The sequence below is a fragment of the Vigna angularis genome, chromosome 2 (genome assembly GCF_016808095.1).
Source record: "Vigna angularis cultivar LongXiaoDou No.4 chromosome 2, ASM1680809v1, whole genome shotgun sequence".
Taxonomy (NCBI): Eukaryota; Viridiplantae; Streptophyta; class Magnoliopsida; order Fabales; family Fabaceae; genus Vigna; species Vigna angularis.
In genome coordinates this window covers 19,909,846-19,981,934 of record NC_068971.1, presented here as the reverse complement: position 1 = coordinate 19,981,934, position 72,089 = coordinate 19,909,846, and the positions used below count along the sequence as shown (strand labels likewise).

Below are 72,089 nucleotides of genomic sequence, written 5' to 3'. Positions count from 1 at the left end.
TAATCAATTTCATCTTATCCACTATCATATATTTAGGAATTCATCATTCTTTTCATCAATGTTAATGTCACTCTCTAATTTACCTTAAACCCGATATCTCGGCGAAGAAAGCCTAATCATAATCACTAGTTTACAATGTCTTGTCTCCCTAGCAATTAATCATGCATTATAGTGAACGGAAGCTTAACGGAAACCAACCATCATACTCCTATGTCTAGGTTTATACTACTGTTGGGAGAGTTTCCCCGGATCTAGATTTTACCGTATGTGTCCATATCAATAAAAGCAATAATCATGACATCGAATGAGTTAAACAATGCATGCTTTGAGCAAAGAAGAAAAACCCTAACTAATGATGAAAGAAAGCATGTATCATAAATATGATGTTTAAACACAAAATTCCATATATGAGAGCTTCAAAAGATTACATTGATTCCCCAACAACAATACAAAGTTTAGTTCACCATATTCATGGTGAAACTAGATGAACAATAATGAAAGAATGGAAGAGATAGAAAAACCCTAGAAAGAGAAGAGGAGAGCCGTCACCATCTCCAATTCTACCCCCAAGGGGTGAAAAGTGTGTTTTGCGTCTTCTCCAGCCAAAGATACAAACCCTAGGAAGTCCTAAAGCTTATATATTATTCTAAATATTACAGAAAAGTAGGCCTAAGCCCAAAATAATGGCGCTCAGCGGTAAGTGCGTGTGTTGAATTCTTCCCCTCAGTTGCACTTTCACCCCTCAACGGTGCCAACGAGTGTTCATTAATGCCGCTCAGCGGTAAAATGGCGCTGAGCGGTACTTGCGGCTTCTCTTCTTTTGCACTTTTTGAGTTCTTTTCTGATTCCATCTTTATCATTCTTCACTTCTTTCATCAAATTCACCTTAAAACCTGCATAAAACACTAAAATCAAGCATAAACCTGTCCAACTCTCTTATTTCCAAAAATATAAACAAAAGCATGATTCCAAGCTAGTTTCTAAGTGTTAAAGGTTGCTTTTAGTATCAATTTTAAGCATGAAAATAATAGTTTTTCAACTGTTATCAGTTAGCAAAAGAAATAAAAAATGCAATGCATGTAAACTGAACAACAATGACAGCAGAAAAGGAAAGAAATTATGAATGGTTATTGAAATTAAGATGTAATGGAAATGCAAAACTAAAACTAGCTTTAACTAAAATACAATGATAAAACATAAAATGGAGTGAAAGATGCAATGAATGAAACTGTGAAATGCTAAAGTAAACTTGAAGATGCTAAGCTAAACTAAACTAATGCAAAAGGAAAATAATCAATGCAGTGACTCACCTAAAACTAAAAACAGCTTGGCCTAACTCAAATTGACCACAAGCCAGTTTATTCTCTTTATTTTCATATAATATATAAACTCACCTTTTATATTGTTCATGGTGCTATTCTAGGCCGGGCAGCCAAGCCAGCATGGTAATACACTGTTTTTATCTTGCATTTCTCATTTAAAAATTTAGAGACCTCAACATATTCACTTTTTGAAAGGCAATAAACAATTCCACACTGATTCCTGAAGCAATCAATTAGTAGTTGTCTGAGCTTCTTTAGTGGTTCCTTTGTCTTGCCAATTACTTCATACTTCAAATTTGGTCTGTCAAAGCTTCTTTCAAGAACGAGTGGATGGGGAATTCCCAGAGCATTTAATATGTCCTGAAAAATAAAAATTATTTAAAGGTGAAAAAAGGGCGAAAAAACTCAATAGAAATGCTCATCACAATGACTTGATACTCTGACCGGTTGTCGAGGACGGTGTCGGCGGTGACCATCCTGGTTTGTGGCTCGCAGAGGCTGGGCTCTCTCAGGCGGCGATTGGCGGAGGAACGAGAGAGCTTCTCACTCGCGCACGGAGAAAAGGCAAGGAGGGAGAAATCGACACCGCGGCCGGCAATGGTCCCGGTGGCGATTGGTGTCGCCGGCGACGCCTTGGACTGAATGGAATGTCTGGCACGACGGCTGGTTCGATGGAGGCTAGGCTTTGCCGAAGAAGACGAACGAAGTTCTCAGGCACAAGCAACGTGGCAGAGAGTGAAGAGGCAAGCTAGTATAAGACGTGACCTCGTTGTTTGCCACATCTGCTAAAAGTTAACGCCGTCCAATTTTAAGGACTAATAGTAAGAGCTTTAAAATTACGAGGACTAAAAACCATCAAAATTTCGAGTAGAGACTAAACCCAAAATTGTGTGATACTTAAGGGACGAAAAACATATTTAACCCTTTTTTAATTATATATTCCACGTACAAAGGTCTGAGAATGCCACCTTTCAAAAAATGGTCACGCAACGTCCCAACCCATCAAATACTTAACCCCGTTAAGCCAATTTAATGGCAAAGCCCAATTGACTCAAATTAACATTTTTTAAGACTAAATTTGAGAATCCAATAAAACGGCATCTAACTCGGAAAAACTCACAAAAATAGGTACAAAAGGTTTAACCTTATTTTTATCTTAATGGAAGAATAAAAATGACATTTTGCTCAAATATATTTAATCAATATCTATTCAAACGTAAAAGTATCTTTAAATTGTAATTATAGTTACATATGTGTTAATAAAAACGTATATTCTTGTTAAATTATTAAATCTTATATAAATATTATTAGTTTTATATGAATTGAGAATTAATTCATTAAATTTTACGGAAACATTTTTTTATTATCTATATATATATATATATATATATATATATATATATATATATATATATATATATATATATATATATATATGGTTTTCTAATTTATTAAGGTCCTTTTTTTAGTTGGTACATTTTAGCAAAGTATACCAAGTTTTAAGTTACAAAAAGTTTCCATTTAAAAAAATATACTTTAAATCCAAGGGTATTTTAATAATTTTAAAATTTAATTTAAAGTAAAAAAAAATAAAGTAATAACTGACTTTAGGAATATTTTTAATTATAATACTTTTAGGAATATATAATTTTTAGAAATATATAATTTTCAGAAATGAATGTGATTAAATAAAATAAATAAGACTTTTTATTATAATTTTTGGCATACAGCATTCGTGTAGTAGGTGATTCAATGTAAAACCTTGTTAAAATGTGAGATTAGAAATGCACTTTGAGAAAAAAAAACCTAGTAGGGTGTTTGGCTTACAAGTTGTTATAAACACATGCTTTTAATATCATAACACCAAATATAATATATGCTATTTAACCTTTTCATTTATTTCCATTTAGAGAGTAAATAGAAAAAAACATGCATCTAGTAACAAACATATAGAAAAACTTTTTCATTTATATTTAACTAAGGTTACAAAGAGCTTATTAAGGAAAGATATTAAATTACACAAAATAAAAGCTGATTGTAAAATAAAATTAAAAGAAAAAAATATAAATAAGGATAGCACCTTAGAGGAGATCCATGAAATAATAACCATTACTTTTAACAAAAAGAAAATATGTTATTAAAAATGTAAATAAAATTTGTAAAAGAAATATGTTAGCAAGATGTTGCGGGTAGATGACATTAATGATCCACTCATTTTTAAAAAATAACTAATACAAGTGGTGTAACATCCCCAAAATATACGACATGGGTATATAATAAAGACGTCATTCAGTTATAATATTGGAAAGCAGTTAGAGGCATATGACAGACTATATCAGTTACAGTCATCCAAAATAAGATCAGATTCGGTCTCTCAAACATAAAGAACCACTGGAAAGTTTCATCCGAATATTTATACTCATCAAGATTCTAAATAAACTAAGTTGCTGCATCACCCTCTTCCAGCGCTTGCTCCACAGACACCTCTTCTTCGTCTGCTCACATCCAATTGGATGATCATTACAAAAGAAAACAAACACATGCAACACATACAATGCAAGGGTGAGCTAGTTTTTCAAACAAGCATACTATATTAGAGCAAACAATTCATCAAATAAATACCTTAAGCCAAGCAAGTTAAATCATACCAAGAACATGTTATAAACTAGACTTCACTCGTCCGGACTTAGAATGACTACCGAGCTATGGCGGGTTATGCACTCGTGGTGGCTCATGAAACTTGGGTTCCCCACCCTACCACACTCACGAGGTTAACCTGTTCCGGGCCTTCAGGCATACTAGAAGCCCCCAAGAATAAGACCTCCTGCTACTCCTCACCACATGGTTCAATCATCTCTACTTGAGAACGAAAGACCATTAGAGCGTCAAGATAACCCCCAAGACTGAGCTTCCCTGTAGATCATTCTAAACACTACTGCACCACCATGAGTCTTCTCCTTGAAGATCATGGAATTACGTCAATCCACCATACTCTTAACCACATATCCTTTTTCTTTAACCATACATCACATGTTGAAGGTTCTCATACAATATAATATGTTTCTACAGATATTTCACCACCAATGTAACCACCACTTAACCAATCATACAACAAGAATATATATTAATCTACTGTTCATCAGCACTTCTCGCACATTGCATACTATCCGCAAGGCGGGACAGGATCCTCTCGCATAGCACAACTTAATTCGCATAGCGGATTAAGTTGCAACATGCATCAGACCCCAAACCTCTCGCATAGCGCACCCAGGTCGCTATGCGAGAACCCAAACAGAGACCAACCTCCCCAGAGCTCTCGCTATGCGCCCCACTCGCCCTTCGAATTAAATGGGCAGTGATCCTAGACCACCACCAGTCACATAGCGACAGGATTCGCCATGACGAATCCATAAACAGTGAGCAGCACCCTCTGGAAATTCGCACAGCGCACCAGCTCGCACAGCGAATTTCCAAGACAGTGAGCACCCTCTATAGGGTCTTGCTATGCGAGACAGCTCGCATAGCGAGTCTACATAATCCGCATGATGCAGATTCTACATAATTATGCAACTCACACATCCTTTACCAATTTTAGTTATTTTCCCCAACTTCTAATCCTCCTAATTCTTGTGTCACACCTAATTAAGCTTGTCTAGATGATTATAAACGTTCTTAGCATCATTCTAAAGTGATTACTATTTAAATTTTCAACTTAATTTCTCAGTTCATTAATCCAGGGACCCAATTTTGATTCTACCATTTTGAACATGACTTTACTCATTTTTATGATTCTAACTTGTTCTAATTGACTCATACAAACTAGCCTCACTGTCCAATTACACTCAAGACCACCTATGCTGAAACTCCCTACCTCAGCTCGTCTCAAAGGACCAAACACAATACTCTCTCAACCTCTTACTCCTCTAACAAAACTAACACATGATTTCTAGCTCAACCACATCATCCTAACCCAATTGGTCATCGGAGAAGAATCAGATGTCTGAACGCATCAGTCTCACTTTCGACGCCAGCACATATGACTAGTCACAACTGACTGGACCAGGCCAAGGCTGCTCTATGATCAGGTATGTGCCAACTCAGGTTTTTAAGATTCTTCTATCCTACCAACACAGTACTCTCAACAAGTCCCAAGTTATTTATCTAAGTCATCCAAACTGTCTTAAGGTGTTTTAGACTCCAATTTTCCAATTTCCCTATTTCACTTCCCTTTACAGAAAGCTAAAACAGTACCCGTACAGTTAATTATTATTCCTTTTTACGTTATTATAGAATTCTCATTCCCAAACCTCTCCACCAAACTCACTTACAGCCAACCAACTCATCCAAGTCCAATAATCATCAGTATACCATGGTCACACAAATTTCACATATTCACCAATACAAATCAACATGCTCACCACAGAATATAATTCAACAGTAATAAATCACAAATTATCAAGCATACACACCATACAGTTCAAACAAAATATAACTAGCTCCCCTTACCTGGAAGTCAAACAATATATTCAACTAGAGTACCCTAGCCGTGCCCCTCACAGTGAGAACCCAACAGTGCCCTATAACGACCTAATTGGTGAAGAAAACACCTCTTAAAGCTAGAACCGACAGGGAATCAAAAGGAAGTATTAGCCAGCTGCATGCAACCAATAAAGTTGCATGCCCTAGATTCAAGAAAATGGAAAAACCGACTTACCCGTTCAAATCAGAATTTTAATCGGATGAATGGGAAGCTCTCAACTCCGTGAGCGAAAGCACACCACCTATTTGAAATTCCAACGGTGGAAAGTGGTGGAAAGGTATAGAGAAGTCAGAGCAAGAATAGGGAAATGGAACTGAGTTTAGAGAGAGAAAGAGGAAAAGTAGAATGAATAATCTGAGTTTGGGGAAAAGACCCTTGCTAAGGTCAGGTTCCCTTAGTCTGGGCCTGGCTGCCCCCAACTAGGGCCCAATAGCCCCTTTTTATTTACAAGCCCTTACATTCTCCCCAACAATTAAAATTTTCGTCCCAAAAAATTAGACTTACCAGAAAATAGATAAGGATGAGACTCTCTCATATGTTCCTCCAATTCCCAGGTTGAGTCACCCGTTCTATTATCCCAGATGACTTTGACCAAACTCACGGTTTTACCTCTAAGCCACTTGTTCTGGCTCCCCTCAATTCTGACTGGTTGTACCTCCATGGTTAGATCTTCTCTGACACTGACATCTTCAGCTTCTAGTACATGAGATGGATTCGGTACATATTTCCTAAGCTGTGAGACGTGAAAAACTGGATGAAGGTTAGCCAGCCGGGGTGGCATGGCTATCTCATAAGCTACCGGTCCTATGCGCCGTGAAATCTGGTAAGGACCAAGATACCTAGGAGATAGTTTCCTAGCACGAATGGCTCTTCCTATGCCAGTAGTAGGAGTCACTCGCAGGAACACATGATCCCCAACTTCAAACTCCAATAGCCTGAGCCTCCGATCAGCATAGGACTTCTGCCTATTCTGAGATGCCCGCATTCTCTCCTGTATAAGCTTCACCTTTTTCGTAGTCTGTTGAACTAACTCTGGTCCGGTCAACACTGCTTCTCCATCCTGAAACCAACAGAGAGGTGTTCTGCAGCGCCTCCCATATAATGCTTCAAACGGTGCCATACTGATGCTGGCCTGATAACTATTGTTGTAGGTGAATTCCACCAACGACAACACCTCATCCCAAGCACCCAAGTGATCCAAGACACACGTCCTTAGCAAGTCTTCTAGTGACTGGATCGTCCTCTCTAACTGACCATCTGTCTGGGGGTGGTAAGCTGAGCTCATATGCAATCTGCTGCCCATTTCACTTTGAAGCGTCTGCCAGAATCTAGAAGTGAAGCGCGGATCTCTATCGGATATGATGCTAGAAGGAATGCTGTGTAGTCTCACAATCTCATTGATATACAGTTGAGCCAACTTCACCATAGACATCCTTAAATTGATTTCCAAGAAATGAGCACTCTTGGTCAACCTATCCACAATTACCGAAATAGCATCATGACCTCTAACCGTGCGTGGTAAATGGGTAACGAAGTCCATGGCTATGCTATCCCATTTCCATTCCGGAATCTCCAACTGTTGCAATAAGCCTCCCGGTCTCTGATGCTCCACCTTAGCCTTCTGACAAGTTAGACAAGAGGCCACAAACTGGGCTACATTGTTCTTCATACCCGACCACCAGAAAGACTTCTTAAGGTCTTGGTACATCTTAGTCATGCCTGGATGCATGCTAAAACGACTTTGGTGTCCTTCTTCTAGTATTAATTTCTTTAATTCCCCATCATTAGGAACACACGTCCGACCTCTGAACCTCAAGAGACCATCCGTCCCTGTGTTGATGTCCTTTCCTTTATCAGTGCCAATTAAAGCCACTGCCTTCTGAAGTTCGGTATCAGATAACTGACCCTCTTTAACACGTTCAATCATACTACTGGATACTACCAATCTACTGCATCTGATGACGTTAGGCTCTAATTCAACCTGCAATCTCAAATCTCTAAGCTCTTCCACTAACTCCAACTCTCTAATCATTAACGAAGCCATGTGCACCGTCTTTCTTCTCAAAGCGTCAGCTACTACATTAGCTTTCCCAGGGTGGTATAAAAGATCAAAGTCATAATCCTTGAGGAACTCCATCCATCTCCTTTGTCTCATATTCAGCTCTTTCTGATCAAAGAGGTATTTTAAACTCTTGTGATCACTATAGACTTGAAATTGTGCCCCATACAAGTAGTGCCTCCAAATCTTCAAAGCGAAAACTACAGCGGCTAGCTCTAAGTCATGAGTGGGATAATTTTTCTCATGTACTTTGAGCTGTCTTGAGGCATACGCGACCACTCCCTTCTCTTGCATCAGTACGCATCCTAATCCTTGATAAGAGGCGTCACAGAAAACCTCAAAAGGTTTCCCTGTGTCAGGAATCACCAATACTGGAGCACTAGTCATTTTCTGCTTTAGTTCTTGAAAGTTGACTTCGCACTTGTCAGTCCACACAAAAGGCTTATCTTTTCTGGTCAATTGCGTCAACGGCGCTACTATCTTAGCAAAGTTTTCGATAAAGCAGCGATAGTAGCCCGCCAAACCCACAAAACTCCTCACCTCTGTAACAGTCTTAGGTCTCTCCCACTGAAGTACCGCTTGCACCTTAGCGGGATCCACAGCGATTCCACTAGCAAAAATGACATGCCCCAGAAATTGAACCTCTTTCATTCAGAACTCACACTTGGACAGTTTGGCGTAAAGCTTCCTTTCTCTTAATATTCCAAGCACCGTCCTAAGGTGATCTTCATGTTCATCCCGAGTCTTAGAGTAAACTAGTATATCGTCTATGAAGACAACTACGAATTTATCTAAGAACGGTCTGAATATCCTATTCATGTAATCCATAAAGATGGCTGAAGCATTAGTCTCACCAAAAGGCATAACCACATACTCATAGTGGCCATATCTAGATCTGAAAGTCGTCTTCTGTACATCATCAGCTTTTACCAAAATTTGATGGTAGCCCGACCTCAGATCAATCTTCGAGAATACGGTAGCTCCGTGTAGTTGATCCATCAAATCATCTATCCTCAGCAATGGATACTTATTCTTGATTGTCAACTTATTAAGTTGTCGGTAGTCCACTCACAGTCTAGAACTACCATCCTTCTTCTTCACTAGTAGTACTGGGGCACCCCACGGTGAAACACTTGGCTTGATAAATTGCTTCTCTAGTAACTCTTCAATCTGATTCTTCAGTTCAGCCAATTCAGCCGGAGCCATCCGATATGGAGCTATAGACACCGGTCCTGCACCTGGCACTAGGTCTATAGAGAACTCGACCTCACGTGGGAGAGGTAAGCCCTGCACTTCTTTAGGGAATACATCTAAGAAGTCATTCACAATCTTAAGGTCGACGCTTTGGCTCCCATGCGCTGAAGAGATGGAGTCAAGGGTTCCTTCCATGTGAAACAGGATTAGGAAACAGCTAGCACCCTCAAAGATGTCTTGCCTCAACACACCGAGTGATAACGATAGGTCTTCATCTTCATTGGGAAACACTAACCTTTTCCCACCGCAATCTAAGAGAATACGATTGGCGGCTAACCAATCCATTCCCAGAATTACCTCTAGCCCTTGCAAAGGCAGAAAAATAAGGTTCACTCTGAACCTGCGCCCCTCGACCTCAATAGGACATCTGGAGCACACATTAGACGTCCTGACTAACCCAGCAGCTGGTGTAGACACCACCAGATCGCACGGAAGCTCTCTGAGTACTAAACCCAGCCTCTCCACACAAGCCTCCGACACAAATGAATGTGTCGCCCCCGAATCAAACAGTGTCACGCAAGAAACTCCGGATAATAAGCAACTGCTAACAATGAGATTACCTACGCTGGCTGCCTCGGCTCCGGTCAATGCATACACTCTCCGAGCCGCCTGTGGTTGGTTACCACCCATCTGAATAGACCTTCCAGCCTGATGGGACTGGGATCCTGCCCTCCTGGTCATAGGACAGTCTCGAGCATAATGGTCGTCCCGTCTACAGATATTGCACCTCTTGAACCCCGCCAACTAAGGACAAACAGCCTGAAGGTGTGGCTCCCCACACAAAAAGCATCTCACGGGGCTGGCAAAACTAGATTGCCCTGATGACTGGGAGGAAGAACCCCTGGACCCAGAAGAAGTAGGCCTAGAGAAAGGAGTCTTCCTAGAATTAGAGCCACCTTGAGATACTACTGGCCCTCCAACCCTCAGTGGTTGGATCTGCTGACTCTGAGACCCCTCTTCTTCTTTCTTAGTTTTCTCCATGTCACGGGCCATTTCCACCAAAGCAGGAAACTCCCTGAGGCGCAATCCCTTCACCAGTAGTTTTATATCTCCCTTGAGGCCGTTCTCAAACTTTCTACACCTCCACTCTTCACTTACAGTCATGGTGTTAAAACGAAGTAGGTGTTTGAAGCGATCTGCATACTCCGATACTGTCTTGTTACCCTGAACCAACTCAAGTAACTCTACTTCCTTTGCAAATCTAACGCTGTCCGGGAAGTACCCCGTGTACAAGCTGGTCTTTAACAATTCCCAAGTTATAGGAGTTCCACTCCCTTCAAGAACCATCTTCATACTGCTCCACCAGTGATCTGCTTCTCTAGTTAGCAAGTACTCGGTATAGGCCAACTTGTTCTCATCTGGACACCTCTTGGCATGGTAAATTCTTTCCATGTCTCGGAACTAGTGATCAACTTCATTTGGGCTACACTTCCCATCAAACCTCGCTGGATGGTGTTGCAGAAAGCTTTTCAGACTCCATTCTGGAACCGGACCCGCAGATGAAGACGCGGCTGCAGCGGTCCTACCACCAGCCATCATATCCATCAACTGTCTCTAGGTGGTATTGACCGACGCTCTGGCGTTCTCAACAGACACTCTTGCAACTTCCAGATTCTGCAAGGCAATGGTGTTTTGCTGAACCAGTGCAGCATTCTGCTGTTGCAACGCCTGAAGTACAGTATTTAGCATCTGGTTAGAGTCAAACGGATCGGCCTGCGGGGGAGGAGGAGGAGGAGGAAGCCTAGGTGCCATCTTCTGTTCACATAGAAAGGAAAGATCCTCAGTCTAGCTCAAACAAACAAGAACACCCCATTTGAACATAAGAAAGAGTACACAAGCATAAGCAAGGCACACACATAGCCTATAGGATTTCCTAAGGACAGAAACTGCTTTGATACCATAAGTGTGACATCCCCAAAATATACGACATGCATATATAATAAAGACGACATTCAATTATAATATTGGAAAGCAGTTAGAGGCATATGACAGACTATATCAGTTACAGTCATCCAAAATAAGATCAGATTCGGTCTCTCAAACATAGAGAACCACTGGAAAGTTTCATCCGAATATTTATACTCATCAAGATTCTAAATAAACTAAGCTGCTGCATCACCCTCTTCCAGCGCTTGCTCCACAAACACCTCTTCTTCGTCTGCTCACATCCAATTGGATGATCATTGCAAAAGGAAACAAACACATGCAACACATACAATGCAAGGGTGAGCTAGTTTTTCAAACAAGCATACTATAGTAGAGCAAACAATTCATCAAATAAATACTTTAAGCCAAGCAAGTTAAATCATACCAAGAACATGTTATAAACTAGACTTCACTCGTCCGGACTTATAATGACTACCGAGCTATGGTGGGTTATGCACTCGTGATGGCTTATGAAACTTGGGTTCCCCACCCTACCACACTCACAAGGTTAGCCTGTTCCGGGCCTTCAGGCATACTGGAAGCCCCCAAGACTAAGACCTCCTGCTACTCCTCACCACATGGTTCAATCATCTCTACTTGAGAATGAAAGACCATTGGAGCGTCAGGATAACCCCCAAGACTGAGCTTCCCTGTAGATCATTCTAAAAACTACTGCACCACCATGAGTCTTCTCCTTGAAGATCATGGAATTACGTCAATCCACCATACTCTTAACCACATATCCTTTTTCTTTAACCATACATCACATGTTGAAGGTTCTCATACAATATAATATGTTTCTACAGATATTTCACCACCAATGTAACCACCACTTAACCAATCATACAACAAGAATATATATTAATCTACTGTTCATTAGCACTTCTCGCACAGCGCATACTATCCGCAAGGCGGGACAGGATCCTCTCGCATAGCGTACCTTAATTCGCATAGCGGATTAAATCGCAACATGCATCAGACCCCAAACCTCTCGCATATCGCACCCAGGTCGCTATGCGAGAACCCAAACAGAGACCAACCTCCCCAGAGCTCTCGCTAAGCGCCCCACTCGCCCTTCGAATTAAATGGGCAGTGATCCCAGACCACCACCAGTCGCATAGCTGATGACAAATTTATGAACACCGAAATACGGCGCCACAAACTTGTTTAACAATCGGCAAGTGTGACCGAATCGTTTCAAGTAATAAACTCGGTAAGACCAAGTATCGTTCTCCCAAAGGACTCACGGCCTAGTTTAGTTATGTGATTCGTTGATTATTTAAGACTTAAGAACGAAATAAGTGGAGTTTAATATGCAAAACAGAAAATAAACATGTATGCATGAATTTGATCAATGGCTAAAACAAAATACAAACACTTCAATGGAATATATGGATGGGTATGTTGTTGGGGTTATTAATTTCATCTTATCTACTCTCATATACTTTAGGAATTCAACATTCTTTTCATTATTGGTAATGTCACTCTCTAAAATACCTTGCAAGAAGGCCTATCCCTAATTACGAGTTCATACGATTCCTAGCATTCCTAATAATTAGTTCTTTTAGTGCAGGAGCTTAACGGCAACCAATATACTATTGGGAGAAATTCCCCGGATCTAGACTTCCCCGTACGTTCCCGTATCGACAAAATCACTAATCATGCATTGAATGAGTTAAACAAAGCAAGCATTGAGCAAAGAGGAAAAACCCTAACTAATGATGAAAGAAAGCATAGGTCTTAAATATAAGATGTAAAAACAAATTCCATATATGAGAGTTTCACAAGACTACATTGATTCCCCAACAACAATACAAGGTTTAGTTCACCATATTCATGGTGAAACTAGATGAATAATAATGAAAGAATGAAAGATAAAACCCTAGAAAGGTGAAGAGATAGCCTGAGCATCCAAGATCCTCCTTCAAAGGGGTGGAAGAGAGAGTGTTTGCTTCGTCCTAGCCAAAGATACAAACCCTAGGACGTCCTAAAGCTTATATACTATTCTAAAATTACAGAAAATTTAGGCCCAAGCCCATAAGTATTCCGCTCAGCGGTAAAGTACCGCTCAGCGGTAAGTGCGTGAGTTGGTTTCTTCCCCTCAGCGGCCATTTTGCCCCTCAGCGGATCCCCCGTGAGCTCCTAAGTGCCGCTCAGCGGTAACTGCCGCTGAGCGGCAGTTGCGGCTTCTCCTTTTGCATTTTTTGATGTCTTTTCTGATTCCATTTCTCTCCTTCTTCACTTCTTTCACCAAATTCACCTTAAAACCTACACAAAAACACTGAAATCAAGCATAAACCTGTCCAGCTCTCTTATTTCGGAAAATATGAACAAAAGCATGATTTCAAGCTAGTTTCTAAGGGTTAAAGGTTGCTTTTAGTATCAATTTCAAGCATAAAAATAACAGTTTTTCAACTGTTATCAATAGCGACAGGATTTGCCATGGCGAATCCATAAATAGTGAGCAGCACCCTCTGGAAATTCGCACAGCGCACCAGCTCGCACAGCGAATTTCCAAGACAGTGAGCACCCTCTACAGGGTGTCGCTATGCGAGACAGCTCTCATAGCGAGTCTGCATAATCTGCATGACGTAGATTCTGCATGACGTAGATTCTGCATAATTATGCAACTCACACATCCTTTACCAATTTTAGTTATTTTCCCCAACTTCTAATCCTCCTAATTCTTGTGTCACACCTAATTAAGCTTGTCTAGATGATTATAAACGTTCTTAGCATCATTCTAAAGTGATTACTATTTAAATTTTCAACTTAATTTCTCAGTTCATTAATCCAAGGTCCCAATTTTGATTCTACCATTTTGAACATGACTTTACTCATTTTTATGATCCTAACCTGTTCTAATTGACTCATACAAACTAGCCTCACTATCCAATTACACTCAAGACCACCTATGCTGAAACTCCCTACCTCAGCTCCTCTCAAAGGACCAAACACAATACTCTCTCAACCTCTTACTCCTCTAACAAAACTAACACAGGATTTCTACCTCAACCACATCATCCTAACCCAATTGGTCATCGGAGAAGAATCAGATGTCTGAACGCATCAGTCTCACTTTCGACGCCAGCACATATGACTAGTCACAATTGACTGGACCAGGCCAGGGCTGCTCTATGATCAGGGATGTGCCAACTCAGGTTTTTAAGATTCTTCTATCCTACCAACACAGTACTCTCAACAAGTCCCAAGTTATTTATCTAAGTCATCCAAACTGTCTTAAGGTGTTTTAGACTCCAATTTCCCTATTTCACTTCCCTTTACAGAAAGCTAAAACAATACCCGTACAGTTAATTATTATTCCTTTTTACGTTATTATAGAATTCTCATTCCCAAACCTCTCCACCAAACTCACTTACAGCCAACCAACTCATCCAAGTCCAGTAATCATCAGTATACCATGGTCACACAAATTTCACATATTCACCAATACAAATCAACATGCTCACCACAGAATATAATTCAACAGTAATAAATCACAAATTATCAAGCATACACACCATACAGTTCAAACAAAATATAACTAGCTCCCCTTACCTGGAAGTCAAACAATATATTCAACTAGAGTGCCCTAGCTGTGCCCCTCACAGTGAGAACCCAACAGTGCCCTACAACCACCTAAATTGTGAAGAAAACAGCTCTTAGAGCTAGAACCGACAGGGAATCAAAAGGAAGTATTAGCCAGCTGCATGCAACTAGTAAAGTATCATGCCCTAGATTCAAGAAAATGGAAAAACCGACTTACCCGTTCAAATCAGAATTTTAATCGGATGAATGGGAAGCTCTCAACTCCGTGAGCAAAAGCACACCACCTATTTGAAATTCCAACGGTGGAAAGTGGTGGAAAGGTAGAGAGAAGTCAGAGCAAGAATAGGGAAATGGAACTGAGTTTAGAGAGAGAAAGAGGAAAAGTAAAATGAATAATCTGAGTTTGGGGAAAAGACCCTTGCTAAGGTCAGGTTCCCTTAGTCTGAGCCTGGCTGCCCCCAACTAGGGCCCAATATTCCCTTTTTATTTACAGGCCCTTACAAGTGGCAGCATCTATAAACTCATGGATTATAAGTAACTACCTTTTATTTTATTTTTTAAATACACGTGGCAACAACTATATAACTACCTTTTATTTTATTATTTTAAATTAAATTTTAAAATTATTAGAATAACCTTGGATTTAAAGTATGTTTCTTTTTAAACGGGGATTCTTTTGTAACTTAAAATGTGTTACACTTTACTAAAATGTACCAACGTAAGTTAGCGAACACACACACACACACACACACACACACACACACATATATATATATATATATATATATATATATATATATATATATATATATATATATATATATATATATATATATATGTATGTATGTGGGATTTGCTAATCTATCTAAGTTCTTTTTTCAATTGGTACATTTTAGAAAAGTGTATCAAATTTTAGTAGACAAAAATATCTTCATTCATACAAACAAAGACATATTTTAAACACATGAGTATTTTAATAATTTTTATTTTTAATTTAAAATAAAGAAATTAAAAAAATCAGAAACACTCACCTAACCTTAACCCACATTCTTCACTCATCCAATTTGTTTCTCTCTAATCTCCATCCTTTCTCTCACTCACACACAGCAACCCGTGACATTGCAATTTGTTGTTCTTATTTTTTTGTCACTTTAATAACAAAATAATTGATGATAATAAATAATTGATTATGTTGATGTTGATTTTTGATTGGAGGATTGTGTTATATCTTTTTTCCTCCTATTGTTATTAAATTTCGTTTTTAAGTTTTAGGAGCACTAGATTGTCTTTAGAGAGGTTTTATTTATATTTAAGTATGGAATAATTGTATGTAGAAGAAAAAGAAATTATATCACTACATTCATTTTATAAACAATGGAGATTGAAAGAGACGATAGTAAAACAAAAAAAGAAATTGCTAATGTGATATAAAATAGATCAAGAAAAAAGGTTGAAAAATGTTTTGAAATCGTGTTAGAATAGGAAAAGAGAAAAGGGGAAAGAACATGAAATGTGAAATAAAATGTGTTGTGAAAAAAATATCATGTTACAAAAAATAAAATGGTGTGAAAAAATATCATGTTGTAAAAAAATAAAATGTGTTGTCACAAAAATATCATGTTAATAAAAAAATATTTAGTTTAATTCAGATTAATCAATACTAAAAAAACATAGATTTCAACTCTGGCTTATCATCTTTATGCATTAATCAAAATGACAGCGATTGATTTCTTAGACATTGATACTCAAGACTGAAGATGTATGAGTTGGACTTCAATTTTTATATACAAAAGCTTCTTGAGATATTAATTATTTTCATTTCTCTGCCAAACCCAAATTATAATATCATCAAACAAATTAAAAATTATATAATTGTCACATGATATAATTTTTTTTAAGTTTTTTTCCACATTCATTTCGGTAAAAAAAACGAACTATGTTTAATTATGAGATTTCTAAAAAGTAGATACCAATAATATGAACGATGAGCCAACAATTGTAGATATAAGTTGAAAGGTTTGCCTAATAAAATAAAAAAGTATGAACGTTATTATTTTAAGATTCTAAGTTTAAATTATAGTCAAACTACTGCTTCTAAAATAAAAAGTATGCAAAGTATCAAACCTCCCTGAAAATAAAATACTGCTCCTAAAATTTAAAAACGAAATTTAATAACAATAAGAAAGGAAACACTAGTACAAAAATCGCGTACAACGTCGAATATTTTGGGCTTTTAACCGCGAATTCGCGAACGACGTCATATCAGGATACGTTAAATTTACGTCGAATTTAAAACATTTGACGCTAAATTAACGTCAAATTTTGTTCATACACGACATTAACTTAACTTTGAATTTTGTCAATATTCGACATTAATCAATTTTTTTGTTTTTTTTTAATTCTGATCCATTTTTACAACTCTATGAGACCTGAAAAGCGAAAAAACAACAAATTTCAGTGTTTGGTATTTTATAAAACATGAACTATGAACGCGTAGTATAGTATCAACAACAAACAATAATAACCAACAACAAACAAGTTCAATCAAACAACAACAAACAAGTTCAACCAAACAACAACAACAAACAAGTTCAACAAAAAAACAACAAATAAGTTCAACACATAAGTTCTTCAAAATGAAAACGAAAACTAACCTTCAAAAGGTGGGTTCATCGGAATAAAGTTTCGTCACCAGTGAGAGAAAGCAGAATGCGCCTATGAAGGAGAAAAACATGAAAATAATCGGTTAAAACAAACAAAAATCATACATAAAGTAGTTAATTAACATGCATTTGTATCAAATGCAAGAAAGATTACATGTGATGCTCGTCAAACTTCGTTCGATAAAAGTTTGAGAAGAGAAGAGGATATCGCGCGCTAAGATAAAGTGAATGAATTTTCAATCTCCCGCTCAAATTTTTATTGAATTCACTAACCTTTTTACGTCGAATTTAAAGGGAATTCGACGTTTTATATCCTTTTACATCGAATTACAATTCTAAATGACATTTAATAATTGCATTTATTTACAAAAATGCCACCGCTCATTTTTAACGTTGGCTATTCAGTGGTTGGACGTTGAACGCGTGACGTTATACGCTGTTTTTGTACTAGTACTCATCAATTATTTTATTATTAAATTGGGAAACAAATAAACAAACAGATCAAATACAACAAATTGTGGTGTCGTGGGTTGTTGTGTCTAGGTGAGAGAGGAGGGAGATGAGAGAGAAACAAACTAGATAAGTGAGGAAGTGAGGAAGGTGACTTAGGGGTAGGTGGGTGTTTCTGATTTTTTTACTTTTTATTTTAAATTAAAAATGAAAATTATTAAAATATCCATTTGTTTAAAGTATTTCTTTTTTTTATGAATGAGAATTTTTTTATCTACTAAAATTTGATACACTTTACTAAAATGTACCAACTGAAAAAAAAGAGCTTACATAGGTTAACAAACCCTCATATATATATATATATATATATATATATATATATATATATATATATATATATATATATATATATAATGTGTGAATGTGTGTGCGTGCACGTGTGCATGTGTATATTTATTTATCGTAGAGAGTAACATTGGACACTTTAATTCTACTTTTGAAATATTTTTCTCTTTGAATCCTATTTCGGTTTTATAATGAGATTTTCTTGAGTTCCTAATTAGTAATTGATAACATTGTCGTTGACGCGATGAAATTAATACTACTAAACTAAAACAACTTCAGTAGGCAACAAAATAGAAAGGGTAAAGACAACTTAGTTCATATAAAAAATTAGTAAAATAAAAATAATAAAGATGATAAAGATAAATAAAATATTAAAGAAAAAAATAACAAAAGATAGAAAGAAATAAATTTATAAAAAGATTATAAAAGATAAAAAGTATGATAAAGAAAATAGGTTGATTTTACTGCTTTCTCAAAATAGGATTCATCATTAGTTATCTAAAGATTATTTTTCAATTAATTATTATCTTAGATTTTCAAATTAATGAATGTAAATTCTTAATTAATTTGTTGGCGTTCTCAGTATCAACCAAAGTACATTCTCAATTTAAAACAATAACTTTGTATATCAAGTAAAAAGTTAATTAACTAAAACACATTCTTGATTAATTTTTGTTAAACTTTTCACCTTTAATCAAAGTACATTCTCAATTATTGGCAACAACTCATTTAATCACATGAAAGTTTCTAACTTAATCAAAGTCAATTCTCAATTAAAATTAAAAACTCTGCTCATGATTGATTGTTATATAGATTTAACCCCATGCTAACTTGCTACAATATAAAAATCATTACTTTTACTTGATTAAGAAGCAAGACACATCCAAAAATAAATCACAACAAGAATCAAAAGAACAAACAGATTTATTCATCTAACCTAAAAATTCAGTTAAGAAATTACAACAAAATCAACCCTAAAAGCTTAACACTTTATGAAATGTGGAAATAACATAAAAATAAAATAAGACAGGGTGGAAAACATGAGAAAAGAGAGAGAGAGTGAAATTAGAACCCTTCGAGGTTCCTAAGCTCCTTGTATATTTCTTTCTAGATTTCTAATGTTGGACTTATTTTGTAACTCGAAACAATTTAATTTCACGCTTTGAATAAATCAAAACTTTAACTTTAGTTACATTAAACAACATTAGAATATTTAGAAATGATTTATGCAACTAAAAATCACTTTTTAAGACTTTTTAATTCACAAACTCGATAAGTCCAATTGTAACGAATCCTATTCAAATCAATCATTTAAAGAAAAAACTCTTAAGATTTTTCGTTTGTACTAGCTTGTGACAAGATTTTTTGTAATGAATTATTCTTACAGGTTAAATCTTCTATGATTTTGTTAGCCTCATTATTAATATTTTCTTTAACAAAAGTTATTTCTTCTTTTAGTTTTTCATGTTTTGTTTTTCGATATTTTGTGAGATCCTCGTTCAAATCTCATAGAGATGTATTTTTAGTGATAAATATTTCATATTCACATATGCCTAGCCTTAAGTATTTCAAACTCTTTACAATTATCCTTGAATTTCTATTTTCAAGTTTATGTATATGTTAATTATTCTAGCACTATTGGATAAATACTTATACTATGGTTGATGAACAAAATGTATATATAGAAAATCTACCTCTTATTCATCTGAGTCATTTGATGCATAACTTGTAGTGCCTGCCATGAGATTATAATGTGTTACCTAATCTAAATCTATTTTTGAGTGTTACGAGTCCTTTATTATATCTTCATGAGCATTAACCAATTATTCCCATGTTTCTTTTACAAAAAGTATGTTTCGAACTCTGATGACATCTTCTGAAAGAGCATATGGTAATATATGTTTGAATTTTTTTCATTTTTATTAATATGTACATTTGACTTTCATTCCAAGTACTTCGTGAAAGAACTTTTCCATTATGATCAGTTAGATCAGGAATGTCATTTTGAATGACTTCAAACAAACTTAGGTCAATGCTTTCAAGGTATGGTATCATCCTTATGCTCCATAAGTCAAAATTTTTGGTTTTGAAAAGAGGGTGACAAATTACAACAAATTTTGCCTTCGTGATTTTGTCTACTTGGATTAATCCTTTTGTATATTCTTTATCTATTCTTTACATTATTGTTTATCGATTGATATATGCACAAAATGTTTAAAATGTATACAATCTATAATTTTGTATATAATCTCAAAGATATACTTTATCTTGAATGTAGATTATTTTTCGGATATTCTTCCTTTTCATTCAAATCTTCAATACATTATTTTTCCTCTAATTCTTGACTTGTATAATAAGGAATTTGATATACTAATTGTTGATTAAATCTTCCTTTTTTTCGTTTAAATTTTTTTCACTATATAATTTATCAAACTTAGTTCCTTGTTTTTGTCTTATGTATCGTCTACTACTCTTATGAGTTTTGCTTAGTCTACTTTGACTTTCATGTATCGTCTAGTCAACTCTATTTGACTTATCTACTTAGTATTCTCATTTGATCCTTTGGTTTGACTTTCATAATGTGTGATCTGTCTCGATTTATCTTATCCGCTCCATTTGTATAGTCAATATGATTTGTCTAGTTGACTTCATTCATCTAATGAGTTACTTTTTCTTACTTCATCTGATGTAACTATTTGACTTATCTCATCTACTTCTTTTCTTTTGTTTGATTTTTTCTAATATATTTTTTATAAGGCTTGCTTCAACTAATGAGCACACATTAGATAATATAGAGTTTTAACATGCATTATTCTTTCTTCTTCTAATCGTTATATAAGAATTTTCTATTGATATGTTTCTCAGAAAATCTAAAACTTAAGGGTGTGTTCACTTGAGGCGGAGGATTTGAGGGAAAGAGAGTGAAAGGATTTAAAGGAATTTAAGAGTAAAGTTTATGTTGTTTTTCTAAGAGATTTAGAGGTGATTGATAACGAATTTGAAAGTAAAGTTTATGGAAGTTTGTGAAAGATTTGAGTGATGTGATAAATTAAAAAAATATTATAATAGATAGAAAATAAAGATTACCAAATTGCTTTTAATGTAATAGTGATATAACATTATATTTATGATTAATATATTTTCTGATAAAAATTATTTTAAAGTAAAATTTTAAAAAATTAATGAATACAATATATTTTAAAAGAATAATTAATTTTTGTTGTTTAGGAAATCCAACCACCACAAAACAACAAACTATGATATTTTCCTAATAACATTAGCAAAAACCGAATTGGTCAAAGCTACAAGTAGGTGATTAATCATAAGTCTATTTATGCTTAAAACAAAGTTCCCTCACAAAAAGTAGCTCTGAGCCGACTCCGATACCACTGTTAGGTCTAGGCAATGAGTTAATGAGTCTTTTACCTTTATATAGTGTTCTACTTTCAATGTGAAACTTTGACTCACACTTAGATTCTCAACATTACTCATTCCACATAATCAGTTACATAATTCTGGAATCGGTTATGTCGTGAATCAATTACCTTTCTACCTTTCTCTTGTAGTCGGTTATGTGCTCTGAAATGGATTACCACCTTACTGAAACGATTCCAGCTGCATCATCTTCAACCATTTTCAAGGAGGAATCAGTTCCTCCTTCATCTTCAACCTCTTCTTCATGATGCCATGGAAGTTTAATTAACAACTCGCAGTTGGAATCGATTCCTTCCTAGAATCGATTACAATCATTTTTCATTTTCTTTTCAGGACAAAAGCTAGATTGCATGTTTGTAGCAGGAGAAAAAAAAAAGGTTTTTTAAGATAAATATCCTCAAATTTCAGTGGATGAGCGAAGATTGAAAAAACCGTCAAATCTGTAAATCATCTCTATTCCTTGTTTCTAAATACCTTAAAGAAAATGTAAATTTAACTATAAATTTGTGTGCAACAATGCTCGTGAATAGTTAATTACTTTCAGGGAAACATAAGGGAAATGCTGAAATCATTTTTACTTATGTTTTATTTTTTTTATAAATTTTGTTATCATAAAAACCTAATTAATAACTTCATTGTTTCCTGGGTTTTATAACATCTAGTGCTAACAAGCTTGGAGTTAAAGTTTTAGAGGAATTAAAGAAGAATATTTGATATAAGGATCTTGACAAAGAAGAAAAAAAATAGTTGAAGACAATCTTTCACCTCGTACTTTCCAAACTCACCTTCTAATCTTTTAAATCTAAATGCCCTATAGTTAATTAGTTCAAACTTATCACTCCTATCTAATAATTTCTATTATCAATGTAAATTATTACACACTTAATTAAAACACCAAAATACACGATACGCCACTGCATTTTTTCTAGACCCTCTAGGAAAAGACTTGCTTCATATACTTTAGACAGACTATATAGCTTTTTTTCCCTCTTTATACCAAAAAGCAACCATCATACATAAAAATATGTAGTATTTCAATAAGATGAAAATTTTAATTGTATCAATAAACAGGACCAAAGAGTGTCACCCCTTCCATCTCAATCTCATTACTACTTGAATAATATTACATGGATTAGAAGAACCACAATCATTCTTCATAAATTGTTTATCTTCACCTATAAAAAGGATTTAAGTCTTCTCCAACAACATTCTCTTGGTGACATCCTTTTTACCTCTCCTAACTTTTTCTCAATTACTAAAATGCATTTTGTTCAATTTTTGAACACTTTTTTCCTTTTTCGTCGGAGTGTTGCTGAAGAAACGATTCAATTTGGAATAACAATCAGATTCCGTTGTTTGAAGATGAGTTAGTAACATATGCTTTCTTTTTCATACTCATAATTAAAGGCATTCTCTAAGAAAATTATCCAAACTTCCATCTCATTAGCAATAAAAAAATAATTTCTTTTATTAATTTTGTAAGCAATGGGTTTTATATTAAAGTTTACATGATTTTTTATCATCGTTTTTCTTAAATTTGAAGTTCTATTTCAAAATATGCTGTAATGTCAACTATATGGACAGATGAACTTTTTCTAAGAACTTCCTTTCTTCTCATTCTTTACACACTTTTTCAAATCCAGTTTGTAGGCATAACAAGAACTCAACCATATTACATCAAAGACTAAAACGCAAAAGCAAAAGTGAAACCAAAAGCCACCCTCTAAATTGGCAACAAGATCATCCCATGTCGATCATCACTATAATAATGATCTTACTGGGCTCAAAATATGCTGCTTTCACATAGCATCATTCAATCGAAGTATCTATTTCTCTATTTCACTTATATATACATTGGCATTGACCCTTCTGTGAGCTTCAAGAAATGCAAGTTGGCAACAAGCAACTAGAAAAGAAACACAGACCTCTCTTCTGCATCCAATAAAATGAGAAAGAAACACACTTAGTAAGTGCTCAGGACTTCATCAAAAGATGCAAAGAGTCCAAAACTTTGAAAATCAGTTAGAAAAAAAAAAAGTAAAAGGTGTGTGGGGTTGCACCTTTTTAGCTTTGGCATAAAGAAGCCCTGGTGAGATCTTGTACAGGTCCTCATCAACAGGCTTAGAAGTTGGCCTTCGCGATGGTGGTGAACTGGGTGGTGAATTATCCACATCATCACTGATCCAATTCTTCAATTTTGTTTCTCTTTCATGTTGGTCAAACACCTTTTTCTGAAATGTCAAAAACACAATGCAAATGCTTTACATAAAGGCGTCTTTGAGGCTACGTGTCTCTCTACCCATTAATTCTTAGCTACCAAAGTTTTTTCCTTTAATGAAAAAATTTCAACTTTATCAGTTTGTTCTGGCATTAGTCTTTAGTTGCACATGAAAAGAAGAAGATAAAAACAACTTGGTACAAGAGATCGTGTGATCAATTCTTCACGCTCTGCCACGCGTGGGTCATGGTATCATTTCACATTTAGAAACCAGAGAAAAAAAAAGGCAAAATTGCTTTCAAATTCAACAGGTCTAACCCCACATCTATGATTGTGATGTACATATATAATTTCGTTTTCTTCACCACGTACTTTGATAATTTCACGTTCTTTTCAGCCACTGTACTTCTTTTCAAAATGAGATTCTGCTTGTGCATCCTTAAACAAGATTTACAGCAGTAAAAAGGGAAAAGGGGTTGGAAGAAAATAGAGTTATAATGAGATAAAAACAAATTAAGAGGGCTATTTACAATTTACCGTATTCTTCACAAACTATTTTATTTGCAATACATTTTTCAAGTTTACCGTACCCTCCTAATCACAAGCTTGAGAACTCACAAAAGAATAGCTACAAGTAAATCCTTAATTCTTGACTCTTGAGACTAAGAAGTGAGTGAGACATACCCTTCTGCGAGGAACAACAATCATGGCTGGAGTGACAACATTGTTCTCGTACAAATCCCCTGTAACGTAAAGATCACGGTCTTCAGATTCAGAGTAGCTACATCGTAGCAAACCAGCTTGTCTCGCTGTCTCAAAGCACTGTGTGAAAGGTAGATTATCGTTCCAATCCCAGCTCCCAAATGCTGGCACCTGGCTCTTCTTCTTGTAGTAGCCTTCCTGTTGCAGAGTGACAAAAGAAACATTAGAAACCATAGAACATGAGTGTTGAAGGCATAACAAAAGGACTTACTTCCATTGCAACCGAACTAAGTGGTGAGTGAAGAGTGAGTCTCAAAGAATGGTTAGAAAATGGAGTGATGTTGTTTGTTTGCGTGAGCGTGGGTTTAAAAAAGAGAAGAGTGCATGTGGGCTGTGACAGTGTTTGATGAGGTAGCAAGAAAAAGAGAGAGAGAGAGAGGGTAAAAAGTTTGGGGTAATGGGGTATGAGGTATGGGATCTAAAGGGAAATAAAGTAATTTTAATTGGAAAGAAAGCAGATAGATAAAGAAGTTTCACGGTTTTGAGACAGAAGGACACTGAGGTATGATTCATTTTAAATTTTATCTTCCTTTTCTTACAACTTTTTTTTGAGGTGATTGGTATATACTTTTTAACTGTCATGGTTGTTGTACCAAGTTTTTCAATGTTCGGTTCATGAGCATTTTGTATGTTCAAAGTTTCATTGCTACATTAACTTGTACATGTTAAAACTTTTATGTCCAAGGATATAAATATTAATGTACAAGATTTGGGTAAAATATTTATGTCCGAGGATATAAAATTTTGGGTGTAGTTTTGGAGATTTATGTTTGAATTTTTAATGAGTAGAATCTGAAATTTGTATAACGTTAAAGTTGATAGATAGATTCAAATGAAAATAAATGAAAATGCTTTGAACTTTGCTATTATGTTCAAACAATGTAAAGACAAGTAAAACCTTTCAAGTTAATTTAGTGATAAAATATTCAAAAGATTAAAAACGGTGATAAAAGTTCTTCAATGATTAATTTAATAATATTTTAAATATTATATATTATCATACTTGAGAATAAATTATTATTTTTTTCTTTTTGTCTGTATATACTACATGTTGAAAGGGAATATGAGGAGAGGACATAGCCTGCATGTCAGTTTCTGTCTCATACATTAAAAGATTACCTTAAAAAATGACACTACTGAAAATTTTATATTCACTTTTCTCTTGTTAAAAAACACTGACTTTGGTTCTTCACTCTGCATTAACACTATAAAACTCAGCTTATTTGTAAAGATTAGACATTACGGGGTGACAATGATAACGAAATAGTAATTTTATATTTTGTTGTACTTATAAGTAACTGAAAAGTTGGAGATTTTGTGGAATGATAAGGGGCTAAATATGATTCACTTATTTAACAAATACCATACAAATAGAAAGAAGTTGGACATAGTGCATTTATGATTTGGTTTGTGCGTGTGATTAAATGGTGAAATGCAGAATAATGAAGGTCCTTTTGGCACTTCAAAGACTGTGCTGGGTTTAGCTTTATTTCCCCACACGCGTACCAGAAGTGAACTTGGTGCTTCGTGCAAATGCCCATTCAGTGTTTGTGAGAATGCTCGTGACTCTTTGCCAGTGTTGTATTAGACACAGTGGTCCACAGAAAAGTTAAAATATTGAATAGGTCAACAACTAAACACAATCACAGCCTTCTCCAATGCTTCATTTATGCATAAAACTAATGCTGCTCTTTTCATCCATGCTCTCTTACACACACCGCAGACCTACTAAACATCTTTCTTTATACAATTTCTCAAAGTTAAAATTTGATCCTAGCAAAGCAAAGTGTTCTTGAGCCCAAAACCAGTGCTCTTTGTGTCAGATTCTGGCATGTTTTGTTCGGCATCACATAGCATGTGATATGATGTGAGAGCATATAATATTTTTTCATGAAATGTAGCAGTAAATGTTCTTAGTTTGAGAATTAATGTAAGAATGATTAAATCCCTCTACGTTTTTAATATTTTTATTTTCTTTACATTTATTAGTAGATGAAATATTTAATCTACTGAGATGATTTATATTTTGAAATTAAGAGTCTCTCACTACTTTTATTGTATCAAGTTTCGAATTGGGGAAAAGTCAAAATCTAAAGGACCGAAACTTGTGGATATACCTAAGGGTCTCACCAAGAAGTCAAAAACCCTACTTTGTTAGCTGAATAAAAAAGCATTGGGAACTATTCGTAACTCTGATTGTTAGTTCAATAAAAATTATAAAATACTGAAACATGAAGGGCTTGATTGCAATTTAAAACACTTCAGAGACTGAAAGTCACTGGACATGGACACACAGTATAAAACTTTTGGAGGAACTCTAAATAAAATAACAGGGAAAGAAAGTAAAGTAACTTAAGATGTTTGGTTAACATGTGCATAAGGTCGTCAGCTTATAACAGCGTGGTAGCGCAAGTATCTCATAATAACAATACAATAATTAAAAATATCAAAATATGTAATGAAATTATTATTTTTTAATTTAATATGTGACACTAAACAATTATGTGATTACTCAACTAATTAAGTAATAAAAAATATCAAAAACTTGTTAACCCTCGGCAAGTGTAACCGAATCGTATCAAGTAATAAAAAATGGTAAGACCAAGTATCGTTTTCCAAGAGACTCACGACACTAAACAATTATGTGATTACTCAACTAATTAAGACTCTAAAGAAAATATTTTGGGGTTTTTGAATGTAAATGCAATAAAATAAACATGAATGCAATTTGATCAATTGAGGTTAAACACAAGAAAGAATGGATGAAGTTGATGATATTGTTGTTGGGTTTAGATTTCACCTAATTTACTCTCATGCATTTATGAATTCGTCTTTCTTTTCATTAATGTTAATGCCACTCTCTAAATTACCTTAAACCCGATGTCTCGGTGAAGAAAGCCTAATCATAATCACTAGTTTACAATGTCTTGTCTCCCTAGCAATTAATCATGCATTATAGTGAACAGAAGCTTAAAGGCAACCAACTATCATACTCCTATGTCTAGGTTTGTAATATACTGTTGGGAGAATTCCCCAGATCGTGATTTGTAAGACATCTCTCAATAACAATCCTAAGGAGAGAAGAGGAGAGCTGTCACATCCCCAAATCGTCCAACCCTAGGAGTACGAAATCTCTTGATACTTACAAATCATAAGATTTATGCCAAACATGAATAAAACATCACAAGCATTTGAGCAAAGAAGAATATCTCTAACAATTAATAAAAGAAAGCATGTATCTTTAAAAGATCTTAAAGAACAAATTCAATACATGAGAGTTTAAGAAGGTTACATCTTTCCCAACAACAATAAGGTTTAGCCCTCCATCGTCATGGAAAAACTAGATGAATAATGGAATGAAAGAATAAAAGAGATAGAAAAACCCGAGAAAGAGAAGAGTCGTCACCATCCCCAAATCTACCCCCAAGGGGTGAAAAGTGTGTTTTTGTGCTTAAGCCATCAAAAGATACAAACCCTAAGACATCTGGGTCTTTAAATAGGACATAAAAATAACAGAAAACGGGTCCAGGCCCAAAACAGATCATAAAATCGCAGAAAACTGGCCCAAAACTCGCTCTGGTTGACTTTTTCAGTATTCTGGTTGACTGTTGACTTTTCTGGTTGTCTGGTTGACTTTTCTACATTGTGGTTGACTTTCTGCATTTTGGTTGACTTTTCTGCACTGCAACTCCTTGATACTTCAACCCTTCTTTCAAATCATTCCAAAAACCTACAAAATCAAGGGAATTTAGTGATAAAATCATAAAGCAAATCCTCAACTCTCTTATTCTCAAAACTAAAGCAAAATCATGAGTCCAAACAAGCTTCTAAGTCAAAAAGGGTGCATTAAGTATCAAAATTAAGTATAAAAATAACGATTTTTGAACCGTTATCACAACCCCAAGCTTAGAATTTTGCTTGTCCTCAAGCAAACAAGATGAAACTTAGTCTTCCACAAATCATCACAATGGTTCAATCACATTCCAAAACTCATTCTTTCAAGATAAGTAATTACTCAAATCAGTTCATCAATAGAATTTAGTCAAGATGTGCACATGCTTTAATTCAATTAAGTCATCATGGGATTCACACAATCACATAATACCCAACATATGCTATTCTCATGAATGATCAATTAACTATGCAAAGATGTAATCATGAATTCATGGAATCCTTCCTCACTAGATAAAGTGTTTCACTCAATCACTCAAGTGTTTCAAGAGGTCACTCCTTCCCTCTACTATCCAAATGTCACATAGAAAAAAATTGCCTTTCATTTACCTTTAACTGATCTAAGCTAATGTATACACTAACATTCTTAGGACTTAACTCAAAAGGGGATAAAGTTAAAATCTTCAAAACTGTGAACCATTTTTACCATACAACTAATTTTTTTTCTTGAAAACTTAGTGAAACGTCTAGTATTTCATTGACTAAATCCCTAAAATACAAATTATTTCTATAAACGAAAATAAATAAGAAAAAGAGAGAAAATATAATAAAAATATTAAGTTTCTATTGTGATAAGCATAAAAACTAATTTGATAGGATTAATGTCAATACCCAATTTCATACCTAATTTCGTACGTAAAATAAGTTATATAATTATAGTTTGTTTTTGTTTTTTTAGTTTTATTCTTTTGTAATTTTCATTTTTACTTTTTAATTTTCATTTTTACCTTTTAATTTTCATTTTTTACTTTAATTTTAATATAATTAAAAAAGATAAAAAAGAAAAGAAACGAAAAGGTATAAAAAAGGGGGAGTTAAGGTGACAAAGGGGGAGAGGCGTTTTGGGAATGGTAGGGCGGAGAAAAACAGGTAAAGGGGAATCTTCGAATTGGTTTTTGCATCATCAGAATCCTGAAGGAAAAACGCTTAACTCCCTTCACCTTCGTGGATCCATGGACGATTGTACACATTCACCATAACTCTCTTGTACCTACACAAAAAAAGAAAATTGAATCTAAGAGAACAGAGGAGACTAGAACAAAAGGAAAAGCCCTTTTTCTTCGTATCTAAGGTTTTTGTCCTGCTCATGTATATGAATGCATGCTCCCATTATATGTGTTTGGATGTGAAGGAATGATGCTTGCACCAGAATGTTTAATCCCAAATCGCGATTTTGCTTCTAACCCTAACCCCAATTTTTTTTAACCTCTCTCACAGCATAGTACATTGTCACAGAGTCAATTTCTTTTCTGCCCATTTTAATTTTACACATCAATAAACCTATTATTGCCACGTAATCACTTAACACTGACACGTCATTAACTTTAGTCCAGGGGGCAGCTGCAACGTTAAATTTTTGACACCGTTAGCGAAAAGGATTCACTTGAACAGTTTTTTCAAAAATTGGGACCAATTGTTACTTTTTAAAAAAGGTAGGACTATTTTGAACACAACCCCTCTTTCGAGGGACCAAAAGAGGTATTAAGCCAATTAGATATATACGTATAACTTATAATCAGGGATATATTTTCTATTATTAGTCATTATTTGGTTCTTCTATATTATATTCTGAATATTATAAATTAAGGGTTTAGATGTATGATTAAACATTATTTACAATAATAGAGAAACTTTTTATCGTATTAGACCTAGATTTTCTTTACTTTTTTCAGTAGTGTTGGTCATGCATGGTATTCATACGAATAATTACAAGCATCCTTTGCTTCTCTCTTACCCACAACCTTTTAAGCACAATACTGATAACAGTTGAAAAACTGTTATTTTTATACTTAAAATTGACTTCAATTACAACCTTTATGACTTAGAAATTAGCTTGAACTCATGATTTTGTTTTAGTTTTGTGAATACGAGAGTTGAAGGTGAATTTAATGGTTTTGTGCTAGATTCCCTTGATTTTGTAGGCTAATTGAATGGTTTGAAGAAGAGTTGAAGTACCGAATGATTGGAATGCAGAAAAGTCAACCAGAAACCAGAAAAGTCAACCAGTCAACCAGAAAAATCAACCAGTCAACTAGAATGCAGAAAAGTCAACTAGAGTGCAGAAAAAGTTGCGACCGAGTGGCACTGAGTGGTAATTTTCGCTGAGCGCCAGTTTTCAGGTGCCGAAATCACTGCTGAGGGGTAAACACAACAGTTGAGGGGCAAAATTGAAGACCCTCACTTACCGCTGAGCGGCATTTTTATGGACCTTGGGCCACTTTTCTATAACTTTTATGGGCTTAGGCCTAATTTTCTGTATTTTTTAGAATAGTATATAAGCTTTAGGACGTCCTAGGGTTTGTATCTTTGGCTGGGACAAAGAAGAAACACACTTTTCACCCCTTAGGGGTAGAATTGGAGATGGTGACGACTCTCCTCTTCTCTTTCTCGGGTTTTTATATCTCTTCCATTCTTTCATTGTTCATCTAGTTCTTCCATGACGATGGAGAACTAAACTTTTATTGTTGTTGGGGAATCAATGTAAATCCTTAGAAACTCTCTTGTATGGAATTTGTTCTTCAAGATCATTTTTATGATACATGCTTTCTTTCATTAATAGTTAGGGTTTTTCCTCTTTGCTCAAAGCATGCATTGTTTAACTCATTCGATGTCATGATTATTGGTTTTGTCGATATGGACACATACGGGGAAATCTAGATCTGGGGAATCTCTCCTAACAGTATATTACATTAATGAAAATAATGATGAATTCCTGAATACAAGAGAGTGGATAAGATGAAATTGATAATCCCCAACAACATATTCATCAATATATTTCAATTCACGTGTTTTGTTTCTTCTTGCCCATTGATCATCACATGCATACATATTTACTTTTCAGTCATTTGCATTTGAAATTTACAACAATTTGTTCACAAGTCTTAATTAATCAATACATCACATAACTGTCTAGGCCGTGAGTCCTTTGGGAGAACGATATTTAGTCTTACCAGATTTATTTCTTGATACAATTCGGTTACACTTGTCGAGGGTTAACAAGTTTTTGACTCCGTTTTCGGGGATTGAAAATTTGTTCATCAAGTTTTTGGCGCCGTTGCCGGGGACTCGTGGTTTAACTAGTCTATTTGTGTGATTTTTGATTAATTTTGACTTGATTTTTGATTTTTGTATTTTTTGTTTTTATTTTTCTGTTTTTATTTTCTGTTTTTATTTTCTAATTTTATTTTTCTGTTTTTATTTTCTGTTTTTATTTTTTGGTTTTATTTCCTATCTTCCTATATTTTCAATTATATCTTTTGATTATTTCTTCTCTTTTCTATCTTTTTGTGCTTACAAAACTTTTCTAGGGTTTTGTTTCCTTGTGTATGCAGGGTAATATTCGGACTAGAAGCAAGAAGATTTATGAACCTCTTCTTGAAGGCCTAGACGAAAGTAGATGGAGGAGGAGAATTCGAACTTCAAGAGAACTATTCCCTTCTCCTGAGACACTCTTACAAACTTCACCACAAAGGTCTTACCATAACACTGAAAAATATGGCAGAGGAGAATAATGGTAGACAGACTCTTGCAGATTACACCACTGTGGTTGGCCCTCAACATTTTAACAGTATAGCAAGGCCGATGGTCAATGCTGCAAACATGGAGGTGAAACCGGCGTTGATTCAATTGGTGAAAAGCAATCAGTTTAATGGGCTATCACATGAAAGCTCGTATGAACATCTCACCACTTTTAATGAAATCTGTAACACTGTGAAGATAAATGGAGTGCCAGATGAAGCAATCAAGCTTAGCTTGTTTCCTTTCTCATTGGGAGGCAATGCTAAGTTATGGTTAAATTCTTTTCCAGAAGGTAGTTTTACAGAATGGGAAGCTGTGGTTGCAAAGTTTTTGAACAAGTACTTCCCGCAATCTAAAGTCAACAAAGGGAAGCAAGAGATCTCTTCTTTCAGACAAGGCATGGAGGAGACATTAGGTCAAGCATGGGATACGTACAAAAGCTTATTGAGAAAGACTCCCATGCACGGTTTTGATGAAGCAGCAGTAGTTCTACTTTTCCTTAGAGGTCTTGGTTCCCAAACCAAGTTGATGTTAGATGCCTCAGCTGGAGGTAATATTAAATGTAAGACTCCAGAGGAAGGAACAGAATTGATAGAGAACATGGCTGCTAATGACAATGAAATGCATAGTGAAAGAGGAGCCTATGTTCAATAGAAAGGGGTTCTACAATTGCAGTCAAATGATGTCTTGCTTGCTCAGAATAAGATTATAACTCAACAGTTGGAGAATTTAACAAAGACACTTGCTCAATTGCCAAAGGAATTAAAAACTGCTGCTCAAGTTTAACAATAGATGTGTGAACTATGTGGTGGTGACCATATTAATGGTCAATGCGCTTTTCCAGTGGAGGCCCTAGAAGATGTAAATTTCATGAACAATCAATTTCCATACCGCCAAGGTAATTTCAACCAAGGGTGGAAACCTCACCCAAGCATGGGTCAAGGTCAGGGACAATCTGGACAAGCTGGGTAATCAGGACAATTTAATAGACCACAACAACAACCATCATTATGGCAACAGATATCTACACTCACTGAATAACATACAAAGTTGAAAGAAACTTTTCACCAGTTTATGTAGGTAACCATCTCCAATCATAACAACACTCAAGCATCCATTAGAAATATGGAGATGCAAATCGAACAAATAACTAAGAAGTTGGAAGAAAGGCCTGATAAGAGTTTTGGGGCTAATACTGAGGTTAACCCTAGAGAAGAGTGTAAAGTTTTAGTGAGTGATGTTGAAAAAGTTGAGTTAGAGAGAAAAGAAGAAAAAGAAGAGAAAGAAAGAGAGGTGGTTGAGAGAGAAGAGAGAAAGAAAATTTGTGTGAAGATTGAGAAGTTGAGTACAAAAAGAGAAGGGAAGAAAAAAATAAGAGAAAAGAAAAAGAGAAAATTAAGGGAGAAGAAAAGTAAGAAAAAGAGAATGAGAGGAAAGAAGAAAGAATCATATGAAAAACTCCGTCCTCATCCAAAGAAATATCATAGGAAAGAGAAGGACTTTGAGCACTTTATGGAAATCTTCAAGAAATTGGAGATTAAAGTTCCTATGATTGAGACATTGCAATAGGTTCCTGGTTTGATCAAATTTCTGAAGAAGTTCAGTAGAAAGAAGAAAAAGAAGATTGAACTTGAGCTTTATTGGGTCAAGCTAGTGACATTAAAAGAGCGCTTGCTGGGAGGCAACCCATTGATTTAAGAACTTTTGTTTTTGTTTTGGTGATGTAATTATGAACTTTTGTTATTTTTGTTTTAGTTATAAATTTTTTTACAGGGTATAGCATCTACTGATGGATGCTAGGTGGTTAAGTATCTACTGAAGGATACTAGGTTTGTTACACCTACTGATGGGTGTTGGTAAGAAAGATTTGCACCTACTGATGGGTGTTGGTGGATTTTGGGTCAGGCTCGTGACGTTAAACAAGCGCTACCTGGGAGGCAACCCAGTTGATTTACTATATTTTGTTTGTTTTGGTTCTGCTTTAGTTGCAAGTTAGGGATTGAATGTATGAGTGATTTGAGAACTTAAATGCATGAAGTGAGTGAGAGGCATGAGTATAAGGCACCTAGGGCAAGCTAGGAAGAAGGAGAGCATGTCAGACTAGTGCCGCTCAGCGGAAATTTCCGCTGAGCGGTATCACTACAGATTGGGCTTTTAGGGTTGCCTTAACGGGACCCAAGCCCATTAGGGTATTCTTATACCCTAGGGTGCGGTTTTGGTTTTATTTTCAGATTTTTGTCTTCTCACACACTTTTAAACATTTTTCTAAGAGTTCTCTACACCTTTCCCTTCCATCCCCATTTACAAAACCTCTCTTCCACTCACTTTCTCACTAGGGTTCCATCCAAGTTTGGGGTTTGGTGAGAGCATTGCTATTAGGGGCTGATTTCTTCACATTCCTAGAGCATTCTTCACTAATTTGCTGCACAGGTTGCACTGAGGGGTTTTGACTGCCCTCAACGATGATAGGAATGGTTTTAGGGTGATGGTTGTGGTTTACTAATGCTTAATGATTTGTCTTGTGGTTTTGTGAATTGTGTTTGATGTAGGGATGGCCTCCTCATCGGGCAAGAGATTCAAGACTACAGTATCCAAAAGGAAGGAGAAGGAACCAGATCAACCCTATTCCAGCAAGTTCCTTTCCCGCAAGCATGAGCAACACTTCCTCATTGCCCAAGATAGCATGGCAAGAGGAGCAGGCACAGGCCAGTAGAGCTGGAGCAGCTGAAGCTCCAACTATGGAGGACGAAATGATGGATGCTATCAGTACTAGAGCAAGACCTTTTCTATCTTTGGTTTTGTAATATTGAACTTATTTGCTTCTGTTTTTAGAATAGGGTTGATGTACTCAATTTAAACTTTTTCTATTATGATTGTTTGCTTATGACTTATTGCATGATGAGTATTGCTTGATGATGTTTGGATCTTGATTGATGATTGAGAATGTGCACATTATATGCTTATACAGGTGGTTCACAAGCCTTGTGAACAAATGCATGATGTTATGATTGTGATTATGATGCTAAGCAGGATGTGTATGTGGAATGTGAATGAGCTTATATGTGAGATTTTGAGCTCCAGAGTTGTTGTTGAATGTTATTACTTTGAAAGCATGAATGACTTTGCCCAGGTTTTCTATGATTGAATCACTTGCTTGTTTGCATCATATGATTAAGGCCATTTGTTGGTAACCCTTTTGTTAGCCAAATGCATGAATTTAGCCCACTAAAAGAGAGCACTAAGTGTTCTATCCTTTGAACCCTTAGCCTTGAACATGATTTGAGAACCCTTATTGAAAGGCTTTACCTTGAGTTGAGTTGAAAATATCTTGTGATATTGATAAATGTTCAAGTTTGGGGTTGTTGGGAAGTTTAAAAAGGGAAAACAAAAAGCATTGAGCTAAAAGTTAAGCATATGAAAAGCAAAAGAAAAAGAAAAGAAAAGCTCAATGCAAAAGAAAGTTGGGAATAATTAAGAATGGTTGTGTTTAGATGATTCTCTTAACTCAAGGATTTTGTGATCGAGAAAAACCAATTGTTATTGTTAGCCCAGCCACATTATAAGCCATTGAAAAGTCCTTGTGATGATGCTTACTTGTAAATGTATTTGATTGTAGTTAAATGAAAGGCAAAGTTGATTCATGCGACATTGTGATAGTAAAGTGAATGAGTGAATATCTCCTATACACTTGTGTGTTTGAGTGAAACACTTTATCTAGTGAGGAAAGATTCCATGAACACATAAGAACATCTTTGCTTAGTTGATTGATCATTCATGAAAATAGCATTTGTTGGATATTATATGATTGAGTGAACACTGAAAGCATGTGCGCATCTTGATTGAAGTCTTGTTGATGAGCTAAATTGAGTATTTACTTGTCTTGAAACAAGGATTTTTGAATGTGGTGAACCATTGTATGGATTGGTGGAAGATTGAGTTACATCTTATTTGCTTGAGGACAAACAAAGTTCAAATTTTCGGGTTGTGATAACAGCTGAAAAACTGTTATTTTTATACTTAAAATTGACTTCAATTACAACCTTTGTGACTTAGAAATTAGCTTGAACTCATGATTTTGTTTTAGTTTTGTGAATAAGAGAGTTGAAGGTGAATTTAATGGTTTTGTGCTAGATTCCCTTGATTTTGTAGGCTAATTGAATGGTTTGAAAGAAGAGTTGAAGTACCGAATGATTGGAATGCAGAAAAGTCAACCAGAAACCAGAAAAGTCAACCAATCAACTAGAAAAGTCAACCAGTCAACCAGTCAACCAGAATGGAGAAAAGTCAACCATAGTGCAGAAAAAGTGTCGACCGAGTGGCGCTGAGTGGTAATTTCCACTGAGCGCCAGTTTTCAGGTGCCGAAATCACTGTTGAGGGGTAAAAACAGTAGCTGATGGGCAAAATTGAAGACCCGCACTTACCGCTGAGCGGCGTTTTTATGGGCCTTAGGCCACTTTTCTATAACTTTTATGGGCTTCGGCCTAATTTTCTGTATTTTTTAGAATAATATATAAGCTTTAAGACGTCCTAGGGTTTGTATCTTTGGCTGGGACGAAGCAGAAACACATTTTTCACCCCTTGGTGGTAGAATTGGAGATGGTGACGGCTCTCCTCTTCTCTTTCTCGGGTTTTTATATCTCTTCCATTCTTTCATTGTTCATCTAGTTCTTCCATGACGATGGAGAACTAAACTTTTATTGTTGTTGGGGAATCAATGTAAATCCTTAGAAACTCTCTTGTATGAAATTTGTTCTTCAAGATCATTTTTATGATACATGCTTTCTTTCATTAATAGTTAGGGTTTTTCCTCTTTGCTCAAAGCATGCATTGTTTAACTCATTCGATGTCATGATTATTGGTTTTATCGATATGGACACATACGGGGAAATCTAGATCTAGGGAATCTCTCCCAACAGTATATTACAAACCTAGACAGAAGTATGATAGTTGGTTGCCTTTAAGCTTCTGTTCACTATAATGCAGGATTAATTACTAGGGAGACAAGACATTATAAACTAGTGATTATGATTAGGCTTTCTTCGCCGAGACATCGGGTTTAAAGTAATTTAGAAAGTGACATTAACATTAATGAAAAGATTGATGAATTCCTGAATACAAGAGAGTGGATAGGATGAAATTGATAAACCCCAACAACATATTCATCCATATATTTCAATTCACGTGTTTTGTTTCTTCTTGCCCATTGATCATCACATGCATACATATTTACTTTTCAGTCTTTTGCATTTGAAATTTACAACAATTTGTTCACAAGTCTTAATTAATCAATAAATCACATAACTGTCTAGGCCGTGAGTCCTTTGGGAGAACGATACTTGGTCTTACCAGGTTTATTACTTGATACGATTCAGTTACACTTGTCGAGGGTTAACAAGTTTTTGACTTCGTTTTCGGGGATTGAAAATTTGTTCATAAAATTCTGAGTCTTTAAGACCCTTTATGATGTGTAAACGAAGAGCAAGGAAGTTTATTCAAATTATGCATATTATTTTTAAAGTGTAATCACGGACTTGATGCACATCAAGTTGGAGAACAAGCACAAGTAGATATATCTTGAAAATCTTGATCGCGTATTTGTATTACATTATGACCTTCACTACTAATGTAGAACATATAATATAAGACAGTTGTTGAGTTGATCTTATTTTAAATTATTTTATTTTTCAAATTTATTATTTCTATAACTTGATTTATTAATTTAGTGATTTAAATTCTTTTATACAGTATTTCAATTATCATCAAATTTTAAAAATATATAAAGATCAAATAATTATTAAAACTTAAAAAGATATTAATATTTATTTTCTTTTTGTAGTCGATATTGGTTAAAGTAGAGTCAATCAATCGAGTCTAAGTTGAGTCGAGTTGATCTAGGCCTAGGTTGAGCAGAGTTGTTCCAATGCCAACTCAAGCTGAGTTGGTCCAGACACAGGTCGAGTAAAGTTAGCTTAAACCAAGATTAAGGGAATCAATTCGAACCCTTTTCATGCCAAGTCAGATTGGACTCAGGTTGATCCAAGTTGAACATAGCCCATAATTAGTTTGGGATGAGTCCATGTTCATTTGAGTTCGAGTCAACCCACATTCAACGGAGTTAGGCTAGGCCTGGGTTGATCCTTCAACTTACTTGTTTATCCCATAGTAATAGAGGCAGACAATGTATTATGGAAGTCGATTCACCTTGAGGCAAGCTAGTATCCAGTGGGACCTGAGGTTCAATAACATGTGTATCAATGATCGGTGGCACAATCAAGATTTGGACCTTGGGATCGATAGTCATCTCTAATTGATTACCTTAGGAACATTCGACCCACCATTGTCTACATCACCCTTATTCTTCTTCAAGTAGGGGAGCACCAAGCTCCTTGTAATCAAAGTCTTTTCCATAATATTTGCACATGATATGATGTCAATATACCACAAGTAGAAATAAAAAAAAGTACACCAAACACATATCCTTACCCAAGAAAAGAAATGTGTGATCCTTGATTTAAGGCACACTCAAGATACCCTTATTGCTCAATGGTCTCGCAAGATTCTTTAAAATCTTAATGTCAATCCTATATGCAACACTTGGAAAATATTCATCTTTTAGTTAACAAGGAAGTATATATTGAAAAAATAGGATATTATAAACATCATATAAAGATACCCAAAAAAATTTCAACTTGTGTTTCAACTAGTAGAAATACATGAACTTATTTATATTAGGAAAGATATAGAGTTAATGATATAACCTTGGGAATGCTTTAAAAAATGTCTAGCTATTCAGTGCTGTTGGCTAGGAACCACATTCATTACAAACAACATATCATATTCAAAGGACGAAAAGAGAAATATTATATTGAGCTTCTTAAAGAAAAAATCATACATAAAAAGAAAATCCTCCTCATCAACTTTAGGCTTCATATATATATATATATATATATATATATATATATATATATATATTGTCCTATCCTCATGCTACATGAATCAACTATTATAAATTCAACTAAGTCAATTTGAACATATAGGAAAAAATGAAAGTAAATCTTCCACAAGCTCTTGAGAAGTAAAACTAGAAAAGTATGAAGAAACCTCCTTGAGCACCAAAAAGTACTCCAGATCAAGGATTTGGAGAAATTTATCCTTCCTTTTCCTCTTGGTAACTAGTCCAAAGACACCTTGAGATGAAATTTTTTTCTTTCCTTTCCTTGAGGAACCTCCCACTACCACATCAGGTGATAAAGTAGTAGGTACCATTGTAGGGGTGACAACAAGAGCTTGAGAAGAGGTTTCTTTCCCACTCAATGAAGACTCACCCACTCAATTTCAGCCCTGAACATACATTGATTTGATGAATTGAATCTCAGTTACTCCTCAAAAAGATTTCTTGTAAGATTCAGCCCACTTTGGGGTTTTTGAGTTCTTATTTCAGAACTTAAGTTGGTAATTGTCACTTAATTCTTCAAATCCATGTTTGTTCAAGTAAGAAATATATTTTTAACCCTACCAATGCTATTATGAAAATGTACATTTAGAATTAACAAGGACCAAACCAGAAGCTAAACTACTACACATTATAGAATTTACAAAAACAACTAAACTGGAAAAAAATAAAATAAAACCTACCATCTACAATAAAATAAAACCTACCGTCTAAAATAAAATAAAGCAAAAGTATCATATACCTAGACTAATTTCACCAAATTGAAATAGCAAAGATTAAAGGTGTAGATCAACATAAAAGGAAAACGAATCAGAAAACTAATTCTATACTATGTAAAGATTCATTACAACTTCAAAATGAAATTACAATTATACTAGAATTCACCAACAACTCTCGCGGCTTGATGTTATAGTTTACGGCATATTGATCAATGTTTTCTTTGATTTGGGAAGGGTTAAAGAAGCCATTAGTTATGTTGATGAAATGAACAAAGCTGGCTTGCCACGGAATATAGTTATATATAATTCTTTGGTCAAATTGTATCCAAAAGTTGACAACCTGGAAAAGGTAGAAGAAACATACAAGTTGCTTCAATTATCAAAAGAAGCTCCTACTATATATTCTTCAAACAATATGATTGCTTTTTATGTTAAGCAGTTAATGGTTGACCGGGGGTTATAGTCTGTGCTTGAAAAATTTTATGATTATTGGGTCTATTATTCCAATTACTATCAACTATTATCGAACCATCCATCAATATTTAATCCTACACATGAGATGTATGTACATCAACGTGAGCAAGGTATGTTGGAAGTCTCACATCGACTAGAAACAAGTCCAATTCACAACTTGTAAGTGGATTCAAACCATAGCTTACAAACCAATTTTGTAGGATTGAGTTAGGTATAAAGTCAACTTCTTAATAGTTTTTTTAGATTCAATTTGTCTCGTTATCAATGGTAATTGTTATTGAAGTAATAATTTTCTAGAACTAATCAAAGGAGAAGCCAACACTAGATAATTATTTAAAGATAATTGAAAAAGGGGGGATTAACTAAGTTTAAGATTTTATGACAAGATTGGATGGTATTTTGAGATTTTGGGATAGGGTATGCCGACCTTTAGATCGATAATTAAGGAAAGAATATTGGAAGAATGACAAAAGAGTCGTCTTAGTATGCTTCCAGACATGATTAAGGATGTATAACATTTTAAAGGATTCTTTCTGGTGAATTGGGATGAATATAAATAATTTAAGATTAAAATTACACTTCAAGCAAAATCCAAACAATATTCTATAATATTATTATAAATATATAATAAATATTTTTTTATATATTTGGTATAGATTTTGAATGAATATATTTGTTACAAACTATAGGAAGTACATAACTAGAATGAATTATTTGGAAAATGATAGAACTTTTGTTGGTCCAAGTAAATGAAGTTCTTGAACAATATAATTTCAAATTGAAGCTACACAAGGATGTCCACCATTGACTACATCATCCGAAACAAATTTCCTCCAAAACCAATGTGATTTCCAAACTTTGTTCATTTCTTCAATTCGAACATTTCTTGTCTCCGGTAGGAGCAAGGCAACAAAAATGGTCATGATAAGCACAAATCTAGCAAAGAAAAAGAAAAGACCAAACTTTAGGTGACAAAGCATGGTTAGGAAAACTTGAGCAATGAAAAAGGTAAATAACATGTTTACAGCAACATTGGTGCCTTGGCCCGCAGATCGAACCTCAAGAGAACATATTTCACTAGGAACCAACCACCCAAGGGGACCCCAAGACCATGCATATGTTGCAACGTATGCGCATATAAAGAATAAGAGAAGACTAGCTTCTCCATTGGTAAAATAGCCTTCACCACTCACCCCAAACTTTAGAGCAATCATGATTCCAACAGCAAGCTACACATATTATGAACTTCAAATTAGTTCTTCATGCTAGCAAATGACTTTAGTGATAAAAGTGTTATTTTTTAAATATTAAAATAATAAAAATTGTTTATCGATTAAGTCAAGGTTTCTACCTGACAAATAAGCATTTGAATGCCCCCTTCGAGGAACAATATCCTTCTTCCAAACTTGTCCACAGAGAAAATGGAAAAAAAAGTGGCAACCACATTAACACCTCCAGTGATAACTGAAGACATAAGGGAAGTATCATTACCAAAGCCTAAACTTTTAAAGAGGACGGGTGCATAAAACATGATGACATTGATGCCAGTGAATTGTTGGAAAAATGGAATCAGAGAGCAAAACGTGAGTTGAGGTCTGTATTTCTGTTGTATAATGTTCTTCCATGGATGTTCCACACATTTGGCTGCTTTAGTCACATTAACAAGGTCTTGGAACTCCTCATCAACATTATCCATGCCACGAATCTTTTTCAACATTTTCTTAGCTTCTTCTTCTTTACCTCTTTCAATTAAGGAGTTAGGGGTGTCACCTAAGAAAAGAGATCATACACATAACATGATTGCAGGAACTCCACCAACACCTAAAGAAATTCTCCAACCATATTCTAGTTTGGCGGTGCCATAATTGATAAGGTTTGCAATCAAGATGCCAATTGTGATCATCATTTGGAATCCAATGTTAACTGCACCTCTTATCGATGTTGGAGCCATTTCAGACAAATACACAGGTACAGACTATTGGAAATAAAAAAAAAAACAGAAGACAAAGGAAAAGTTAAAAACAATTTAACCATGAAAGTCTCTCCATATTCATATAACCAAATTTTAAGGCATTAGAAATGATACAAAGTCTCACCTGATTACAATATCCAACACCAAAACCAAGTAATAATCGACCTATGATGAGCATTTCAATATTGATGGCAAAACCATTCAACAATGCACCAAAAAGGAAGAATAAACCACCTACAAACATTGAGGTCTTACGTCCCATCATTCTTGTGGTGGTGGAAGCAAAAAAAGAAGCTACTAATGCAACAAGATATAAAGAAGAGGTGAACAAAGTAAGGAGTTCGTTGTCAAATTTGCAGTATTGACTTTCATGGATAGATTCATCTTTCATTTTTTTATAAACACTCAGAAAGAACTTTATTAAAAATGGTTCCATGGAAGTTACTCCTCCTGTGATTCCAAGATCATAACCAAAGAGTAGACCACCCATGGCTACTACAAAACATGTGACCAACACGAATATCGTGATCTTGCTTTCATATTGTCTTCCATTTTCTAGAGTAGGAATAGCTCCACCTGCCATCTTTAAATAAATAGAACATTTCTTTGTCTTAACTTTTCTTCCTTTTTCTACATATAAGATCTTAAGTATCAACTTGTTTTATAATTTAAAATATGCTAATAATAACTTCTAATGAATAAGAATGAGTTATAAAAACTAAATAACTTATTTAACAATATTATATATATCTTCGTAGTCAATTTAATTGTCAACGTGGTGTTTATATCCTAATTTGTGTGTATTATTTGTTCAGTTAGAACTAATATATTATTATAAAGACTTATGATAAGAACTAATTAGTTAAAATGTACATAATCATTGTTTTACAAGTAGGCCATTTAATTGACGATAATAAGTTAAAAATATTAATTAAGAATATTTATAAAAGAAATTATATGTTCATGCAGTAATATTGTATTGATAAAGGTAATTTACAATATTTTAATTTTCAAATGTAAAGCGTGCTTATTTCAAATAATCTTATACTTACTTGCTAACATAATATTATGTTTAATTATAAGGTTCAGGTTATAATGGTATTGCGATTTTTAATGATTGATAAAAATAAATGTATTCACAGTTTATTTAAGAGACAAGTGAAGAATTATTTTTTTCTTTCTTGGATAACCAAAGAGTATATTAAACTTTGAGTTAATGACTAACCAATATATAAAATATATATAAATATATATATATATATATATATATATATATATATATATTCTTCAAACGGTATGATTGCTTTTTATGTTAAGCGGTCAATGATTGACCAAACAAAAGAGATATATAAGACATTGAAGGAAAATGGAGTTGCAAATGAATTTACGTTTGCGGTGATGCTGTGTTTGTACAAGAAAATGGAGATGTATGATGAAGCTATTCAAATTGCAAAACAGATAAGAAAATTGGGACACATGAGAAATTTAAGTTATAACAATGTGCTTAACCTGTATGTTATTGCTGGTATACCCAAGGATGCAATGGAGACTTTTAGGGAAATGTTAAGTGCTTCCATTCCTCTTCATAATTTTAGTCTTAAATCGCTTGGAAATCTTTTGTTGAGATATGGAGTATCCAGCCAGCCAGGCTGTTGGCAAATTAGAAGTGTTAGTGAAAAAGGGTGCTTTCAACGATTTGTCGGCATCGATGTCTGCACTCGCAAGTGTTCTTGAAGTAGATGATTATGATCACGACTAGATATATCCTCTACAACTTAAAACTTATTTAAGCATACAGAGCTCAGTTGATTGCTTAAAGGACACAAGAATTGGACCAGGTTGACAACTTGCACCCAATCTTTAACCAATTCAAATTTCCTTATGACTCTGGATGGAGGTACGAAGATACTCTGTCAAATCCAGAAGCAAGAACAAGATTTCTATATTCTACGAAAGAGAAATAAATCCTAAAGCTAGAACTGAATAGAAACCTAAACCTATGCGCGGTGTCTGTCAACCACCACACTTCTACTCTCTATTCCACACCGATCATTTTATTTGACTTTGGATTCGAACTTTTCCGATCACGTGCAGCCTCCGGTTAAGTGGCACGAGCCATGGAGTTCTCCTTATTTTTTTTCTTCTCGCGTTGTCTCTCAATCCTAGCACGAAGAGTTGCTCTTCCAAAATGAAATGTTTGAGCCTTTACAAAATTGAAATGAGAGAGAGGACCCCTAAGGCAATAGCTGCTGAAACGCACCGTTTGATTTAGTTGGAGCCGAAACCAACGGTTGCCGAAGTGCCCACCGCGTCAAATTCTAAAATTATCATTAAACCGTGTGAAAGTATGGTTTTCCTAATTATGGTTATATTGGGGTGAAACAGATGCGGTTAGGATTTGGGTTTATGACACTCACAGTGGTTGTGATGTTGTAAGTGGTATGCACATGCGAGACCAGCATAGTGGGAACTTGCACCTTACATTTGTGACTTTTGGTTTCAAATTGGTTTGGACTTTGGTTTGATTCCAGAGTCATTATTGCTCTTTTTACTCAATGTTTTTTGCTCAATGCTTTGCTCAATGCATGACCATTTGTTACCATCTCCAAAAAAATCTTTCATTCTTCTTCACACTGATTGCTTTTAGATAATCTTTTCGTACATCCATGAAGTTTTGGTCCCAACTGTGAAGATGAGGATAACATTATAAAACCTTAATAATCCATATAAAACTTTAATCTCATAAATTCTCCATAAATTCTCCTCATAGCTTCAAAGCTACTACATTATAAAACCTTAATGCCAAAAAATCCCTTCCACCTCTGTTCGTGACACAAAAAACCCCAATCTTTTGCTTTCACAAAGAAATTCCCTTTCAATTTCAGAACAAGCTTTCCATTTCACAATTCATTCAATTTACTTAAAATTATTTGTTTTAATTTAAACATTCCGAAGATTAAAACGTTAAAACGATGTTACATTTTATAAAAAAATTAATTTTCATTCAAAAAAATTAATATTCAACACATGGTAGACACGTTTCACTATACGTCTAAGCAAAACAAATGCTTGAGTGTGGATGCACGTGAAAGAAAATTTAACGTTATTGAAAATGAAAGATTAAAACCATTGCTTTTGAAAGTAAGAGGATTAATCAAAATTAAAGTTTTAAGCACACACCATTTATAATTTTTTGTTATATTTAAGGGACAAAAATATATTTAATCATAATATTTAGTAATGTGTAGTATTAATGAAATTTGTTGCAATCCCATTATTCAATCAATCAATTACACATATATATGAAAATAATAGATTAAAAACTATAAGAAAATACCATATTAACAATGGAATTTTATTGACAAAAAATCCATTCCTAAAATATCATTTATAAAACGAATTTTATGGACAAATGTCAGGATTTTAATTACAAATTGATATTTTCATTAATAATAAAGTCATCAATAAAATTTATCGATAATAATTATTAATATATAATTTTTATTATTGATAAATAGCTCTAAAATTAATTATATCGATAAAACGGGAGCTAAAACTTCACTTTAACATTGATCGTGTGATATGGTAAAATTTGTAAGTTATGTATAATTTTTATTATGAACAAGTTTTAATAAATTCTTTCAATAAAATATGTGCTGAAGTTCTTCTTTTAGCTTTGACCATAATAATAAAATTTGTCAATGATGGATTTTGCTAAAATTTGACAATAAATCCAACGTTAATTGAGTTTTTGATTTTTTTGTCGTTCATTGGTAAATTTGTTGGCGATCAATACTTATCCATAGTTATCGATAAATCCCCTTTGTTTTTGTAGTGAAATGAGAAATATTATGTGAGAAATCATATCTCTTATTTATTATTAATATCTTTTATACGTTTCAATCCAACCCAAAGAGGTCTACAAATGTAATACTGTACACCAAGTACTCATTACATAATTTATCAATATTATTTCGCTAAACATGAATTATGTCGAAGTGATCAGTTTATTTTCTCTATTTTGATGGCTGTACTGTACATAGTTGGAAAATGTAATTTATCCAAAATTATTTAGTTTCAGAATGGATAATTTAAAGTACAAAATTAACTCTTTAATTTTTAAATGTTTGGTGATTGTTAAGAGTAAAATTTTCCTTTCTGGATCAAACCTCAAACTTTTAAATTCGCAAGCTCATAATGTACATAACAAAGAAGAAGAACAGATCTTATATGGTAAACAAAAAAGAAATTAAAAAAAAAAGGAGCACAATTATTTTCTTTTTCTCTCTCTTGGTGATCTGGAGAAAAGATAATTATAAGACAGAAAGAAGAAAAAGAGATGAGGGAATTAGATCAGCAATTATCTGGAGGAGTGAGATTGCACTTTGCAGGAAGTGAAGTGGCAAGATTTGGGTCAATTCCAAGAAAAGGTAACGTTGAAGAGTTCTTGTAAGAGCAAAGGCATTTCAAGTCAGCACCAGCCAGAGCTTTGCAGCACTTAGGTGATGGATCGACTGGGTTTGGCTCAGTCACTGAGGGCTTGCATGCTTCCAATCCCTCTTCATTCATGTCACACAGACTCAGACCATTGCACCCTTTCCACATGCAACAACCCATCACCACCACCACCACCACCATTACCACCCACTTTCTTTCTTCCATCTTTTATCACCACTTATCTCTTTCTAACTCAATCACTTCGATGTTTCACTGATTCTGATTTTTGGATCTGTGATTCCTACAATGCACTTATAAAGCCACCAGCTCTAAAACTAACCACAAGTTATAGACCCGTGACCCAGAATTGGCAGTATATGGAGTCACGGGTACAATTCTTGTGCCCCTTTCTGTTATATATATTATATTCTAGCCTCTCTAATCATGCATTGTTTTTCGAGCTTTCTCACGGTTTTCAAATAAAGTAATCATGCATTTAATATTATCTTATTTATATTTAATACACATACTTATTTTTTTTTATTTCTTTTTTTCTTAATACTAATTTTAGTCTCTCATCAGTTGTTTTTGAAGTGATTTTTTTATTTTTGAATTGTTCAGAGTAATTTCATGTTTTGTAAAAATGATTCAAGTTGATCATTTTTATTGACAGCATTAAAAAGGTTAAATGCGTAATGTTTATTATCCATTCAAGTTTAGGTTAATTAATGTGTAAATGTTAAAAATTAAAGTTGTTGATGTAAAAATGTTAAAGTTAAGGTTAAAGATAATTACAATTACGCTTAAAAGCAAACTACCATCAAAGCTTTATTTTATAAACAGAATTGCAAGATCACAAATTCCAAAAATCTCAAAAGTGCAAGATCATAATACAATTGCATATAATCCCAAAACATGAAATCAAAAAACAAAACCCTAATTTGAAAATCATAACCCCTAAATCGCATTAGCAATCTGTAGAGGAGAAACAAAACACAAGAAATTCTCAAATCAAAACCCTTAATCCTAAACAAAACCCTAAAATCTCCAAATCATAAGATCACAAAGAGCCACAACCATTGCGCCAACCTTTAGAGAAAACAAAACAAAAACTCAATCCAACGAAGGAAGTCCAACGTCGCGAGATCAGAATCCCAAAAATAGAACCCAAATTCGAAGCCCTAATACAAACAGAACCATAACAAGAATAAGGAAAGAAGAAAGGTTTCCGATGCTAACCCAAAAACAAAGGAGATGAAGAAGGAGGGTGTCTCTTTATGGGACAAGGAACCCAATTGTTGGGTTTGTTTGAGAAAAATAAAGTCATAACAATGGAAGCCACGAATTTCTAAAACTTTATTAAAGTAAATGGTAATTCACCTAGCTTGCCACATAATGAATAATTGGATAAGTCATTCAATATTGGCTAAGTTAACGTTTTTAATGCCATGGACAAAAAGAATCACTTAAGTCTTTTTTTTACTATATTATATAATTTATAAAAGTGTGATTGTACTATACGAAGTATACCGATCGGAATTGATTGTCATTTATGGATAATTAAGCAGGTACTAATAGGTCAGATTTCCTTACGCTCTACAAATATATGGTATTAATGATTAATTATTGGGTTTGATTACCTAAAATATATTGCACTAATGGTTAATCAATGGACGTGACTGTCACAAGCCTTATAAGTAGACAACTGATCAGGTACAATCATCTTCTTCTATCCTAATAAAATATAGACCTCTTTATAAAACATATCTGACTTGAGCGTCAGAGTGTTTTCTGCAGGTCAACCACCAATCGAAAAAAGATTATTTGAAGAGTTGATTGATCGGAGCATAGCAAGGAAGGACGACCGACTCTAGATAAATGTAACAGAAACAGTGATAAACCTTTTTCATCTACGTGAATAACTCTTTTTTTTCAAATAACCATTGTTTATATTATGAAAGAATGGAAGTGAATACATCATTTTATTTTTACGATCTTTAAGTAAAATTCAACATCATCCATCTTATGTAAGATTGAAGCTAAGGGTGAGTACGTTAATCCGTTCATAACCCATAGTTCAACTAACTTAATTACAGTTACAGAAAAAAAAAGTGTAATAATTTTCTTATAAAAAGTATGATTTTGCAGATAATTTATACATATTACATTTCTTACATTTTTTTTGGACTATATATTTTAAAAATGAAAGTTTATTTTATATTATGAATTGTATTGCTGTCATACAAATATTGAATTTAAGATATTTTTTAAAATTAGAAATATGATATTATCTTTCTAAAATTCTTTAACATGATAATTAATCTGATCTACCTTATTCTATTTCAAATTACTTATTAATTAGATTACATTGCTAAACAAAAGACAAATTCAACCTAATTCCATCTAATTTGATAATTTTAATTAGACTGAATTTTAAATTAAACTAAACAAATGAAGGAAGATTTAGAAGCTATTTATTTAGAATTGACTCTCGGAATTCCCTGCAACAACTGTCCATCCCTTGGGTTTCAAGAAGCATAAATTGGTTTTTAATGCTAGTAAAACATTTTTTTGAGGTCAAAGTATAATTGACCAATTGTAGCACTGTAATTTGTTTGTACTATTGTGTGGAATAGAGTGAGTATTTATATTTTATATTAGAGGATGAGAGTAGCGCCCTTCACTTCACGACGAAAAAATATATTTTTTTGTTGTTAATATAAATTTTAGTATAAAGTAACCTTTTGTAAAATAAACGATGAGCACAATTTTTATTTTTATTTTTTACATTACTCCAAAGGACGAGTGTCTTATATTTGCCTTTTATATTGATTTTTACTAATAGATTTTTAAGTTCATAGTACAAGTTAAATATTAGAAAATATGTATGATAAGTATTCGATGACATTTAATGTATTTCAACTTTATGGTATGACCACACGAAAGTGTGGTTGACTATATATCAGTTAATCAAAAAGTATTCCTCACACGTTTGAATGCGTTTGGGTTTCGATCCTCATATTATAACCCAACATCAAGGCGTCTTGGTTGAATACATGACAACCAACCAGAATCGACATTTATAAAACATTGAGTAAGTTGATTTAAGATTGTGATCAAGGTATGATTAAGTAGTTTGATTAACTAAGGACTAATGAGGATGATTGGTTACATGAGACAGACCCACCTAGGAAAGAAGCTTGTAAAACATGGTATAAATAGCACAGTACATGACATAAATTAATTACGCTCCATTATTACTGCATTGGTTACCTTCTAACATACTTGGTTAACTTAAGTGCTAGAGTGTCTTTACAGACACAACCCTCGCAAAGGACATGTACTTTCGAAGTTGAAGCTTGGAATGCTAGGAGTTAGCCTTCACAAAGTATATCTGCAAGAAAAATTAGAGCCCACCATGGGACCGACATATGTTCTGTGAAGAAAACGTTGCATGGTGTATATGAGAAGTAAGATGGTTGAAGCAAAGGAAGTAGGTGCATGACCCTCCTCGACTAACATAGCCGCTATCTTGGAAGCACAAGCGAAAATGTAACAAGAGTTCACTAGGTTGAGGAGGAGGGTCAAAGCTAAAGGAGTAATCAGCAAGGGAAAGGAGAAGGAAATCTCTGAAAATGTAGGGTCAATGCATAGATATGCAGTTAAGCTTAGAGTTGTTAATGATGCTGAAGGGGAAAGTGGTTACCACACTACCCCAAAAACTAAAGGGGCAATAGACAACTCCTAGACAGTGGGAGCAAATCGCCGACATCCCTTCTCTGATGGTATCACGGATACCCTACTACTTAAGAATTGGAAGGCTCTTACACTGGATCGATACGACAGTATCACTGATTCAAATGAATATGTTGTAATCCATGTCACTCATGGCAGTCTATATTTGACTAATTATGTTGTTATGTGCAAGGCCTTCCCTACAACCTTGAAAGGACCACCCATGCAGTAGTTCACCTGCCTACCCCTAATTTCATTGATTGTTTTGATAGTTTAACATCTTCTTTCACACTGCAATTTGTCATAAGCCGACACCATCACCTTATCCCTATGGTACTTCTCAATGTCAGTCAAGAGAAAGGGGAGTCTATGCGAACCTTCATTGATAGGCTTGGTAAGGTAGCATTGAAGATCAAAAACTTGAATCTTTAAGTTGTTTTACACTATATGATCATGGTGTCAAGGTCGAGACCTTTCGAAGACGATTTTTGCATCACCACCGCAAGTATGGATGAGTTGAGGCAATAAGCTGCCAACTTTATATGTGATGGACTTGGCCTTCTTGGGAGCTATCTTCAAAGCCTTGTTGGATCTTCTTGGTCATTCCACATATAATGGACCCTTGGCTTGCTATTGAGCTTGGCCCCAAGGCAATCAACTTCTTTCTAAAACACATTTTATCAATTTTTATTCTTTTATGTAATTATTTAAGTTTTATTAAATTGTTACTTGACATTCATATAATTATAATTTCTTTCTTAGTATTTTATATTAGAGAAAAGAAAATGTGTACTGCGTACTTCACAATATCATTTTATTTTTTGAAAAAAATAATAATTAATACTTTCAACAATAAAGACACCTCTATAATTATGGGATAAAATGAGACAAAATTAAAAAAAAACATTAATTAAGTATGAAGATGAATTATTACTTTCAATATAGAGATAAAATAATTAAATTCATAGTTATCTAGAGTGAGACTAAAATTTTATATCTATAGAGATGAATTATTATTTGAAGGTTTAAACCCTCGGATGATCATCGTATTTGTAGGGGATATCAAGTGGGTCTTTTGTTGAAAACAGTCTTAATCGGGTCATAAATTTCGAAAAATTTAGTCAATTAAGTCCTTTTCGTTAGGTGGTAAAATAGGTCAAAGTTTGCTGACGTGGTGTGCTGATTTGGATGATTTTATTACATGGAAAATTTAAATTATGACTTGTAATTACCCACCTGAATTAAGATTCAGATGCAGAGGGGATTCATCTTCTTCATCACGTCACTGCAGAACCTTGCATTGTCATCATTTCCATCCGGCCACCACGACTCCACCATGTTTGTTTCAATCAACACTACAAGCAACATCTTTCACACATCGCGCACCCATCATCTTCAACACATTCAGCCACCGTGACGAAAGCCTAATCGCAGAAGAGAGGTCATCCGAGGGTTTAAAGACGATGACAGGGAACTCACGATGAATGAGGTCGGTTTGTGATTTTTGCAGATGTACAATGAAGGATTTCGAATTTGCTCCTACGACAATTCCCCACCCGTAGCATTTGCCTCATCCTCAACCCCGTAGTTGTCAGTCGCTTTATCTCTGCATTCGACAGGCTCAGCTTCGCAACCGTCGGCACCCGCTTCTCCTGCTTTGCCCAGCTCGGGTCGAACATGTGCCCCACGCGCCGCTTCGGCAGGCGCTAGAGGTATCCCCCTCTACGATGTCGCGGTTTCTTCTTCTCGAAATTGCTTTTCTTTTATTTTGGTGTTTGAGAATGACTTCATCCCAATCTATTACATTTCGGATTGTGAGATGCAGAATATAAATTTTACATTTCAAATTCTACATTGATGAATGTAACTTTTGAGGTTCAATACGTTTAAGGTGGAAGTGACACATCTTCAAGAATTCATCAAGTTGAAGCCTTTTCAGATTCGATTCGTCTAGGTCTCTTGATTGCTCGGTGCGGATTTAGTACTTTAGGGTTTCAAAATTTGAAGCCCCACCATAGAAGCTTTGTACTATGTCTAGGTTCTCGTTTGCAATGAAATGCTTCAAGGCGGCTTTGTAATCTTTTATTACCCTTTTATTATTGGATAATGATACTTTGACAATATAGTTTGACAATATTTTAACACGGGTCACGTGTCAAAATGTCACTGGTCCACATGGAAAAGAAATATGAAAAATTAAAATGACGTGAAAAGAGAATGGGGTAGGGTTTTAAGTGGCGGGGTTCATTTTCTCATTTCGAAATTAAAATTTGAGGCCACCTTAGAGAGAGAACCCGAACTCTAGAGAGAGTGTCGCTTCCTCCCACCCACCCATTTTAGTGCCTCTTCCCAAAAGCGTCGCGGTCCGTTGTCTATCGGAGTGCCGCCTGAGGAAGTATTGTCTGTTTTGGTGACCGGCGTTGTTCGAAGCTTTGTTTGACCGTTCTACTATTGTTTAACTGTTCGTGCCACTTCCTCCCACCCACCCATTTTCGTGCCTCTTTCCAGAATCATCGAGGTATGTTGTCGGAGTATGCAGTCTGCCGGTAGTTTGTAGCATCGTCCCTCGCACCCACTAAGTTTAGCGTCGTCCCTTCCACCCACCGACAAGCGTTCGTCTTCATTCAAGCTTGGTTGTCGTTGGCTTTGTTTGAAGTTGGTCGGAGTGTCGTTGTTGACCGTTGTAGGCGCCGCCTTTACGCCTATTGGAACCAACGAGCTTGGAGAACGCCTAATCGGTAATGCATTTTTTGTGTTCGGTTTGTTTAAAATTTTTGTGGGCATATATTGGTTGTAGTGATATTTGGTTGTTTTTCGCGGTTAAGTGTGGCATGAGGTTGTGTAGAAAATTTTGTGGTTGATGTGGGTTTTTGGTGGATAGTATGAACTTTTTGGGTTTGGGGTTGTTGTTGGGTTATTTTGACTATGGTTTTGTATTAAATTTGGTTTGAGAGTTGTTGTTGGGTTAATTTTCCTATGGTTTTGTATTGTGTTTGGTTTTCCAGTGATGAATTGCATTAAAGAAGAAGGTCATAACAATGTAAGTAAATTTGATGTATTCAAAATTGATTGCTTTGTTTGTCAATTGTTTTGTAATGGTTGTTTATTTTGAAAATAATTGGTAGTTTCGATTGCGGGCGTGGTGCGACACCAAAGCTATAGTTGACATTAATGGTATACTAAGAGAAATTGATCGGACACGTATCGGTGAGACTCCATTCAAGTGGTGTCTTTATATCAATAGGCCAATTGAGTTATGCACTCCTTTGTTGAAGGAAATGGTGACCTATTGGGTTGGCTGCAATGAATGCTTTGTTTTGAAGCAAAGAATGGTACTAACTGCTATATGTGTTTAACTGTGCTAAATAATGCACTCAGAGAAGCTGGTTTATAAGTTAACTGTGCTAAATGAAAGGATCAGTTGTGAACTTGTGATGTTAGAGACACTAGTGCAGCGAGGGGCTTTTACCGCGGTTGATTTTCACTATACGTCGCGGTTCATGAACCGCGGCATATTCAGCCGCGATAGTAAGTCAGACACTTTATGCCGTGGTTCTAACCGCGGTATATAGGCTGAGGAATATGCCGCGGTTGTCTAGGGAACCGCTGCCTAAATTCATTTTTTTTAAAAAAAAATTAAAAAATGCACTATATGCCGCGGTTCAACCGCGGCATATAGGCCGACGAGTATGCCGCGGTTAGTGTCAAAACCGCGGCCATATGTCTCGTTTTTAAAAAAAAAGAAGAAGCACTATATGCCGCGGTTGTGGTTAGAACCGCGGCATATTCCCCTTATATGCCGCGGTTGTGGTTAGAACCGCGGCATATTCCCCTGCAGTTTTTTAAAATAGCAGGTCTGTTTTTGTGATATCCACTACCACAAAAACAGACCTGCATATAAAAACATTTACAGAAATTCAATTTCAACATAAAATAAAGTAGAGAGTCTAAGAAAATTCTATCTAATCAAATGCATTGTTTAAATCTAAATCTAAGAGCTATTGTATAATCTAACTATATACTTCGCAGCAGCGTTCCTAATGAATAGTAGTGACTTCTCAGGAACTGGTGTAGTAGTCTTGAATCTCTGCAAAAGACAATTCATTTTAATTAGTGTATATGAATTCAACATTTGTTAAAAAATCAAAATTTGTTAAAGTTAAATATTACCGTTTCCCAGCTTCTTGTGATGTGAGAACGAACAATATGGGTCATCCAATACATTACATAGTATCCACACTCATATGACCCATTTTGTCTGTTACACTACAATATATCATCACAGTTGATAATAGTTAGTGAATAACATTTGTTATAAAACAATTATAACAAAGTATGACTTTAGCATATGTCAAACCTTGAGAGAAATCCAAGCAATCTTTCTACTCTTAACAATTGATCTCCCGTCCATCATCATACTTGCTGGAATAGAACTGTATATAAAAAATGTTTTAGCATTCAGTTATATAACAAAGAAAGTCCAAACATTGAGGTTCTTACCAATCAATTGCTTGTCTGAGTTGTGTGGGAGGAGGCCTGTGCAATGAGCAGAACCACAAAGCATAGTTGTCTTGCACAGACATAACAAGAAGTTGCCAATGGCGCCTGAAATTCATAATAACGTAACTATTAAATATTAAAATCACATATGGAACATTATTATGTTAACAAAGTTCACTTACCCGGATATATAAGGCAAAAAGTATATTTTCTTGCCCCTTCGAAAACTGCTTATCATTCTCGTGTTGATATGATCAAAATCATTTGATTCATGAATGTCTTGGGGATCAATGAATCCATAATCATCAGAACGCCCCAACTTATTAGTGACCCCAGACATATACCTGAAATAAAAAATTAACTTTGATATAAGGATACTTGATATATAAATCAATTTTATATATAAATAATTGGTCATAGACTTACATCGTCCATAGTTGAATAATTGAAATATTCAACTCTTGTGTTCCCGACGCAAGCTCACGGACATCTTGGCTATTAAGGTATATTGGGACCTCAGAGCCATGCCCAAATACATTAGCATCATACTGAACCTCCAAAGGCTTATCATCAAGGATGTCAGCAAGTAGATGCAATGAAGAAAGAGGGTCATCCTCAGATAGAGGAATCTTCTGTTGTTCCTGCGTCTGTTGTTACATGAAAAGATAAGATAAGTTTTGACATCAAAAACCTTTAAAATTGAGAAGTGTAAAGAAGAATTTCATACCGAGGGGTCAGAAACTGGTTTAACCAAAAATTTAGGCCAAGTGATAAACGACTTATATGCTTGTTCCACAGTGAAAATCTCTTCCGTGGACAGTGGAACCGAGGCATCTGGCATGATCATTTCATCCACTGATACCTTCACCTCATCCTCTAATAGTTGCATACCATGACATACAGTCGCTGACCTAAACTCTGTTCCACGAGCTACCAGCACCATCTCATCTTCTTCTAAAATGTATAGCAGACATGGACTACCATCGTCCATGTCATCCTCTGGGATGGCTGATGCGGAACAACTTCCTTTGCCGCTTCTCCCTGTCAGAGTAAATGTTAGATTATACAAGAGATAGAAATAATTGCACATAAATGTTTATTAAGTTTACCTGTGGGAGGGGGAGGGACCACATGTTCCTCTATAGGAGACTGCATCGGGCGCATGCTCTGAAACTGCTCCTGGTAGAGCATCTGGAATTCAGCCCTCACCTCGGCCCTGATCTCCTGCATAAGGTCTTGTCGGACCTTTTTTGTGATCTCTTCTGTCATCCTTTGTGTATCGCTGTACGAATATGAAGGCTGACGAGAAGAGCTCCCAAAATAATCCGTAATGCCTACTCCAGGACCTGCAGCACGTACACGTCCAGGGTGCTCAGGTCGTCCAATTGCAGCAGCAAGAATATCCTGGCGACCCTCTGGAGTGAATTGGCCTTGGGAGCTCTGCTCAACCAAGGCGTCCTGTAACATTACAAAACACCATTATTCTTTAAATAGTTTAATGTAGTATGTATAATGACAATATTCATTATTTTAGGAACAGTGATAACTAACAATTTTTTCAGAAATCTCTCGTGCAGTGTCGGAAGAGTAGGTGCCCGATGGTCGCATACGGGCCAACTTCCATTTCTCATGTCTAGACGGTGGAGAAGGAGGCTGAGGAGGGCTACCACTCTGAGATGGTGGTATAGCATCTGCCTTTTGCTTGAGGATTTTCTCCTCAAGCTTCCTATACCCACCACGAGATAATAGGTGGGGGTTTTTGTTCTTAGCACTTGTTCCTTGTGCTTTGCTTCTAATTGCCTGTCACATACACATTAATTAATGAGTTCATATGATATATATTTGTTAATGAGGAATTGAATAATATGAACTACACTAACCTGCCATTCCTCTGACATCCGACTCTCTTTAAAAACCCGCCAAGTCTCCTCATCAATGGACTTATATGCATTACATGGAGTTTTATGTTTAAGGTGTCCAAAGATGTACCTTGATGTCAACTTGCTTTTAAAGTTTCTGAAATTTTCTGCAACAGTTGACAAACACTTATTTCTAAGTGTTGGGACATTTGGAATGTCAAATGTCATCTGAAAAAAACATAATAAAGTTGTATTAGTACAAAATTATCAATATAAACAAATTATAATTCAAATGCTATTAACTAACTTACCAATATATCTTGCCAAATAATGTTCCGATCACCCTCGGACACATGATCAAAAGATGGAATGAGAATGCTAATCTTATTACGTGCCACTACTCCAAGGTATGATCGGAAGTCATCTGCATGGGGGCCAGTTGCCACACCCGTGGTGACATTCACATTCACCGGAGTTCTTTCACCACTATTTTTCCTGATTAATAGTTGTTTCATCCTAGTGGGTCCTCTAGTGGATCTGGGTGGGGGAGCCTCATCCCCTGAAGAATGTGGATGATCAGCCATATATCTGTCAAAATAAATAACAACATTAAATTTTCTTTCAAGACTTATGTAATATCATATAAATTAACAAAACATGTAATAGTACAGAAATTGAAAATTCATACATAAAGATATGGATTCATCATATGTATATTCCCTCATCATGATCTGACTGAATTGCATGTACATCATCGTCAACTACAGATTGGTCATCCAACTTTGTTGTAGTTTGAAATGAATGGTTGTCAGCAATATCAATATTAATTAGATTGTCTTCGTTAACTTCAATTTGTTTTTTGCCTTGAAGAGCAACATACCAATGGTCAGACGAAGGATCTTTGACATAAAAAACTTGAGATGGTTGATGTACCATGATAAACGGTTCGTCTCGATAACCCACCTTGCGAAAATCAACCAGTGTCATACCCGAGTCATCTATTTTCACACCACTCTTATTGTCAAACCACTTACACTTGAACAATGGAACGGAAAACTTGGTGTAATCAACCTCCCATATCTCTTCTATTATACCATAATATCTCATTGATCCAAGTACAGGAGATTGATCTTTTGATGTGGAAAATTGAAGTGACTCAGCTTCTAAACTGACTCCACTATTTTGTACTGTGCTTTTATCATCCAAAGTCTTCGTATAGAATGTGCAATTATTGACTTCATAACCTGTACAACACACGACATCAAACTTCAAACCATTTGCAAGCCACAATAAAGTTTCAGAAGAATGTGGCTCTTTGTCAATTTCAGATTTGAACCAAGACATAAATGTTTTGTTATGCTCCATCAATTGCCATTTCTCTGATTGTCTTGGATTTTTATTCTTAACAATGGCTTTGTGTGCTTCCAAAAAAGGGATCACCTCATCTGTGTTGTTCAATATATAAAGATGCGCTTGCAACAATTCTTCGCGATCTTTTGTCACCACATTGACACCTCGGATGCTTTTACTTGTAGAAAATTTATTCAACCATGCTGTGCGAGGAACTCCTATTGGATTCGTTGATGTCATGTAATCTGAACAAAACTCGATACTTTCTTCAGCAATATACCTTTCAATCATCGAACCTTCAGGATGATATGGATTTTTAACGTACCCTTTCAAAATCTTCATATAACGCTCAATAGGATACATCCATCTTAAGTATACCGGTCCGCACAACTTGATTTCTCTAACCAAATGAACAAGTAAATGTACCATGATGTCAAAAAAAGATGGAGGGAAAAACATCTCTAGTTGACACAAGATGATAACAATCTCGCCTTGAAGTTCATCTAACTTTGTAGGATCGATGGCTTTACTACATATTGACGAGAAAAATGAACACAACCTGTTTATGGTGTGCCTAACATTTTTGGGCAAAATTCCACGAATAGCCACCGGTAACAACTGTTGCATTAAGACGTGACAATCGTGAGACTTCATGCCAACAAGCTTTAAGTCCTGCATTGACACTAAACTCTTCATATTTGAAGAGTATCCTTGTGGTACTTTGATACTCTTTAAACATACACAAAAACTTATCTTCTCTTGTCTAGACATTGTGTAACATGCAGGGGGCAAATAAGTACGTTTACCAATCTCCTTCGGTGCCAACTCTTCTCGGATATTCATGTCAACCAAATCCAAACGAGCATTCACTCCATCTTTTGTCTTTCCCTGAATGTTGAGTAATGTACCAATCAAGCTATCACACACATTCTTTTCTACATGCATCACATCTATGCAATGTCGAACATCTAACTTTGACCAATATGGAAGATCAAAGAATATTGATTTCTTCTTCCAAGGGGTCGTTACAGATGACTTCTTCGATGTTTTCCCAAATACATGATGTATTTTATTAACTTTTTGAAGAACTTCAAGGCCAGTAAGTGGATTTGGTGCTTCGTCCCTCTCTTGATCTCCATTGAATGCTTTTTTTAACCTTCGATATGGATGATTACGTTTTAGAAATCTCCGATGACGCAGATACACCGTCTTTCTTCCATGTTTCAATTGATGAGCTGCAGTGTTTTCTTCACATATAGGACACGCTTTATGACCCTTGACACTGTATCCTGACAAATTACCATAAGCAGGAAAGTCATTAATGGTGCAAAATAACATTGCACGCATCATAAAAGTCTCTGAAGCGAATGCATCAAATATTTCAACCCCGTCAACCCACAAAACCTTCAAGTCTTCAACTAGTGGGCTTAGATAAACATCTATGTCATTTCCAGGCTGCTTTGGACCAGATATCATCATAGACAACATCATGTACTTCCTCTTCATGCACAATGCAGGAGATAAGTTGTAAATTATCAATATAACTGGCCAACAACTGTGATTGGTACTCAGATTACCAAATGGGTTCATTCCATCAGTGGCTAAAGCAAGCCTAAGATTTCTACACTCTTTACCAAATTCGGGGAATTGTCGATCAATATTTTTCCATTGCTTTGAATCAGCTGGATGACGAAGCAGCCCGTCAATTTTTCTCTCATCTGCATGCCATCTAAGATTTTTAGCATCTTTGGGATTCGGAAACAAACGCTTAAGTCTGGGCACTATTGGAAGGTACCAAACTACTTTCAAAGCAGATCCATTTTTTTCTATCTGACCATTATCTTCACTATTGTTTTTTGACTTGTATCGTGATAAGCCACATTTTGGACACTCTGTCAAAAATTCAAACTCTTTCCTATACAAAATGCAGTCATTGGGACAAGCATGTATCCTTTTATACTCCATACCCATTGGACAAAGAATTTTCTTCGCATCATAATTACGAGTGGGTAGTGTATTTCCATCTGGCAACATTTCATTCAACAACGTCAACAGTTCTGTAAAACTCTTATCAGTCCATCCATTGCTCGCCTTCAAATTCATGAGCCTTAACACCGCTGACAAACGTGTGAACTTAGTTGAACCGACATACAAAGGTGTTTCTGCATCAGTCGACATCGTCTCATACACATGAGCTTTGGCAAAATTTTCTGCTCCAACATCGCGGATCATGTCCTCCAATTTGTCTTCATCCGGTCGATCTTCTTCCATGGTGGAATCAGTAACATTTACACTTTGAGAGTCAGTGGGAAAATCCATTTCTTCGCTGTGCCAGATCCATGTTGTATAGCATCTTAGAAAACCATCACATATAAGATGTTCTCGAATTTGAGTTGCGTTCAACTTTCTCTCATTCAAACAGTTCACACAAGGACATCTAAACTTCACTTCATCATTAGTTCTCCCCTCATTACGTTGCGCAAATTGTATAAATTCCTCTACACCTCTCTCGTACTCAGCACTAATACGTGGTAAATTAATCCAATTTCGATCCATATTCCTAAATATTACATAAATAATATTTTAAGGTTTATAAATAATACAAGAACTACAACACACATTACCAAAACTATAGCAAAAATCATATCATACATTACCAAAACTATAACAATTTCATGCACTATCAAAATTAAAGCAAAAATTATACCAAAACTATAGAAACTTCATACATTACCAAAACTATAGCATTATGCAAAAATTAATGAAGCAATCACGTTAAAAATGCAAATGGACATAAATACCTGGAAGAGGAACGGCGGCGGAGAGGGTGAAAAACGCAACACAACGGCGGCGGCGGCGGAGAGGGTGAAAAACGCCAGGAAATCACGATTTTGAACGGCTAAAACTCGTTTTTAAAGTCAAAAACGAATAATGACCGAACAATTTTGAGTTTAAACGGTTAAAAACGCAAAATCTGAGATGAAGGGTGGTTCGGAGGAAGAAGAAACGCGAAATCAGAGAGAACGCGCGAGGAAGACGATGCACTGTTCCAAGTTTTGTTTTTTAACTCTGAACGGGGGAATCTACCGCGGTTCACTACTTAACCGCGGTATAAAAGGGTTATATGCCGCGGTTTAACCCCCAACCGCGGCATATACTAATTTAAAAAATTATCAGAAATGGCATTTTTGAAATTATATTCAAACTATATGCCGCGGTTCAGCGGGCAACCGCGGCATAAACATCGAAATATTTCAAATGAACATTAAATTAATTTCATATAGGAGAATATGCCGCGGTTCCCCAGAGAACCGCGGCATATACCCCTGAAACGTGTTCAACACAACTGTCTCCCCAACTGCCTTTCAGAGAATTTCAGAAGTTACAGGGGGTATATGCCGCGGTTCTCTGGGGAACCGCGGCATATACCCCCTGTAACTTCTGAAATTCTCTGACTAGCAGAGAAGTTGAGACGTTACAGGGGTATATGCCGCGGTTCCCCAGAGAACCGCGGCATATACCCCCTGTAACTTCTGAAATTCTCTGACCCAGTCAGCACCTGCAATAAATTGGCAGGGTATATGCCGCGGTTGTGCAGAGAACCGCGGCATATACTCTGTTATTAAATTTTTTATTCATACGTGGCGTCAAAGGCAATGGTTGACTGGGGTATATGCCGCGGTTCCCTGTAGAACCGCGGCATATAGGTTCGTTTTATTTACAACACTGCCACCGCGCACCATTATGCTGCGGTTTTCGTTGAACCGCGGCATAATGTGCGCTGTAAAAACCCGATTTTTTACTAGTGAGAATCTCAACATTGCTTAGGTTGTTTACATACATATGATTAGATAATTTTTCAACCTTTAATATTCAGTTTTCCCTACATTTACAAATGCTTTTCCTAAGTTGCATATTTCCAAAATACTATCTGCCATAATATTTTATGGTAGCAATATTATTTTAGCATCATCGTGAGATACGTAAATAACTAAAAAATGATCAATTATAATAAAATTTGTGTTGGATTTGATACATGTTTGATTGACCCAGCTACTTCTGAGGTATTCGGAGTTCTTATTTCGTTGCAGCTAAATGCTTCGCTTTATCTAACTAGATGCTAGTTAGCCCTTTTTGAATAATGATCTAGAGAGATTTGTATCTTCCAAGTGAAAGAACCTTTCTTGATTTCAATTTGTCTGTTGAACATGTAGTGCTTTGAAGCTGTATAGCTACTGACATTGCATAAAATCTCAATTATAACCGAAAAAGTGGTTTGAAGCTTCTTTGAGATACTTTCTCAGTTCTCCTATCCATATTTTTGGCACATAAAAGTGGTTATTCATAACCAGTGTTACCAATGCCATTTAACCAAATTGTTCATCACAAAGTCCATCAACCTACATAGAAACATTAAATAAGTTGTTGATTTCTCGGATGTCTATCCATTTTTGTGACTAAATTAGTCATAATACAGTTAGGATGTGTGATTTATTCAATTTGCTTTTTGCTGCCTTTTCTTATGCCCAATTTATATAGTTTTGTAGTTTTATGCTCTCATATGTGAAACAACTTCTTTTACAAATTATCTGTGTTTAATTTTGCTTATGTTGCACAATAGGTAAGGTTGGAGGATTCATTGATTCAATGCCTGAAGTTATGGTTGTAGGTCTCCTCTGCTTTATGTGGGCAATGCTCATTGCATTAGGCTTGTGGGGCTATAATTATTGGTTCAGTTTTTCAAGCTTTACTTGGATATATTAGACTTATGTCACTGTTAGTAAGGTATGATTTTGGGATTTTCTCTAATTGGTTGCTTTTATTTGATTTTACGTATACACAGTTCAACTTTTCACCAAACTGAATAATAGTGCATTAATGCAAGTGGTGTGCTAAAAGCTGAGAAATTCACGTTACCTGAATCGTAAAGGTTGCAATTGAACTTAGACAAAAGTATAGTTATGGAGGGGCAAAATATCATCTCATAAGATTTCATTTCTTAGTTTTTTTTTATTATGTTTAGGTGTGACAAATCAATCCATTTATTCATTCAATTTATTCATAAGTAAATTCATTCAATACAATATAGAATATGAAAATAAACAATTGATGGATGAATTTAATTTTATGAATGGCTAATGATTCATCTATTATTTTTCAAAATATAATGGACCATTTAATCAATTATTAATGAATCAAAACTAACTTACCTATTTTTTTCATATTTAAATCTTTCTTAAATTATTTTTTAAAGTATTAAAAAAATTGTTTAAAAACATATATATTTTAAAAAACATTTAATTTCAATTACATTGTTAAATTTTTTTATACTCAATTTATTGTGAACTATATCAATGGGACATCCACCCATTTTGTTAATGAAAACAGATAAGTTGTTGATCATGAATAACATAAGTCATTTTGAAAAACAATTCTTTGAGTTGAGTATGAGTAGTTAGATCAATCACCCCTTAAAACTTTTAATTTTATGAATATTTCTGAAATAAAATTAAAATCGTGACATTATTATTAATTAAAACTAACCACTTTAACTACTTTTGTCTAGTATGATGAAATAAGTATTTGTTTCTTATATAAAGCATTATTTGTGTGAATGAATTGGATATCCATTCATGGGAAAATTGTTAAGCATTTCCCTCCCACCCACCCAAAACTGTGCCTATTCCCATAAACGTGTTCGTTGTTGTCAGAATTTGCACTCTGTTGGAGTGTTGTCGTTGACGTACGTTGTATCATCGTCCCTCCCACCCACTGACAAGCGTTCGTCTTCATTCAAGCTTGGCCGCCGTTGCCAAAGATTGAAGTTGGCCGAATTGTCGTCGTTAACCGCAACATTGTAGGCGGCGCCTGATAGGTGTAAACGTTACTTGTTTTTGTTGCTTAAAATGTTGTGTTTTTGAGTAAGTTTAAGTGTTTATTCTCATGAAAAGTATATAAATATTGATGTAAGTATATTTTTGAATGTTTAAATGTATTTTGATGCTTTTGTATGTTTATTTCGAAGTAGAATAAGGATTGGACACTATCACAGACTTGGAGCGCGTCACTGGACAAGCCAGAAGGATCAAATAACCAAGCCTGAACGGACGCTCGTCGCCCAGCGAACGGACGCTCGTCGCCCAGCGAACGAACGCTTGTCGCCCAGCGAGTGGACGCTCGTGAGCTCGTGACGCTCGTCGCCCAGCAGACGCTCGCTCGTCCAGCGAGAGGACGTTCGTGACGCTCGCTCGTCCAGCGAGAGGACGCTCGTGACGCTCGTCGCCCAGCGAGTGGACACTCGCCCAGCAAGCAGGGGACGCTCGCCCAGCGACCAGAGGACGCTCGCCCAGCGAAACTGCTCGCCCAGCGACCGGCGGACGCTCGCCCAGCGAGAGGAGGACGCTCGCCCAGCGAAAAATCACTTACAGCCCTTCTCTTTAAAAACGCAATCCAGAGGCAGAGAGAGTTAGTCTTGGAGGGGAGAAGTCCAGAGGGGACTGTACAGCTCATGTCCAGCTCGTTTTGGGTGCTTCCAAGGTGGAAAATCACCACTTTCTACCATCCAATCCATCGTTTATCGCTTCTATGATGTATATGTGTAGCTAGAACTCCATTTCACTGGGGTTGAGAGTAAATTTCTGAACTTCTATGTAATTTCTCTATTAATGCATGAACTTGTTTGAATTATGTGTTCTATCTTTATTATTCATGCCTACGATGGGAATCTGAGCTATTTGAACGGTTAAATCATTGAGAAATGTATGAGACCGCGGACCTAAGATAGAACTGCTAAAGGATTTCAAGTCCTAGACATAGGATGGAATTTTTAGTCATCTGCGACATTGTGTTTAAGGCAAATCTGATAACTGAATTAGCTAAGGGATTAGTAATTTAGTTTGAGTGATTTTGAACTGTCATCTGAGGGATCAGAGGCTGCATGCGCCTAAGATGTCGATGCTTAATTTTGAGGAATTGTGTTAGTAGAAAATTACCGGAGTGATGAACTTGAATTTCAACCCCAGTGAACTTTAATTCGACTGTTTTTACCACTTTAATTTCATCTGTTTGCCAAATCTTAATTTGTGTTACAAAATTACGTTTAATAATCGCTAAATTAGTAAACTTTAACAATCTGTGAATCAAAACAAATCTCTTGGGAAAACGATATTCGGACTTACCGATTTATTACTTGAACGATCCGGTACGCTTGCCGAGGTCTCAATAAGTTGTTGTCAGAATTTGCAGTCTGTTGGAGTGTTGTTGTTGACGTACGTTGTATCATCGTCCCTCCTACCCACTGACAAGCGTTCGTCTTCATTCAAGCTTGGCCGCCGTTGCCAAAGATTGAAGTTGGCCGAATTGTCGTCGTTAACCGCAACATTGTAGGCGGCGCCTTTCCTCCTTTTAGAACCAACGAACTTGGAAACCGTCATTGGAGGTGATTTTTGAAGGTTCCTCCGTTCGTTTCAGTAATGCATTTTTTGTGTTAGATTGGTTCAATTTGTTTAAAATTTTCTTGGCCATTTAGGGGTTGTTGTGTTATTTAGGTGTTTTTCGTGCTATGGTTAACTGTGGTATGAAGTTGTGTAGAACATTTTGTCGTTGATGTGGGTTTTGGGTGAAAAGTATGAATTTTTTGGGTTTGTGGTTGTTGTTGGGTTATTTTGACTATGGTTTTTTTATTATGTTTGGTTTGGCAATGATGGATTTCATTAAAGAAGAAGGTCATAACAATGTAAGTAAATTTCATGTATTAAAAATTTATTAGTTTGTTTGAAAATTGTTGTTTAATGGTTGTTTATTTTGAAAATAATTTTTAGTTTCGACACAATGTCTACTTACACAACTATAAGTTATAAAAATTTTCATTTTTGGGAGCTTTGATAGAAGATGGTGCATTTTATTGATATGTTGTGCATTTATGTCTTTGCATGAGGAATTGGAGCAAGTTAGGAAGAAGTATGTTTGTGATTGAATTTTGGATGTGGATAATGTGCGGAAGGATGGAGTGTTGCAAGATTTCGGCCTTCTGTAGATGTTGTTGAATAGGAAGTTTTGCAATGTGATTGATGTTTTGTTTACAACTTTTTGAATATGTATTGACGAGGTATGAATGCACATTTTTTTTGTTAGAAATGTTCAAAGAAATGTATTGGTTACATTTATTGGTAATTGATAACGGTTGAAAAACCGTTATTTTTATGCTTAAAATTGATACCAAAAGCAACCTTTAATACTTAAAAACTAGCTTGAACTCATATTTTTGCTTTAGTTTTGTGAATAAGAGAGTTGAAAGTGAATTTAATGGTTTTGTGCAAGATTCCCTTGATTTTGTAGGCTAATTGAATGATTTGAAAGAAGAATTGAAGTACCGAATGATTGGAATGCTGAAAAGTCAACCAGAAACCAGAAAAGTCAACCAATCAACCAAAATACGAAAAAAGTCAACCAGACGAGTTTTGGGCCAGTTTTATGCGATTTTATGATCTGTTTGGGCCTGGACCTGATTTCTATTATTTTTATGTCCTATTTAAAGACCTAGATGTCTTAGGGTTGGTATCTTTGGCAGAAACAAAGCAAACACTCTCTCTTCCACCCCTTTGAAGCAGGATCTTGGATGCTCAGGCTACCTCTTCACCTTTCTAGGGTTTTATCTTTCATTCTTTCATTATTGTTCATCTAGGTTCACCATGAATATGGTGAACTAAACCTTGTATGTTTGTTGGGGAATCAATGTAATCTTTTAAAGCTCTCATATATGGAATTTGTGCTTGCATCTTAATCTAAGATTTATGCTTTCTTTCATCATTAGTTAGGGTTTTTCCTCTTTGCTTAATGCTTGCTTTGTTTAACTCATTCAATGCATGATTATTGATTTTGTCGATACGGGAACGTACGGGGAAGTCTAGATCCGGGGAATTACTCCCAATATTATATTGGTTGTCGTTAAGCTCCTGTGCTAAGAGAACTAATTATTAGGAATGCTAGGAATCGTATGAACTCGTAATTAGGGATAGGCCTTCTTAACAAGGTAATTTAGAGAGTGGCATTAACAATGATGATTTGAATGTTGAATTCCTAAAATATATGAGAGTGGATAAGATGAAATTGACCCCCAACAACATATTCATATATATATATTTCATTGAAAGTGCTTGTCTTTTGCTTTTGCCATTGATCAAAATCTCATGCATACATGTTTATTTTCTGTTTTGCATATTAAACTTCAAATATTTCGTTCTTAAGTCTTAGCTAATCAACGAACCACACAACTAAACTAGGCCGTGAGTCCTTTGGGAGAACGATACTTGGTCTTACCGAGTTTATTACTTGAAACGATTCGGTCATACTTGCCGATTGTTCAACAAGTTTGTGACATCATATTTTGGTGGTCATAAATTTGTCCATCAGTAATCAAATTTGAAGATGAGAATGATCATTGTTTACAATGCATGTACTGCACTCCCCATGAAATTTCGATGTCATTATTTAGGAAATCTTGTATGTACAGAGTTCTATGTAGAATAAATGATAAAAAAAAATTGACCAAAAAATGGATGGCATGAACTTTGTTCACCATGTGCAAAATATTTGGCTTAACTCTCAATCAATGCGTCTACATGACTTGTATGTCCATTAAGTATGAACAAAAGAATTGTGCGTTTTAAAATGAATGTCATTTTTATAGTTGACCTGGCTGTGAAAAACCTTTGCCTGAAGTCCCCAATTATTTTTCCTTTGCTACCAAAGTTGTTTCTACACCATGAGTTTTACAAATATTGTTTCGTCGGGCATGAAATTGAATATAAATGTCATAATGATGGTCTAAACATCATTTTTATGTTCAAATATTGTTAAGGAAGAAATTGAAACTTGAAAATAATGTCATTGTCATAGTTGATCTCGTTGTGCAAAACATTTTTCTGAAGTCCCCACTTGTTTTGCTTTTGCTACCAAAGTTGTTTTTGCACCATGAGCTTTACAAATATTGTTTCCATGGACATGGAATTGTATATAAATGTCATAATGATGGTTTAAACATCACTTTTATGTTCAAATATTGTTAAGCAAGAAATTGAAACTTCAAAATGAATGTCATTGTCATAGTTGAACTTCATCCCCAAGGAACCATTCTTTGCAAAACTCATGGTGCAGAAACTGCATTGGTAGCAAAGGCCAAATAAGTGGGGAGTTTAGGCAAAGGTTTTGCACAAACATGTCAACTTTGAAAATGTCATTGATTTTGAAGTGAACAACTTTTTTTAAGACTTATTGGACATACAATTTATGTTTAAACATTCACTATGACATTTATATCAAACTTCATCCACAAGGAAACATTCTTTGTAAAACTCATGGTGCAGAAACTACCTTGGTACCAAAGGAAAAATAAGTGGGGAGTTTAGACAAATGTTTTGAACAAACAGGACAACTTTGAAAATGCCATGGATTTTGAAGTGCAAAATTTATTTTTTACCACTTACTGGACATACAAGTCATCTTAAGGCAACGATGAACACATTTATATCCAATTCCATCACTAAGGAACCAAATTTTGTATAAATCTTGCTGCAAAAAACTATGAAACTTATCAAAATTTAAGGATTCAATAGAACCTTCTAAAATATATGAATTTACACTCTCTTGAAATTCACAAGTTAAAGAAAAACTTTGTCTTCTTAACATTAAAATCCATTTAAATGCATTATTGGAAACAAGTTCAGTAGGGCCTGTGAATCCTGTCCATGAAATAATATACATTAACATGAAGATAGAAACCTAAGCTATGCTGAGTAATATTTAATCAATATAAAAAATTTAACATTTGAATTTCCAGAGAAAGAGGCACTGGTCAGCCGAACGGACAATACTTTCATCAACGGTGGCACTCCGACGAAGCTTTTGGGAAGAGGCACAAAAAGGGGTGGGTAAGAGGGAACTCCTCTCTAGGCTTCTCTCTCTAAGGTTGCCTTAGAATCCAATTTTGAAATGACAACATGAAACCCTACCACTTGAAACCCTGTCCCATTTTCCTTTCAACGTCATTTACTTTTTCTAGTTTGATTTCCATGTGGACTAGTGACATTTTGACACGTGGCGCATGTCAAAATGTTATCAAACTATGTTGTCAAAGTATCATTATCCTTTATTGTTTTTTTGTTTATGTGGCCAAAGTTAATAGGTTTGAACCTTTCCCCGAAATAGGGTACAATAAAAAAATAACATAAATTCTATAGTGTTCTTTCTTCTTAATATCCCTCAAGATGAAGTAGAAGTTTCTCTCCTTCGAGAAGTGAAGAATTGGAACCCAGACTCCCCCAAACAATTACGAACATCCCTTTTGTCAGAGAGTTGTCATGCTCAATTCTTGGGTGAGGTTCAAGCTTTTGTTTATGTTGGTTTCTTAAATCAAGAATTCGAAACTAAGATTGTTAAATTTTCATGATTTTAGATGTTGATTTTTTAGTTTTCGTGATTTGGAGAATCGGAGGATTTGTCGGGGGCAATTGTTGCAGCGACATTTGTAGTTTGTGAGTTTTCATATATTAAATCCTAATTTAAGATTATAATTTAAATTTTACTTTTACATAATAAAATGATTCACAATGTGCATCACGTCATCAATATTTAACGTCATTTTTTTACCACTTAACGGAAAGAGCTTAATTGACTCGATTTTTCAAAATTTATAACTCGATTCAGAATGTTTTCAGTAAAAGAACTCACTTCTTGAGATTTCCCTACAAATATAAGGACATCTTAAACCTTATTTTAAAGATAATAAAGATGAGATATGCAAATCTTCATTTCATTATCATCTTTACATTACGTGAGAGGTAGAACAGATAAAGGAGTTTTATTCTTAAATAAAATAAAATATTAATTTACTATTATATTCTTAAATAAAATAAAAATAGATCAACTAAACTATTTTATCGTAAAGCTTTGTATTGGTGATCACTCAAACTAAAATTGTGAGAGCAAATTAAAACACTCGTGTAAGCCATAAGTCAAATAAGGCATTTGTCTTGTAAACCAATTTTTAACGGTCCCAAATTTATTTTATGTTTCTTTATTAATAATCAAATTACTTGGTCAGAAAATTTATTTTCTTATAAAATCATTAAGTTAAACCACTCGTTAACATATTCATACAGTTTTTAACAATTTAATTTAATTTAATATATATATATATATATATATATATATATATATATATATATATATATATATATATATATATCAACCAATTAAAATTTGTGGGTGAATCCAGTATATCACGAATTTGAAATAAGATTAGATTTAAAAAGAATTTTAAATTTTGGCACATGTCAAAATTAAATTAAATTTATTAAGAACATGGCTTTGATGAACTAGGTTGACTCACTAATCCATCCATTAATTTTAAATTATATTAAAAAAATAAAAACGTTAAACCTAAATCTTCATGTTCCTATGTTTTGGATTTATTTCTCTAATATTATAGATGGATAATTGATAACAATGATTTAATGTTAAATAATTATATTTTTGTGCGGGATTTAACATGATTTTATATTGTATTTGAATTGTATTGTAATTTTTTTAAATAATATTTGAAATTTAACATCATTTAGTATTTTGATTGAACTTTATTTAAATTTCAATTAAAAAACATTGTAATAGTGAGCTAGTGAGCTAGTGAGCAAATCTCATTTAATCCATCAACCTGTGGTAGTCCAGGCTAGATTCAAATATTTTGGACTCATTAATAAGTGAACTAAATTGAATTGACTCACAAAATGATCAACCCGCAGGGAGTTGAGCCAGACCTTTATATACATATACATATATGTATATATACATATACATATATACATATATATATATATACATATACATATGCACTATAAAAATAATAACTAAATAAAAGTATTTTCTTAAAGTAGAAGAAAAGTAAAAGAGAGAGAAAAACCTGACAAAAACGTTTGTACGTATTTAACGGAAGGGACTTCATTGAGACAAATTTTATCAAATGAAAACACAATTGACACATTTTTTAAAGGATGAACTAATTTGACATACATGAGCGAAACTGGGTACAAAATACGCTATTAAACCATTAAATTATTAAACTATATATATATAAATAAATATGTATATATATATATATATATATATATATATATATATATATATATATAAATATGTATATGTATATATACATATACAATATACATATATCTGCTTATATTTCTTAGAAGAAAGGGGGTATCCCTTGGTATAAGTAAGGGGGAAAAACAACATTCCTTCGAAAGTTACGATGCATACAAAAGGTTAGATAACTTAATGTCAATCCTAACAATAGGAACATTTACATAATGGGTTAACAATAACTTCAACTATCAGACTTAACTAAAAAACTTATTTATGCATACATAGATAATCAGTGAGCGCGTGTTGTCTCCTTTTAAAGTCTCAAAGAAGCGAAGTGGGACCTTTCTAGGGAGTAGTGTTTATTTGTGACAACTTTCGTCACCGTCTTTCTAAGTGGTATGGTACGCTAGGTAGTTGACGGGCTTTTCACTGCGGTCTGGTTTCAAAGACTGGACACCTAGAAAAGTATACTACTGGATTGAAGGCGTTTTAACGTTGGGATGATGACGGAGTCTCTGCCTGCAGACTAACACTCTAGAGATACGGGTCCCTACGGTGCTACCCCGCTTAGGTCGGAAGCCATCCCAGCCCGAACGAATTGGGTCTTTGCATTAACTAATAAGGATAAATATATATGTATATGTATATATACATATACATATTTATATATATATATATATATATATATACATATACATATTTATATATATATATATATAGTTTAATAATTTAATGGTTTAATAGCGTATTTTGTCCCCAGTTTCACTCATGTATGTCAAATTAGTTCATCCTTTAAAAAATGTGTCAATTGTGTTTCCATTTGATAAAATTTGTCTCAATGAAGTCCCTTCCGTTAAATACGTACAAACGTTTTTGTCAGGTTTTTCTCTCTCTTTTACTTTTCTTCTGTTTTAAGAAAATACTTTTATTTAGTTATTATTTTTATAGTGCATTTTTTTA

The 72,089-nt window shown here is 34.9% G+C and overlaps 5 protein-coding genes and 1 pseudogene across 5 annotated transcripts; all 6 read right to left on the bottom strand.

The window, feature by feature from the left end:
• Positions 1 to 8,989: 8,989 nt before the first annotated feature.
• Positions 8,990 to 9,856, bottom strand: LOC108327368 (uncharacterized). Its single transcript, XM_017561082.1, has one exon. The coding sequence runs from the start codon at positions 9,854 to 9,856 to the stop codon at positions 8,990 to 8,992; it is 867 nt and encodes a 288-aa protein (XP_017416571.1).
• A 63-nt stretch (positions 9,857 to 9,919) lies between these two features.
• LOC108327367 (uncharacterized) lies at positions 9,920 to 10,567 on the bottom strand. Its single transcript, XM_017561081.1, has one exon. It carries the CDS (start codon positions 10,565 to 10,567, stop codon positions 9,920 to 9,922), a length of 648 nt encoding a protein of 215 aa, XP_017416570.1.
• Positions 10,568 to 23,122: 12,555 nt separating this feature from the next.
• On the bottom strand, positions 23,123 to 24,930 carry LOC108328343 (uncharacterized). Its single transcript, XM_017562202.2, has 4 exons — positions 24,735 to 24,930; positions 24,446 to 24,661; positions 23,604 to 23,774; positions 23,123 to 23,475 (listed from the first exon to the last, which is right to left on the bottom strand). Exons 1-4 carry the CDS (start codon positions 24,738 to 24,740, stop codon positions 23,422 to 23,424), a joined length of 447 nt encoding a protein of 148 aa, XP_017417691.1. The 5' UTR covers positions 24,741 to 24,930; the 3' UTR covers positions 23,123 to 23,421.
• A 15,982-nt stretch (positions 24,931 to 40,912) lies between these two features.
• LOC108327366 (sugar transport protein 10-like) lies at positions 40,913 to 42,694 on the bottom strand (annotated as a pseudogene).
• Positions 42,695 to 46,311: 3,617 nt separating this feature from the next.
• On the bottom strand, positions 46,312 to 46,856 carry LOC108328494 (putative lipid-transfer protein DIR1). Its single transcript, XM_017562367.2, has one exon. The coding sequence runs from the start codon at positions 46,771 to 46,773 to the stop codon at positions 46,465 to 46,467; it is 309 nt and encodes a 102-aa protein (XP_017417856.1). The 5' UTR covers positions 46,774 to 46,856; the 3' UTR covers positions 46,312 to 46,464.
• Positions 46,857 to 54,179: 7,323 nt separating this feature from the next.
• LOC128195509 (uncharacterized) lies at positions 54,180 to 57,226 on the bottom strand. The gene is made up of 11 exons (XM_052873393.1): positions 56,954 to 57,226; positions 56,664 to 56,870; positions 56,335 to 56,583; positions 55,893 to 56,241; positions 55,511 to 55,824; positions 55,210 to 55,430; positions 54,966 to 55,127; positions 54,784 to 54,888; positions 54,641 to 54,716; positions 54,454 to 54,549; positions 54,180 to 54,370 (listed from the first exon to the last, which is right to left on the bottom strand). Exons 1-11 carry the CDS (start codon positions 57,224 to 57,226, stop codon positions 54,275 to 54,277), a joined length of 2,148 nt encoding a protein of 715 aa, XP_052729353.1. The 3' UTR covers positions 54,180 to 54,274.
• Between the last annotated feature and the right edge of the window lie 14,863 nt (positions 57,227 to 72,089).

Coding starts and splice junctions, on each gene's coding strand:
- LOC108327368 (XM_017561082.1), bottom strand. CDS start 9,856: ATGACCAGGAGGGCAGGATCCCAGTCCCATCAGGCTGGAAGGTCTATT.
- LOC108327367 (XM_017561081.1), bottom strand. CDS start 10,567: ATGGAAAGAATTTACCATGCCAAGAGGTGTCCAGATGAGAACAAGTTG.
- LOC108328343 (XM_017562202.2), bottom strand. Junction 23,775..24,445: donor TTGTTGTTCCTCGCAGAAGG/GTATGTCTCACT, acceptor TTGACATTTCAG/AAAAAGGTGTTTGACCAACA. Junction 23,476..23,603: donor TTTATGCCAAAGCTAAAAAG/GTGCAACCCCAC, acceptor TATTGGATGCAG/AAGAGAGGTCTGTGTTTCTT.
- LOC108328494 (XM_017562367.2), bottom strand. CDS start 46,773: ATGGAAGAAAGAAAGTGGGTGGTAATGGTGGTGGTGGTGGTGGTGATG.
- LOC128195509 (XM_052873393.1), bottom strand. CDS start 57,226: ATGGCTGATCATCCACATTCTTCAGGGGATGAGGCTCCCCCACCCAGA. Junction 54,889..54,965: donor TTTTTGCCTTATATATCCGG/GTAAGTGAACTT, acceptor TATGAATTTCAG/GCGCCATTGGCAACTTCTTG. Junction 54,371..54,453: donor TCACAAGAAGCTGGGAAACG/GTAATATTTAAC, acceptor TGTCTTTTGCAG/AGATTCAAGACTACTACACC.